A 70667-nucleotide genomic window follows, 5' to 3' on the forward strand; every position below is an offset into this window, starting at 1 on the left:
ACCGGACACGTGGGCCTTGGGGCTCCCTCCCTTGGCCTCACGGCGCTCGCCCCTTCGCCAGCTCTCAGGGAGCCATTGGGATTCGAGGTCAGCAGGACTGGCAGGAGCATTCATCAATTTATCACCCTCTGTTTCTCCCTGAGCTCTTCATTTCCCCTTGTTTTGTAGATTAAACCCTTTATAAGTCAGAGTCTTTCCATCCTATGGGCTCTTTCAAGCTCGAGATCCATTCCTGCTTCCGCTGTCCAAGCTCCGGGCACCGGCAGCCTGTCCCCACCGCGCTGAGGGCCGCGTCTGATCTCAGCACACGAGGAAAACTGTCCGAGTTGACTTTGGCTTCCCGGGGGGAGCCTCACACCCTGCTGGTGACCCCCCCAGTGGCGGAGGGTGGCCCGGCCCCGATGTCCTGTCCTTTGGGGCCGCCGAGCCCCAGCTGCCCCTGCGGCCCCTCGTCTGCAGCCAGCTGAGCTCCCGCAAGAAGCGGTTAAACCGGAGGCAGCAAATCACCCAGGCCAGCCTTGCCCGAGGCAGCAACGCCCACGCTGTCCTGGTTGTGGGGCTCCAGCAAAGCCCCCCAGAAGTGAGCAGAGGCTGAGCTCGACTGGAAATACCCAGGGGCTCCCTGGGGCTGCCTGTCGCTTTCCCGGCACAGCCAGTTTTTCCACAATTAAGGACGGTGTGTGTGGGCAGGAAGCGGGGCTGCTGGGGAGCTGGAATAACATTCCGGGGCTGTAAATGCTTAACGAGTGCGCTGGGAGGCAGAGTGGCCAGGGTCCCCCCACCCCGCTTGCGGGATCGTCGGAGGCCCCGCAGCTGAGTCCCAAAGGGCCGCCCGGCTGTCTTCAAGGCCTCCGCCCGGCTCTGCGGCCAATTGACGGCGCCGGGTCGGGCCAGTCCGGCAAGTGAAAGTCTCAGCCAGAGCCGCAGGTTTCCCAGTGTTTCTGGGGAGCAACCTCCTCCTGGCCCCCAAGCTCTCTGAGCTGGTTCTCGCCTTCAAGGGGGGGCGGCAAAGTCCCTGGTGGGCCAGTTTAGCTCCCGGTGCGGACGGAGGAGCTTGTTTCCCCGTGAGGCCTCAGGGAAGACACAGCGTTCCTCTGGGCGCCGCTGTTCCCTGGAGAGTCCCGGATGCCGCCTTCACGCCGAGGTTTGCCGACGTGGCCCCGGGGCCAGTGGCGCGACCGTCAGTGGGATTTTGTTCAGGAAGAATCGAGGACTCCCAACGACAGCCCCACGGAGGTGTCCCCTCGCGCCGGGACGAGGGCTAACGCCAAGGGCACGGCCACCAGCAGGCGCTGGGCAGGAGACAGAGGGGCCCTGTGGGTTGCTGGTGGGGCTGAAGGCGCAGCGGCCGCCCAGGGACGCCCTCTGGCCCCAGCTGGATGGCGACTAACCATGGAAACGCCGTCCAGCGCAGCCATGTCCCTCCCAGGCATCCCCAGGGTCCCCGACACCATCGGCTCGGAGAACCCGGAGCATCTGTGCCGACCCGACCCGTGTCCACGGCAGCTGAGACATGGCGCCCACGATGGCGGGCGGGCCGGGAGGAGGGTGTGCCCGCCCCAGGGGGGCGTCCGCAGCCTCAGGAAACACCGAGTCCTCCACCTCCAGCAAAAAGGCACGGAACATGGGGGCTTGAGGCAGAAGCATCAAGACAAATCCCCGAGAGCTCCAAAATACGAGAATCTGAGCCCAGGCCGGGGGTGAACAGACAAAGCAAAGTAAATGCTCCGCCTGTTGCTGCAAATCCAGCCCTGCTGTGGGGACTGATTATTCTAGACGTTGTTCCTTCGCCTGTGAAAAGCCACCTGTAGGAGCTGCCCGCGTGTGCAGCAAGCGCCTGTGCTGTCAGCCACGCCGGGGAGCCGCGCAACGGGCTTCTTGGGCTCGCGCGAGGGGCGCCTGGGTGATCTGGGCCAAGCGCAGCAGCCAGCGCGCCAAGGCGTCCGCGTGGAGAGTTCCCTGTGCGGAGACAAGCGGCCACAAGGTGATGTCGGAGCTGGCTTCTGCGCTGCCGGGGCTGTTGTCTGCTCGACACAGACGCCCACGCGCTCCCTCAGCGCCCCCTGAGCCTCCTGCAGGCCAATGCCCGCTGTTCCTTGAGCATCTCTGCACCCCGGGTTCTGTGGCTTCTGCTCCTCCCCATCACTTCACGCGCAAAATACAATAAGCATCTGAGCAGATTGGGGGGTTCCAGAAGTGCTGCGAGCACTTGCGCCTTTGGGGGCCGCCCGCCTTGCCGTGCTTGTGGCCCGGGACCCTAAAGGGAAATCCCCACGGAGGTGCTGCTGGGCTGCATCTGAGCCCGCTCCCCGCATCCACCCCCGCCCCCCCACAGCTGTCCTGGCTCCGGGCTCTCTCCCGACATTTCTTTGCAGGGTGATTCGTCCTACAGGCATGTGGCATGTGGAAAGCGCTTTGGGGAGCTCTTCAGGGAGAAGGGCAAGGTCTGTAGCGCCCCACCCTTCGCAATAAACGCATTCACCAAGTCTGAGCCGGCCCCACGCGCTTTATTCATCCTGGAGAGTCGCAAGGGCCGGAGGTTTTCTGGGGGCGAAGAGGAAGTCAAGAGCCGGGACACGTATAGACGAGGGAGACGTCGATGCAGCTCATGGCCTCGCCGCTGTGTCTGATGATGCAAGTGACAGGCCAGGGTGTCACCCCGGCCTGCCCAGCTCTGTCCTCGCTGGCCTCCATGGTGGTGGACGGCACGGTCTCCGTCCCGGCCTCCCGACAGCTGAAGTGTCTCTCCCGAGTCTGTGTTCACACCCCTGCAATTCTGTCTGGTGGGCACGCCCCGTTTCTGGGGTCCCTGGTCCCTCCGGCAGCCCCCTCTGCAGTGAGTCACCCCGGTCTTCACCCTTAAGCACACACTGTGCGCCCCAGCGGGCTCCGCGGCTGAGAAATAAAGGTGGTTTTGGTTAAAGTTTTATTTATTGATGCACACAAGAGCTGGGGTGCAGGCCAGAGTTACGGGGGTCGAGAGGACTCCCCAGAGACAGAGTGGGGAGCAGAACAGGTGAATCCACTGAAATCCACTGCTGAGGGGAGCAGCGGGGAGACAGGAGGGGTCTGCTGCGCCCTGGGGGTCACTCCCTGGCCACTGGGGATCGAACTCCTGCTGCAGGGGCTGTGGGTAGCTTCGTAGCGCTGAGCCTTAACCCGTTGCACCCCCAGGGAGCCCCGAGAAATAAAGGTCTGGTGGCAAGAGCAGACTCCATGGATGAGGACGTGCACCTGATATTTCATCACATTTCGTCGTGGCACCTCTCAGGAAACGGCCCCGCTGGGACGTGAGATTAACTTGAAGAACACGAGAGACGGTTGAACCAACCACCCCGTTGGGCTGCCGAGCCACGAGACGGGGCGTTGGGGGGAGAGTTTCCAAGGCTGTAGACACACACAGACTCGCCGCGTTTGGATGCAAAGTGAGAGGCTACAAATGCTTCCAAATTATGCTTTTGTTTGTTTTCCGACCATGTGGAACTCATTCCTTTTCTTTTCCGTGGAGCACCCTGGTCCCCCGAGAGCGGGGTTTATCTCACACCGCAAGGGTCAGAACCGGTGGTCCCTCGAGTTCCGAGAACGGGTCTGGGACCAGCCTGGCCAGGGAGAGTCTGTCGGGAGGGTTCTGAGACGCTCCTGTAAAATTTCGACTGTCCGTGCCGCATCCTTTTGATCTCAGCTCGCTCTCCCACGAGCGGGTATTACTCAGTTCTGAGGTTTGGATGTGCTTCCCCACGTGGTTTCTGTTTATTGTGGTCGGCTGTTAAAAAGTGGCTTTTCCGTTTTTGATGTCAGAGCTCCAGCTAGGGAACGATTGCTGATGTGTGTATGGGGTGGGCAGAGACGCCCAGGAGGCCTCCAGGTTAGAGCTGATGCATTATTTTCTTGGGGACGTCTTGGCAAGCTCAGGTCCACAGTGGCCATGCAAACGGGGGTGGCCTGAAGCGGGGCCGAGGATACCCAAGAGCTTGCCTCAAATCTGAGTTGCCTTTTGTGGGGAACCACAGATCCCAGAATACTGGGACAGAAGGAGAGACTCAAAGTTCAAAAGGGACCCTCTATGGGACTTTGGACTGGTCCAGGCACTATGGAAATCAGTGTGGAGATTCCTCCAACTACTAAAAGTGGAGCCACCATACGAGCCAGCAATTCCACCCCTAGGAATCGACCCAAAGGACCCCAAAGCAGTAAATCAAAAAGATACCCGCACCCCTACAGCTCTAGTTACAATAGGTAAGACTTGGAAACAACGTAAATGCCCCCAAATCCATGATTGGATCTAGAAGCTGCGGTCTGTAGACACAGTGGAATACTACGCAGCCGTCAAAAAGGATAAACTCATGCCATTCGCAGCATCATGGATGGAGTTGAAACGGATCGTGCTCAGTGAAAGAAGCCAGAAGGAAAAGAAAAATGTCGGATGGCTTCACTTATAGCAGGAATGTTGGGGAATCAAAGAAGGCATCAGGGGGAAATTACAAATAATAATAATAATAATAAAAAAACAAAACTAGCAGGCAGCCATAAATAAGAGACATTCTGCAAGGAAGAGGGAGGAAAAGGATTCAAAACAGGGGATGGAGGCACACAAGGGACTGTGGTGAAGGTTCACAGGTGAAATTCTACGGGGAATACACAAAAATGTATTTTTAAAATACATAAAAAATATTTTAAAAAGGGACCACACAATCGCCTGCCATGTAGCCAGGCTCACGGCCGCCACTGGCTCTGCTGAGGACCCCAGCACCACCCCATGCGTCTCTTCCGGCGTCTCCGCAGGTCTGTCAACCTCGTGTCTCCCCCTTCCCTGCATTCCACCCTCTTTATGTCTTCTCCTTGTTCCCTCCGATCGCCTCTGCTCAGGAAGTCCGGGTCTTGGCTCAGCGGGTCTCGCCATCCAAGGCGCTACCGTGAGTGGGGGCGGAGGAAACGGTGCCCATTCAATGCTGCCCCTCATTTCACGCAGGTGCATCTGTGACAGCACAACCCAGGTGCCTAGATACGTCATCGGTGCCATCCTAAGCAAACCCGCTGTTTGCAGAGCCAGCGAATCCGAGGTGCACATCCCACGCCACGGTGGATAGCAGGGCACGCTGGTCGACCAGCTGGCTCGCAGCTGGCGCCCTGCAAATTTGGCTGCTGGGAGCCCAGCCGAGCCCCTCTCTGCACATTTCTCCCACAGTTGCGTGCAGGACGACGTGGCTCCATGTCAACACCCTCTCAACAAAGGAACACGGTGATTTAGCATCAGGAGGTCAGGCTAAAATGTGGAGAACATTTGCTTGACGTGGCCTGGGACGGATCTTCTTTTTTGTTCTGTTTTATGGAGGAAACATCGCGTTGTCGTGCATTAGCTGAATCCGGGGTGCGCGTTGTGAAACGCCGACGTGTGGCTCTCCTGCCTCGCGTTCACCGTGGAAAGCCCGGTTCTACCTTCTCCCCTAGAGTGGACCCCTCGGGGTTGATTAGCATCGACTGAAAGGTATTTAGAAAATGCCGCTCCAGACACATTTGCTCTTGATACGAATCAGAGACGCTTTGGGAGGCATAACCGGTGGCACAAGAAAAATAAGTAAGAGAGAGAAACAGAGGATTTTTTAATTAAGTCGCTCAGCGACAAATGCTGTCGATGGGGGACGCCCGGGGGGCCCAGAGGCTGCCCTCAAGGCCTCCCTGAGACATCCTCAGAGCTTTTCCCATAAATACGAGGACCCCGCGAGCACAGAGTCCCAGCTCACGTCTTTCCCGGGAAGACAGATACGACGCGATACAAATACCGGCCGACGCAATTCCCACATCCAAAACATTCCAGCTGAAATCTCAGTGGCTTTTCATTACGAAGTTTTATGACACGAAATTTTTCTCCAGGCCGACGTGGATGAGAATCACATGCTGATCTGGAAGCGATTAAGACACACGGAGCGTCGTGTTAAAAGTGGACAGGGAGCGTTTCCCTCAATGTCCGAAAACCGAGACCCACGCGGGCATTTCATCCAAGTCCCGGACCCACGCTAATGGGTCAGGAATCATTATGGAATTGTTATAGGGCAGCCCCGATATTGAACGGGGTGCCTGGCTGTGGGTCCTCACCCGCGCGCTGACAAGGGACTTATGAATCCTCCACTGCAGGACACACAGAAGGTTCATAAAAGGCTTATTGACAAGGGAAAAGGAAAGAAGGAAAATGGACAACTCAGGGAGAAAATAGGGAAATAAAGGCTTTCATGCGTCCTACCCGATCCGCCGACCTGGAAACCCAAAGGCCCTCTCCGAGCTGGCTGGACGCTGCGAGCTGGCGGGGAGCCAACATGGGGGACCCCCCCCCCAAAGCCCACGTGTCTGGCTTTATCCCCACCTGGCTGCCGAACCCCACCCTCAGGCCCCAGCCACCTTCCCTTGGGTGGGGATGGGATGTGGAGTCCCCAGTGTCTTTGGCGTTGGCCTGGGGTGGGGGCGGCGTCCACGAAGCCTGTATGGGATCAGCTTCAGGACAGCCTGTTCCCCCTAACAGAATGGCAGTGAATTCTTGGTTGGCTGTTTAAAGAGAATCAGGTCTCGGCCCCACCCTATGCAGTCGAGGGGTGACGTCTGAGCACACAGGGCGATGATGCTTCATCCCCCAACAAAAAAGGGTTTTCAAACTCAAGAGAGTGGGGATGAGAAAATACAGCCGTCAGCAGAGCTGAAAGGGAAACAGTGGGAAGAGACTTGGGCGCAGGGAGGAGCTGCCCTCGGGGCGTGAAGCATGTTGATTCCTCGCTTGGCAATTTCCCCGCAGCCCTGCACCACGGTGAGCACAGGGGATGCATGAAGTGGCTGCAGGAAATGGTGAACCCGAGTGGTTGACCAGGAATTGGAAGAGAGAGCAGGAGAGCAGCAGGGGCTGCCCCGCGGCTGGCCAGGGCGGGCAGCTCGTGGGCACCAGGCGTGGGGCAGAGGCAGCTTGTCCAGCAGCATGGACAGGGAAGGTCGTCTTCGGAGAAGCCTTTGGACACGCTATGTCCACCTTTTAGCGACAGCACCTCTGCCCCTCAGAAATTCAGATCCTCAAGAGGGACACCCCCCAACGCTAACTAACCCAGAAGCCCCCCAAGACGGGGTTCACACCCCCGTCACTGAGGTGTCCGAGCGATGCGTGCCGTGAGGAGCAAACCCCGCTGTCACGTGGGATTCCAGGGGCTCAGAGAGGCTGAGGTTGTCTTTGCACACGCGTCGCAGGGCCAGGGGCGGACACGGAGGCTCCACCGCTGCGTCCTTTCGTGTATTTTTTGCATCTTGTTATTGACAAAGTTCATAACAGGAACGAGCGCCTCTGACAAGCGCCTGTGCAACTTTTATGGACCAGACCCCAGAAATTCCCCCGGCAAGTTCCCTCCGCCCGCCCCGCGCGGCGCCTCTGTGGGTGGCCCCGGGCGCGCTTTGCTGGTCCCGGCTGGAAGCGTGTCAGGAAAGAGTCTTTCTCCCCATTTTGGAAGGCGCCGGACGGAGCCTGCCCTGGGAAGGGGGCGGCTCGGCGGTCGCTGTTCCCGAGCGGAGCTCCCGGCGGGGCGCGCGGCTCCTTCTCCAGGCTCCGCGGGAGAAAGCGACACCTGTGACGATGCAGGTGGTTGTCTGCACACTGGGGCTTTTCCGTCTCGTTCTGGGGCTCCGGGTTTAAAATGAAACCTCAGGGGGAGCCTCGTGTTCCAGACAGAAAAAGAGCAAACCCACTCCTGCCTCCTGCCTCCTGCCTCCCGCACGGCGTCTGCTCTGTCGTGCTCTGGAGCCCGAGCTGGGGAGGACCCGACTCCCAGGTCGCGCTCGGTCTCGAAAATGCGCCACGGGGTCACTTTGGCATATGGCACCCCGAGGGAACACGCACCGTCCGGTCCGCACGGGCGCGGCAGGGCCTCCCGGGTCTGCGCCAGCTCCCCAGGGCGTCTCCTCTTCTCTGCTCACCGATTCATGTCGCCAGAAGGTCACAAAAATAGTCCAAAGTGGTGTCCACCCTTGTCCTTCCTACCAGGAAGGGGGACTAATTTGGGTGCGAAAAACGCTCTTTATGGATTTTCGAGAATGAAAATAGACGTTTCTTTTTCTCTGAGCCCCGTGATAAAGACGTGGCCAGTGCCGGGCGCTGCCAGCGAGGCGGTGGCCTGGCGTGGGCAGCCTCCCGGCCCCTCGCGCTGGACGGCCTGGTCTCTGGTGCAGAAGGAAATGACACGCAAGGGCCTGCGGACACGTGCACGGCGGCGCAGGGGAAGGTTTTCCAGCAGCGCGAGTCGGGCACAAAGGTGGGGTGCAGGGTGCGTCTAGAGAGGAACTAGGACAAGGACGTGGAGGAGGGAGTAAGGGGACAGGAAGGCCTTCCGAGGGGCCCCCCAGCGTGGCGGCCCCAGCAAGGGCTCCAGGGAGCACCCTGGGGTGGAGCGGAAGCCCTCGGTGGGCCTCCCGGGCACAGAGGCACCCTCTGGGCTTTCCTGACGGGTGCAGGGCGGAGAGCGGCGAGGGAGCGGCGCGGAACCCGGTTGCTGCTCTGCGTCCTCTGCCTGGACACCTGGAGGGCGGAGCTCACGGGCGAGGAGTCTGGCGGGGGCACGGCTGACCGAGTCCGGTGTGGACTGCGCGAGTCTCCCTCCTCAGTCCTGAGGCTTCCGACCCGCAAATATTTGCATCTGATCCCTTGGGAGGTGTGAAGGGGAGCAAAGTGGGGGGCTTGACACCAGGGGCCCCTCCCCGTCCGAACCCAGGAGTCCACCTGCTCTGTGCCTGTCCCTGCCGAGGACGCTGGACCCAAACCCGCGGTGTCCTGGTCTTGAGCTCCTAAGTGACCCCTTTGCGAGGCCCCTGGTCTATGCAAGGTCCACTTGGAGGCTGCAGGGGGGCAGGAATCTGCAACCCGCTTACAATTCTGTCCTTTTCAACCCAAAATGGCGTCCTTTGGAGACTGGACATCTCGCGTCTTCCAAATAGCAGGACAGGGCAGCCCTCAAGGACCTTTGCTGAGTCACCCTCGAAGCTGCTCATGACGCGACAGTGGGGTGGGGGGTGGGGTTGGGGGTCGCCCTTTTTCCCGGTGGGGCCGCCCCAGGAGGAGGCAGAAACTTTCTCTCCACCTGCCTCCCCCGCCCGCCGGGACCCAGGTGTAGCCGCCCCGAGGAGCAAAGTCCAACCTGGTCTGACACGTCCTGGAGCATTTACCTGCCTGGACCGGGACTGTCCAGTGGACCTTGGCTACATCCGGAGACATTTTTCTGTGGTTGCTCAACCCCCATGTGCACAGGACGCCCCAGAGACTCCTCGGCCCCACGCATCGGGGGAGGTAGAGGAACTTGCCTTGGGGACAGCGTCCATCTCCGTCCACCTGCACCGCCCTGCTCGCCAAGGACCAAGGGCTGCTGAAGCATCAGGGACGTTGCAGACGGCAGGCTGGTGCCATCTTGATTAAGGTGTGTGCGCTGTTCTTTAAAAGATGACGCCGCCTGCAAGACTCAGGACAGCGGGAGCTTCACTGCCATGGGCACTGGGACCCAGGAAGCCACCAGGTCCCAGGTGTGCCTCGGCCTGTCACCTACCTGTCTGTCCATCCGTTGCTCTGCCATCTGTCTATCAACCCAGCCGGCTGGCCGGCCAATCTGGGCATCTAGCCACCTTCCCTCCATCCAATCCCCTTCTATCTGTCTATCTGTCTATCTATCTATCTATCTATCTATCTATCTATCTATCTATCTATTAATATATCGCCATCATCCATCCATCCACGTGTCCATCCATTTAATCACCTATCTAGGTAGTTGGCTATCTCCATCCATCCACCCACCCATCTATCCATCCATGCAATCCTCCATCCATCCCTCCATCCCTCCATTCGTCCATCCATCCATCCATCTATGTATCTATCTATCTATTAATATATCTCCATCATCTACCCATCCATCTATCCATCCATCCATCCATCCATCCATCCATCCATCCAATCATCCATCCATCCATCCATCCATCCAATTATCTATTTAGCTAGCTACCTAGCTAGCTATCTCCATCAATCCACCCACCCATCCATCCATCCATCCATCCATCCAATTATCTATCCATATTTTTCCATCCACCCATCCTTCATCCATCCACACATCCAATTATCTAGCTAGCTATATCCATCAATCCACCTATCTATCTATCTATCTATCTATCTATCTATCTATCTATCTATCCATCCATCCATCCAATCATCCATCCATCCATCCATTCATCCATCTATCTATCAATCAATATATCTTCATCCATCATCCATCTATCCATGTGTCCATCCATCTAATCATCTATCTAGGTGTTAGCTGGCTACCTCCATCCATCTACCCATCCATCTCTCCATCCATCCAATCATCCACTTATCTCTCCATCCATCCATCCTATCATCTATCTAATTATCTATCAGCCATCCACCCATCTGTCCATCCATCCAATTATCTGGATAGCTAGCTAGCCACCTCCATCAGTCTATCCATCCATCCATCCATCCATCCATCCATCCATCCATCCATCCAATTATCTGTCTGTCTATCTATCTATCTATCTATCTATCTATCTATCTATCTATCTATCTATCTATCTATCTATGTATCTATCTATCTGTCCATCCATCCATCCATCTATCTTCATCCATCATCCATCCATCCATCATTACCCAAGCATTTATCTATCTCTATCCATCCATCCATCCATCCATCTATCTATCTATCTATCTATCTATCTATCTATCTATCTATCTATCTATCTATCTATCTATCTATCTATCTATCTATCTATCTATCTATCATCCATCACCCATGCATCCAGCATCTGTCAATCACCTATGACCACATCTCTGTCTCCATCTATGCACCTACCTTTTACCTATCATCTATCTACTCACCCTCATCATCTCTCTGTCCCTCTCCACACCTATCCCTCTATCTAGCTATCGCCCACAGCAGTGATTTCCAACTCGGGGGGACTAGGCCCCCCGGAGCCATCTCCTGGCGGCAGCCCTGGGGTGGGGGCCGCTGTTGCCATGTTCTGGCTGTAACTGGGGAAGCTGCTGAGCAACCCCGGTGCCCACGGATCACAAGCACCGAGAGGTCCCTGGCCCAGCATCTCTCTCACTTAATGGGGAGCCCCTGCCCGAGCACGGGGGTCGTTCAAGGAGCACCAGGGACCCCAGGTCTGGTCCTGCATGTGGTGACGGCTGAGCAGACTCAACAGAGTGAGTGGGACTTATGATGACCGGGCCCTTGGGCAGGATTCCAGCCCCTCACTGAACCCCAAACCGGCTCTCGCCCTCCCAAACCGGCTCGCCATGTCCACCTCCTTGGAAAATATGACTTTATTGTCAAATGTACATTTAATTGACCTTAAAAATACAGTAAAGCAGGCCTGGAAATCACAAGTGCCCGCTGGCCGTGGGCACAGACGGGGAAGGGGCCACGCAGGAGGTTGCAGACTCTTCGGGGAGACTCGGGGTTCCTTCTGTGGGGTCCATCCCTTGTCATCTCCCTCCCCCTCTGCTTGCAAGATAAACGCCGCCACCGACGGGGCAACGCAGCCTCCACCAGCGGCGGCGGGGCCGGGACCTAGTGGTTATGGAATCCGAGGCACGGGGAGGGACACGTCCACGCCCGCGGCCACGTATCCGAGTCCGTAAAGACCAATAATTTATTCTTTGTCACGAGGCAGAAAACATTCGTTTCCAGCCTCATCGTCCGACGGGGAAGATAAAAATATATATATTTATAAAACATTATGTAAAAAAGCGGCTTCCCGGGACAGAGAGTCCGTTTGTCCACAGGAGACGACACTTGCACGTTAAAAAAAAAAAGTCCTTCCTGGGGCAGACCGGACCGGAGAAGCGACAGAGGAAATAACTCGCTCTAGCACATTCTGGGGTGTGAGACCAGCAGCGGGGGCAGCGGTGATGGGGGAGCCAGGGATGGGGGATGCATTGCGCTGGGGTGGCCGGGCAGTGCGTGTCCACCTCCAGGGTGTCTCCTCGGTGATGGCGGCCGTGGGCGTCCCGTGGCCTCCCAGTGGGGTTTGCCGTCCCGACTTGGCACCGTGTTTGCAGAAGCGAGAAAGGCCAGATCCTGGCAACCTGAAAGCGAGTTCCCAGGGAGGCCAGCGCACGCCTGGCCCCTGGGCTGGGTGGCGTCCCCTGGCCCGCAAGCAGCGGTCAGGTCCCCAGGAGCCAGAGGACATCGTGATCTATGCCCGGGGGCCCTCGGGTGGTGCCAAACCTTCCGGCTAGCTGCTCTCTCCACCTGGCGCCTGCCAACAAGGGACGCCTTGCTCCGACTTCTCGGCTGGGCCCCGCTGCGCGAGGTCAGTAGACGTGCAGGTAGGTGGTCTTTGAGTCGGTGCCCAGGATGTTCTTGGCCACGCACCTGTAGAAGCCGGCGTCGCGCGCCGAGATGTGCTGGACGCTCAGCGAGCCCTGCGGGTGCAGGAACTTGTTCCCGTACACACGCGCCTGCTCGCCCGCGGCCAGCTGCGCCCTGTCGGGCAGCTCCCAGCTGAGCTGGGCCGCGGGGATGGCCATGGCCGTGCAGTTCATCTTCACGGAGTGGCCGGGCTGGGCGTAGATGACCGGCGTGGGCTCGCTGGTGATGCGCGGCGGGTAGGCGATGACGATGACCGGGATGGTGACCAGCGCGGGGCCGGCGTCGGTGTCTGCCCGGCACGCGTAGGTGCCCCTGTCGAACACCGAGGCCTCGCGCACGGTCAGCGTGCCGTTGTCGGCCAGGGAGACGCGGCCGCGTGCCTGCGCGCCGTCCAGCACCAGCCCCCCGGGCAGCGTCCAGGAGATGCGTGTGCGGAGGCCACGCGGCGGCCGGCAGTGCAGGCGCAGGGTCTCCCCGGCCACGATGCTCACCAGGTTGCGGTACTGCCGGCTCCTGTCGGGTGTCAGCTCCGCGTCCACCCGCAGCGACACCAGCCTCTCGGCGCGGCCGGCCGAGTTGCGCGCCACGCAGCGGTAGGTGCCCGCGTCCCCCGCGGCCAGGCCGCTGATGTGCAGCCGGCCGTCGGCCTTGTGGTACAGCCGCTGCAGCCGCTGGCCGCTGGGCAGCTCCGTGCCGTTGGGCAGCACCCAGCGCAGGCTGGGCGCGGGCGCGCCGGCCGCCGAGCAGTTGAGGCTGATGGTGTGGCCGGCCGTGGCCGTGATCTTCTCGCTGAGGGGGTCGTGGAAACGCGGCTTCTCCAGCGGCTCCAGCACGGTCAGCTGCACCAGCAGCCGCGCCTCGCCGCCCTCGTTGCGCGCGATGCAGGCCAGCTGCCCCGAGTCGCTGGCGCGCAGGCCGCGGATGTCCAGCGTGCCGTTGGCGTGGATGCTCACGCGGTGGCCGCGGTAGGGCGCGGGCAGCACCACGCCCTCGGGCAACGCCCAGAGCACCCGCGGCGCCGGGACGCCCTCGGCGCGACAGTCCAGCAGCGTCCGGCCGCCCCTGGCCGCGATCTCCCTCACCGTGGTCACCGCGTCCGGGTGCCCGTTGATGCGCGGCGGCCGGACGCTGACCTGGACCCACACGGTGTGGCGGTCCTCGCCGGCGCTGTTCCTCGCCACGCAGGTGTAGTTGCCGCTGTCGGCGCGCTGCGCCTTCTGGATGAGCAGCCGGCCGTCGGGGAAGACCCGGTACTTGTCGGAGGAGCCGGGGATGGGCCGCAGGCTGGGGGACAGCCACGTGACGCGGGGCGGGGGCTCCCCCTTGGCCTCGCAGGCCACGGAGGCCACGCCGCCGTAGGGCACCTGCAGCACCGCGGGCGTCTTGTTGCGGATGGCGGCCGGCTCGGCCACCACCTTGACGCGCACCCGCATCTCGTCCTTGCCCACCTGGTTCTGCGCGAAGCAGGTGTAGTCGCCCTGCTCCCGGGGGCCCACGTCGTTGAAGAAGAGCGTCCCGTTGTTGAAGACCACGTAGCGCTTGGCGCGCCCGCCGCTGTCGTCTGCCTGCATGAAGGGGTTGACCAGGCTGCCGTCCGGCAGCCCCCAGGAGATCTCGGGGTTGGGCAGCCCGCTGGCCACGCAGTCCACCTTCAGGTCGCCCCCGAAGAAGACGCGGTGGTCGTTCTCCTCCTTGTGCTCGATCTTGGCGGCCTTCATGACCACGTTGACCTGCAGCAGCACGAAGTCGTCCCCCACCTTGTTGCGGGCCACGCACAGGTAGTCGCCAGCGTCCTTCTCGGTGACCGACCTCACCAGCAGCGTCCCGTTGGTGAAGACCTTGACCCGGGGGTCAAAGCTGCGGGAGAAAGAGAAGGAATCAGGGGGCAGGTGGCCAGCGCGATGGCTGGTGTTTGGTGCCTGAGACAGAGCAAAGGTGGGTGCTCGTGGGGGTGCTCGGCCACCACCCGGGGCCAGGAGGCTTGTTGGGTCACTGGCCAGGGTCAGGACGCCTGTTGGCCACCACCTGGGGGTCAGGAGGCTCGCCAGCCACCACCTGGGGGGCTAGGAGGCTTGTTGGGCAACTTCCCGGGGTCAGGAGGCTTGTTGGCCACCGCCTGGGGTTCAGGAGGCTTGTCAGCCATCACCCGGGGAGCTAGGAGGCTTGCTGGGTCATTGCCTGGGGTCAGGAGACTTGTTGGCCACCACCCGGGGCCAGGAGGCTTATTGGGTCACTGCCCAGGGTCAGGAAGCTTGTTGGCCAACACCTGGGGGGCCAGGAGGCTTTTCGGTCACCACGCCAGGGGCCAGGAGCCATGTCAGCCATCACCTGGGGGTCAGGAGGCTCGTCAGCCACCATCTGGGGGACTAGGAGGCTTGTTGGGTGACTTTCCGGGGTCAGGAGGCTTGTTGGCCACCGCCTGGGGGTCAGGAGGCTTGTCAGCCATCACCCGGGGAGCTAGGAGGCTTGCTGGGTCACTGCCTGGGGTCAGCAGGAGGCTTGTTGGCCACCACCTGGGGGGCCAGGAGGCTTGTTGGGTCACTGCCCAGGGTCAGGAGGCTTGTTGGCCACCACCTGGGGGGTCAGGGGGCTTGCTGGGTCACTGCCCAGGGTCAGGAGCCATGTCAGCCACCACCTGGGGAGCCAGAAGGCTTGTTGGTCACCGCCCCAGGGGCCAGGAGCCATGTCAGCCACCACCTGGGGGTCAGGAGGCACGTCAGCCAGCAGCTGAGGGGCTAGGAGGCTTGTTGGACAACTTCCCGGGGTCAGGAGGCTTGTTGGCCACTGCCTGGGGGTCAGGAGGCTTGCTGGGTCACTGCCCAGGGTCAGGAAGCTTGTTGGCCACCACCTGGGGGGCCAGGGGGCTTGCTCAGCCACCGCCCAGGGTCAGGAGCCATGTCAGCCATCACCTGTGGTGCCAGGAGGCTTGTTGGTCACCACCCCAGGGGCCAGGAGCCATGTCAGCCACCACCTGGGGGTCAGGAGGCTCGTCAGCCACCACCTGGGGGGCTAGGAGGCTTGTTGGGCGACTTCCTGGGGTCAGGAGGCTTGTTGGCCACCGCCTGGAGGTCAGGAGGCTTGTCAGCCATCACCTGGGGAGCTAGGAGGCTTGCTGGGTCACTGCCTGGGGTCAGGAGGCTTGTTGGCCACCACCCAGGGGGACAGGAGGTTTGATCTGCCACCGCCCGGGCTCTGGAGGCTTGTCGGACACAACCTGGGGGTTCAGGAGGCTTGTTGGCCACCGCCCTGGGGGCCAGGACCCATGTCAGCCACCACCTGGGGGCCAGGAGACTTGCTCGGCCACCGCCCGGGGCCAGGAGGCTGGCTCGGCCTGGCGCATGTGGGGAAATTACTAATCTCCCACAAATAAGGAGTCCTGGATGGCGGGTGCCCTTGGCTCGCCCGCTGGCTGGTGTAAAATGCCATCCAGGAGGCCACCAAAACCTCCCCAAACACTTGCCCGTGGCCCCGGCTGAGAAGGTGGCCCTGGTCCACGTATCTGGCACTGGAGGCACTGGAGGCCCTGGGCCGGAGGGCAGCTGGCCAGCAGGGCTGTCCAGCCTCGGAGGAGGCTGAGCGGGGTTGGAACCAGGCGTGGGAAGAGCCTGGCTTTGGCACGTTGTCACCAGCGCCATTTAAAAGTGACACCTGAGGTTGCCGGACGCGCTTTTAGGAGATCATTTTTAAGGTGCTTGGAAACAGGGTCGCGGCATGAAAATGCTGAGCGCTTTCCCTAGAAGGAGCGGCCCCCCCAGCGCGCAGGGCCGGGCGCATCCAGGTCCCCGCCTGTGCGTCCTCAGGCCCCAGCTTGGCGCGCCCGGATCCCCTCCCAGGGCGCAGCTGGCGCCACGGCTGGGCCCCACCTACCTGAAGAGCGAGTCGATCATGCGCTTGGAAGGCAGTCTCCACAGGATGCGCGGCCAGGGGTCCCCCGAGGCGCTGCAGTCCAGCCTGAGGGTGCCCCCGTAGCGCACATCGGTGCGCTGCGGGGACGAGCCGGTGATGCGCGCGTTGGCGGCCGCGCGCTGCACGCTCAGGTGCACCGTCCGGCGCGCGGAGCCCACCAGGTTGGCGGCCACGCACTCGTAGCGCCCGCTGTCCTTGGGGGCCAGGTGGCGCATGTAGAGCGTCCCGTTGGGGAAGACGAAGGTGCTGCCGCGCAGGAACTGGGACGGGCGGATGTGGGTGCCGTCGGCCAGCACCCAGCGCACGCTGGGCGGGGGCGCCGCCTGCGCGGAGCAGTGGATGTGGACGCTGAGCCCCGGCGGCAGCGAGATGTTCTCCAGCTTCTCCTGCTGGATGAGCGGCGGCAGCGCCGCCACGTGCAGGCGGATGGCGAGGCTGTCGGCGCCCGCCGCGTTGCTGGCCACGCACCGGTACGCGCCGCGGTCGGCGAAGCCCGCGTCCCGGATGGACAGCGTGCGGTTCTGGTGCAGCGTCACGCGGCCCCCGGCGGGGGACACGCCGCGCCACACGGTGCCGTCGGGGAAGATCCAGGAGATCTGCGGGGCCGGCGTGCCCTGCGCCAGGCACTCCATGGCGATGGTGTCCCCCAGGTAGACCGTCACGTCCTGGTGCTGCGAGGCCAGGATCTGCGGCTGCTGCAGCGCCACCGAGAGCCGCACCAGCATGCGGTCCGCGCCGTGCAGGTTCTGCGCCGTGCACTGGTACTGGCCGCGGTCCTGCGCCTGCGCCCGGCGGATGACCAGCGTGCCGTTCTTGAGGACCTCGAAGCGCTGCAGCCGGGTGTTGGGGGCCAGCAGCGCGCCTGCGGGGGGAAGACACGGTCAGGGGGTCCTGCTGCTGCTGCGCCCCGACGCAGAAGGGCGCGCCCTAATGAGCCCGTCTTGGATTTAGGCCCCGGACGGGGAAATCAAAGACCTGGGGGCGCGCCCATTGGGGACCCACCAGAGGCCTCACCAGGGAAGGAGACGACCTTGGCGCCCACTTTTTCCCCTTCCTCCCAGCTGTCCCCCCAGCCCCAGAATGGGGCCCTCGCCACCTCACTGGAGACCAGCCACCATGGCTTCCATAGAAGTTTCTGGAAGGTGCCAGTCCTCCCACCTCGTGATTTCACCTCCAGGAGATACACCTCTGTTCATACCGCCCTGGCCTCGCTTGCAACGTGCTGTCCTCGGGGAGTCCCTGGCTGGCCCATAGGAGAGCTACCCAGAGGCCACTGCTGGACACTTTGCTGGGTTGGCCATAACTTGGGTGTCCAGTCGGCCCTGACATCCCCACTGCTGCGGCCGGGACATGCTCACCAAATGTTTTTTTGATTCAGGGGCATCTGGGAGTGCCCTCTCGGAGCTGGCCGGTTCCTAGAGTGTCCCTGGCACAAAATGGCCCATGCAGGGCCACCACCGACCCTCTCTATAGGGGTCTCCCTCTGCTGCATCACCCACCCGCCCTGCCGAACCCCACAGCCTGCCCGTGCCGAGCCTGCCGCTCGCTCCTGCTCTGCCTCTTCCTTCCTTGGAGACTCCCGGAGAGTCTCAGCCACGTCTCCCTCGTCCTCTGCGTCCCAGCTGACCCTGCAGCACCCCCATGTCCCCCGTTCTGGGGACACTGAGGGACATGGCCTCCTTCCATGCTGTGTCCCCACCATTCCCAGCTGTGTGGGCTGAGAAACGCCGATTTGGCAGCTGAGATCTGCCCGCCCCGCCTTGCCAAGCTGGGTTTGCTGTTGCCTCTGCCCTGTCTGCCGTGTCCACCCTGGGCTGTGCGTCAGCCCCTCGCATCCCCCTAATGGCTGTCTCTGAAATACCAGGTGCCCTAACTGAGCTTCTGCTGAGGAAAGTCAGCGGAGTGGCCCCTCCTGGCCAGGACAGGCGCTTCCATGGTGCATGGAGAAATGGGGCCGCCCCTTGGGGTGACTCTGGGATAGCAGAGCGCCCCACTCCAGAGCTGGGCTTGCTGGCCAGGGGTGCCCACCCTGCCCTGCACACCCTTGGGCACAGGTGGGGGGTGATGCCAGCTCTGGTCCCTGCTGCCTGTCCTCCTGCTATGCTCGAAACCCCCAAAGGGCAGCTGGGGTGCAGCTGACAAGCCAGCCACTGCCCCCTCCCTTCTGGATGTCCATGAGGACATGGACACAGAGTGTTTCTCGTGGCTGGCAGTGGAGGAATCCAGGACCAGTGGCACCTCCTGCTGGGCAGGCTGGGCCAGCTCCAAGGTCACCTCTTGATTGGCCCTCACCAAGGAGCTCCTTGGGGCCGAGTCTTCAGAATCCAAGACAATAGGGGTGTCTGGCAGCCCTTGGAGGTGAGGATGTCTCGTGTGGGCGTGCCAACAGAATGAGCTTTCTAGAAACCTGACCTGGCTAACTAGGGGGCAGCCAACAGTAGGAGCTGGCCGCTCTTCACAGGCTGGAGTCCCAAGACCCCCAGATGCGCTGTTTGGAGCTGAGGCTGTCCTGCACAATGAGGGGTTGGGGTGGGTCCTGACACCTCAGGATGGGGTTCCCTGTAAAAACAGGGGGTGAGGACACAGAGACCCCCCCAGAAGGACGGCCAGGAGAGGACACCCAGAGAGAGGATCAGGAGGGTCCATCCCTGATCCCCAGCCTCCAGGACAGGGAGGGGACGGAGTTATGGGGTTCAGTCAGCAGCAGAGAATGAACCAACTGTCCCTTGAGGTTGAGCTCAAAGCCACACTGGAGGAACCCGCACCAGGCTACAATTCCCCAGGACCGTAAGGCTGGAAATAAGATTTTGCAAACACCTGCTCAGCCCGTTGCACTCCTGCATGGGTGGGGACACTCAAGTACTGGACCTCAGGGAGAGGCCATGCTGATCCTCTGGACAAGCATCACAAACCTAGGTCAGTCCCTGACCAAATAGCCAGTCATGTGTGTCACTGAATCCCCATCTTGTCCCTGTTCTAGTTCCTTCCTGTCCCCATAAAGCCACACACTTGCATCTGGTCCTCAGATGCCCCCTCCCGTGCCATGACTCAGCTCTTCTCCAGAGTCTGACTCGTCCCCAACTCCCAGGCCCAACGCCCTCCTGCACCAGCTCAGGCCAAGACACCAATACCCAAAGCCCTACCTGTGGACACCTTTGTCCAGGTAACGAAAGGCTTAGGCGTCCCCGTGGCCTCGCACGGCAACACGATGTCTGTGTCTGCAGGGACGGTCACGGTCTGAGGGGACTTGGTGATAATCCGGGGCTTCTCCCCAAGAGGCCAGAACTTGGCGCTGCTCTGATGGCCATTTCTGGAGGACTGGCTGGAAGACGTCACGAAGGGGACAGAGCTCCGGGTGGAGAACAGAGGGCCCCTCGGGAAGTGAGTTGAAGGTGCGGCCGTGGTCTGGGGTGCGTGTAGTATGGGAGGTGCTGGGGGACCAAAGTCCACGTGGATGATGCCCTGAGTATGTCCCCTCTGGTAGGGACCTGGTGTGACTTTTCTCAACACCAGGGAGGGAGGGTTAGGGGTCCGGGGTTTCGAAGTGACCCCCAACTGTGGGAAGGAGAGGCTCCTGTTGAAAAAGAATGGGACTCGCCCACTGGAACCGTGAGGGACCCTTGAACTGGGCAGCTGGACCACAGGGTCCCTCAGATCGGGGATGCTGTTACTTCCAAACACCTTGGAGTTGCCATTGAGCCAGTCTGCTCCTCGGTCCGTCAATTCTCCAGGCCGGGACCCTCGCGCCGGGACAACAGGACCCGTGCTTGGTAGTTTGGGGGCGGTGACGTGCTTATTATTCTCTGGCAACACCCGAGAGGGGTAGGCGGTGATTCCGGGCTTGTTGGTCACGTGACGAGGGGGCTGGAAAGTGACAAAGTATCTAAAGGAGCCTTGTGTGGTCACGGGCGGTGGCCTCGCTGTCCCTCTTGGCGGGGTGGGTCTGGCGGGGATTCTGGCTGGATGGTGGAAAACTTGGACTGGTCTCTCCTGGTGGTGACCACCTGGGGGGAATGGAAGACTGTTTGGGGTTCTGCCCCCCGGGGCTTCCTGCCCTAACTCCTGCTTGGGGGTTAAGTGAACTTCAACCTGTTTGGACGAGGAGGTGGACGACTCATCTGGCCTCTGGATATGCCGAGTTCCCGCAGGAAGCACTGGGGATGTTTTGGTTTCTGGGATCCCCACGGAATTCAAGACCGCGTTGTCCTTGGAATCTTCCGATGGGGACGATGTTTTCGAAGGAAGAGGCGTGGGCTCCTGCACGGTCGGGGCCAGAGGCACAGGAGTCAGGGCTGGGGATGTTGGTTCTTCCAGTGGAGTCGGGATGGGGTTGTGGGGTCCAGTTTCAGAGGGGATAGTCATGGGGGTGGCTTTGTGATGACCCACGTCGCTGCTGGTGGTCCCTGCCTGAGTAGAAGACGATTCTGCTCTTATACTCAAGTCAGTAGTTGAAGCAACGGCTTCTCGCTGTTGAAAAAGTGGGGGCATTGAACTAGAAGGTGGCACCTCAGAAGGCAAACCCCCATCCTCTGAACCTCTAAAAAAGGGGGAGTCTGTGGGGTCTTCTGAGGAGCTGGCAACTGCTGCTGTGTCTGTCTGGAGCCTCCCAGGCTGCTCAGTCCTTGAGGGGCCCCAGCTTGGGGTTCCTGGAAAGCCAGAAGGAGGGGGTTGCTCCTTAAATTCTCCGACGGTGGCCACCCCGGAGTCTGAAGATGACATGGCATCGACGGCTGATTCACCAGGGACTAAACCCTCCTTTTCCCGGTCACTGATGTTGGTGACACCGGAGCCCTCACTGTCCTGTCCCCCTGACGGAGGCCCGTAGGTGGCCGAGCTTGACTCCCGGAACTGACCGTGGGATGAGTGGATTTTTGTGGGGGTCACTGCCGAGGCCTCCACGCTGTTTCCCTCACGTTGTGCCCCAGTTCTCAAAGAAGCAGTTGGAGGGGCAAGGTCAGTGCCTGAACCGGGGGTCTTAGGTTTCCTCTCGGGGGAAGAGCTGGCCTGGGTCACAGAAGCGCTCGGGCTCACCGTGGAAGTCGGGCGCCGCTGTTTATGGGGTCTCTTCCTGTGTTTTCTCCGAGGGGGGCCCTTGGTGACCAGCTCTGTGGGCTTCTCTGTTTCCAACTTTTGGGGGACGCCCGCAGTGCTGTCGACCCAGGCTGTAGGCGCCAGGCGACTCTCGGGTCTCTCTGGGTTGGCCACGCCGGGTGCTGGAGCGGAGAACGTCTCTGGCGGGGCCGAAGTGGCCGGCGGGGCTGGCCTGTGCCGGTGCCGGTGCCGGTGCCGCAACATGAAAGGGCGCTGCCGTCTCCTCCCGTGGGGCCTCTTTGGAGAAGGGTGCGTGGTCAGCACCGATGCTGAAGTGGCTGCTCGAGTGGACGTCATCGCGGTGACTGTGGCGGCTTCCTGGTCACCTGGAGTGGCGGCGGTGGCTTCCCCGGGCTGCTTGAAGGGGGACGTGCTGTCGGAGGCTGGCAGCGTGGGGTCCAGCAGGGCGGTGGGCACCCCCCACCGCCCCTCACTCTCAGGACTTCTGGACTCTGTGGGGCCTTCCTCTAGTGTGTGTTCATTCTGGGGGGCGCGGGAACCCTCCTGTGTGTCCTCCAGACTCAGAGGGACGCTGTGAGACAGCACAGAGCCCGCCACCACCTGGCTGTGGTCTGGGAGTCCTGTGGGGGGTGCTGGTGCTGCAGCATCTTCCTCCGCCAATGCGGGGTCTTCTAAAGGCCTAGCTGTCCAGGGGCCAGTGTCCTGCCAGGTGGGGGTCGGGAGCATGCGTGTGGAGGTCAGCCCGTCCATGTCATCTTCCTCGGCGTGAGATGTGGTCTCCAAGTCCTGGTGCCTGAGTACCTCAGCCTCGGCCTCGGCCAAGGAACCGGCGTGCAACGGAGACTCATCACCGGTGGCCGTGGGCTGTGGGCCAGACTCCACATCTATGGACGTCCAGCTCCCCGTGTCTCTGTGTTCCCCAGTGGGCTCTTCGTAGAGGGTGTCCAGGCTGTGTGGAGTGGACTCCTTTGTCAGGGGCAGCTGTGGGAAGCCTGTAGTGTCCTCCAAGCCACTGTCCCTGGTACCAGCAACCTCCGTCTGCTCAGAAGCCTCAGGATCTGCAGACTCCTCCAGATCTGTGCCTGCCAACGTGGGCTCCGCCAGAACGACCCCCTCGTGCCCAGACTCTGCTTCCATCTGGGTCGCCAAGATGGTGCTGGACACCTCGTCTTCCTCGCCCCCCAGAGCCACATCAGCAGAGGATTCTTCGGCTGCGATGCTGCTTGGCTCGGGCACCACTGAGGGGGGCGGGAGGGCAGGCAGGGGGGGTGTTGCATCCAGGGTCCCCGGTGGGGCGGGAGTGGTGCCGGCACCCTGAGGTGCCTCTGCTCCCTTTGCGGGACTCTTCCCTCGCACTCGGGCTAAGATGTTGGCCCATTGCTCGGGGTTGATCTGCTTGCTGGCCACGTGGACCCTCCGTCTGGATTCGAACACTCTGCGGCCCTCGGCCACGGTGGTCTCCGGCTCCTTCTCCGGATTCTTCCAGAGCTTCAGCTTCCTCCGCCCTTTCTTGGGGATCCTCCCCGGCCCAGGGGTGTCCTCGCTGGTCTGGATAAACAGCTCTTGGTCCTTCGGGTGGAGGGCGTGCCTTGCGGGGCCGTCTTGCTCGCCGAGGCCCGAGCCCCCCTCGTCCTCCACCACGTCCACTCTCCCCCTGGACCGGGCCTTCCCGCCCGCTCGGACCCTGCCCCTTTTCAGCGCCCCGCTGGGTCCTTCCCGTGCCACAGCGATGCCCACGCTGAAGTGGTCTGCGCCTTGCTGGTTGACGGCCACGCACCTGTAGTAGCCGGCGTCGCTGGCCTGCAGCTGCGGGATGGACAATGTCCCATCGGCCATCAAGTGTGCGTGAGATGCGTTGGCCGCGCTGCTCACTATGCGACCGCTGGGAAGCACCCAGCTGAGCTGGGCTTCGGGGATGGCCTGGGCATCGCAAGGCAGCTGCAGCGGCTCCCCCGGGGCCTTCTGCATGGTCACCGCGTGCGCACCCGGCGGCGGAGGCGCGGCCGGCAGCACCAGGACCCGATACGCCGCCTGGTCCAGCTCATCCCTCACCTGCGCCACGCACCGGTACGCGCCTGAGTCCGCCAGCTCGGCCGCCTTGAGCCTCAGCCAGCCGCTGGTGAGCGCGGAGAAGCGGCCGCGCGGGTCCTCCCCGGGGGCCTTGAGCAGGGAGCCATCGGGCAGCACCCAGAGGATGGACGGGCTCTCAGACGCTTTGACGTGGCAGCTCAGCTGCACCGGGCCCCCTTCCAGGACGGCCTGCGCCGTGGGCACCTGCGCGCTCGGCTCGATCATCACCCAGCTGCGGGCGCGCGCGCGCCGGGCGTCCTTGGGGGACAGCGTGGCCGCGTGCCGGGCTTGGTAGGACAGACGCACGGTGGTAGCCGAGCTCTGGCGCCGGTCCAGCTGGATGTCCATGCGCGGCTGCAGGACCCACGCGGGCTGCGCCAGGACGCGCGCGCGCACGCCGGTGTAGTAGAGCGCGTCGGCGTCGGGGTCCTGCCGGTAGTGGTAGCCGAGGGCCGGGTCCGCGCCGCCCAGCGACTGCTCGCGCTGGAGCTGCAGCGGGACGTCGCTGTAGTAGGCGATGAGCTTCCACAGCTTCTCATAGTTTTCCCGCGTCATTGGACACTCGATGTCCAGGGCCACCGTGGCGTTGAGCTCCAGCTCCTGAGCGTCCGTGAGGTTCAGCTGGACGGCGCGCACGCCCGCGGGCTCCTGGATGGCGCACAGCAGCGCCACGCTGTTCCCGTGCTCGTCCGTCATGTTGAGAGAGATGTTCCAGCTGGGGCGCAGGGAACCCCGCAGCGCGGGCGGGTCCGGGTCCTCCTCCTCGCTGTCCGGGTCCTCTGCGCTCTCCGCGCTGCGGTTGTGCCGCAGGGGGGACACGATGGCGGGCTTCAGGCATGGCAGGGCCCCCAGCCCGTGCAGCTCGCGGCCCTGCAGCTTGCGGGGGCTGGAGCAGGTGGCGCACAGCTGGCCGCCCTCGTAGGACTTGTCCTTCTTGCACTTGAGGGTCCCTGCAAGAAGCAGAGGGGCCGTGAGCTGGGAGCCGAGGGAATTGCGCCCCCCGCGCATGGTCCAGCAAGCACCTTCTGGTGCTCTGTCACCATCTGGGTGCACCCTCCCCACCTGAAGCATCCTGGGAGCATTTGAGCCAGGTCACCTGCCCCCGAGACATCACCTGTGTCCTAAAATGAGTGGACACCACGGTTTCCTGACCCCTTGCCAGCGAATCCTAAGTCCTTTTAAAAAGGCGTCTTCCAGGTCACATCATCTCCATGCACACACATGACAGGACCCGGCTGCTGGGAGACGCAGGGGCCTGCCCGTGTGTGTCAGGACTCAGGGAAACGTGGGGCGTGACTCTCATCTCTGCCACCTTTTGGGATTTTCTTCTCTCCCTATGATTTTTCCTTGCAGCCAGGGCCGCCCTCTGGCATCAGACTCTACCCGTGGCTTCCCAGCTGGGGCCGAGCTCTCCCGGGGGCTGTGTGGAAAGGGAGGCTGGCAAGGTGGACCCTCCGGGGCTGAGTAGATGCCAGCACCGTGCACGCCTGGCCCAGGCCCTTGCAGGTGGGACACTGAGCCTGACCAAAGCCGCTGAGGAGGAAACATGGTTGGAAGGTGGAGGGAGCCTGGAGGAGAGCCGTGTGCTGGGACGGGGTGAGGAAGGGGCACGGGGGGACCCACAGATGAGGAGGGAGCACGGCGAGAGCAGTCAGCTGTGTGGGAGCTCTGATGAGAGCCGAGTGTCCGGCCCTGAGGCCAGGGGGAGACAGGGCAGGTTGGAGGTGGCCGTGGGGCATGCGTGGCCAGATGCTACATGCGGACATTCGTCCCTGCGCCTGCTGTGTGCTCATGTATGTGCAGGAAGACTGGCCCCTCCCGGACAGAGAGGACAGAGCCTGCCCAGGGTGGCAGCTCTGAGGGTGCAGAGGGCCCAAGAGATTCGGGATCTGCTGAAGTAACGTGGGTGTGAGGATGCAGAGCGAGCTGGATGTGAGGGGCTGGGAAGGCCACAGGCTGACACAGCTATGAAAACGACCGAAATGCGCAAGGACAGATAGATGGATTGAGCAGCTGTGGTTTATAGATGCGGTGGAATACTATGCAGCCAGGGAAAAGGGATAATCAATAGCAACGATGGAATACTACACAGCCATGAAAAAGGAACCAGGCTGTGGCCTTCCCAAACCCTCACCTTCCTCTTCCAAATGTCCCCAAAAGCTCCTGCCTAGGACACAGCGAGCCCAGCCTGGGGTGAGTGCACACCCAGTGTCCGTTCCAGGCGTCTACCCACAGCTGGGCACAACCGATTGAGTGACCCGGACATCCGGACATCAGAGCACCCTCTGGTGACTGGGATTGGCATCTCACCAGGGAGCTTGCGATACCCACATGGGAGCTTCCTCCTTGCAACTGGGTGATGTGGTCTCAGCTGGACAAGAGGGGTGAAAAGGGCCAGCCCAGCCCTGCGGGGGCAGCAGCCTCTCCGGGCACTCACCTTTGGAGCCGGCCTCCCAGCGGGAGAACCAGTCCAGGCTGCAGTCGCACACCCACGGGTTCCCGTGCAGGTAGAGGTTCTCGAGCAGCGGCATGCCGTCCAGCATCCCGCGGGGCAGCGCGCTCAGCTGGTTGTCCGCCAGGTACAGGTGCCGCACGGTGGAGAGCCGGAAGTAATCCAGGAAGGTGAAGGTGGAGAAGGTCCCGGGGTGCAGCTGGCGCAGCTGGTTGCCTTCCAGGTGCAGCAGCCGGAGGCCCGTCAGGCCCTCGAAGGCCTGCGGGTGGATGAACTCGAGCCTGTTGTGGTCCAGATGCAGCCGCAGGAGGCTGGTCAGCCCCTGCAGCGTCTGCTTCGTGATCACCCTCAGCTTGTTGTAGCTGAACTTGAGAACCTGCAGAGGCGGCAGCGGAAAGTCCTGTTTGTGGCTGAGGGGCAAAGCTGCCTGCCCGAGAAAGGGGGGGCCGTGATGGCATGAAAGTCGCCTTTTTACTGTAAAAAGGAGGAGAGCTGCACGCCTATGTTTACCGCAGCTCTGTTGGGAATAGCCAAGCTGGGGAAGCAACGTAAATGCCCAAGGACAGATAAATGGATCGAGCAGCTGTGGTTTATAGATGTGGTGGAATACTAGGCAGCCATGAAAAGGGCTGATCGATAGCTACGATGGACTACTATGCAGCCATGAAAAAATCAATCACAGGCCTTCCTGGTGGCGCAGCGGTTGAGCGCTGGGCTGCGAAGCTGCCCGTAGCCTCTGTAGCACCCGTTCCATTCCCAGCCGCTGGCAACAGTCCCACATGGCGCACAGACCTCTCCTGCCGCCCGCTGCTCCCCTCAGCAGTGTATTTCACCCGTCTGCGTGCTCTATTCCCCGCTCTGGCTCTGGTGAATTCTCTCACCCTCCCGCACTTCTGACTGTGCCCAGTGCTTGTATAAATAAATAAATAAAATCTTAAAAAAAAACCACTATGATGGACTACTATGAAGCCATGAAAAATGACAGGAAAACATATATAACGGAATACTATACAGTCACAAAAGGAATAATCAAACCCACTGTGGAATACTACACAGCCATGAAAAAGAGACATAACAGCTATGGAGGAATACTATGCCGCCACGAAAAGGGGCAATCAATAGCCATGATCAAATACTATGCAGCCATGAAAAAGGATGAAAATAGCTATGATGGAATACTATGCAGCCACGAAAGGGCCAATCGATAGCTATGATGGAATACCACACAGCCAGGAAAACAGACACCTAATAGATGTGATGGAATAGTATGCAGCCCTGAAAAGGGATAGGCAATGGCAGCACTGGAATACTATGTACCCATGAAAAAACAACAAAGAATAGATGCAATGGAATACTACACAGCCACGAAAAGAGTCAATCATCAGCTATGATGGAATACTACATAGCCATGAAAAGGAGACTTAATAGCTACATTGGAATACTACACAGCCACGAAAAGGACATTCAACAGCGACAATGGAATACTATGCAGCCATGAAAAGGGATAGATAGTAGCTGTAATGGAATACTATGCAGCCAAGAAAAGGATAAACTCATGGCGTTTGCAGCCACATGGATGGAGCTGGAAGGGATGATGCTCAGCAAAATGAGTCAGAAGAAAAAGAAAAAGGAGGAATATCGGGAAACTTACAGGAGGTGTATAGGGAAGCCAAGCAAAGTGTCAGAAAAAAGACAAAACCTGCTGGCTGACCCTAGATCTGAGGCATCCAGCAGGGGAGGGTGCGGGACAGGAGTCAGGACACAGGACGGAGGAGTGCAAGGGACGGTGGTGACGGTCTCGGGGGCTGTAGCAGCAGGAGAACTTCGGGGGGCCACGCCTGAGAGGAGAAATCAAATCTCCCCCCAAAGGAACAACCACATGAGGAAATAAACACACTGAAAAGAAAGACGGAAAAGAAAGAAAAGCTCGGCCACGACAGCGCTCCCTGGGGCAGCGCGGGTGTCTCCGCCACGGGCTCAGAGCCCGCGTTCCGGGGCGGTCACAGAGGTGGGGGTGTCACCTGCAGAGAGCTGAGGTCCCGCAAGGCGCCGTCGGGGATGTTCGGGATCTCGTTTCCGTGCATGAGCAGCAGCTCCAACTTGGCCAGGCCGGCGAAGGAGGTTTCCGACAGAGCCTGGATGCTGTTGAACCTGAAAGACCAAGAGCGAGAGGCGCGTCTGAGCCCACGCAGGGCCTGCAGGACGCGAGCGCAGAGTCCCAGCTGGACGCGATCCAGCCATGTTGGCCGGGCTCGGGGCTTCGCACAAAGCAACCTCCTCAGAGGTGATTTGGGGAGCAAGGCGGTCACCCTACACGTCCCATCGTGAGGCCCAAAGAAACCAAACCAAGCCAAACTCTAGTGCACGGAAATCAGGAGAAGCAGAGCCAAGAGGAACGAGCTGAAACCCAGAGTCCACAAGGTCAGGGACACCAGGCCTGCCGGGAAAAGGCGCACATGCCCAGATGTCCGGTCGGGCTCACGAAGGAAAAAGGGAGAAGATGAACCCACAGACGCAGGCGAGCAGGGAGGCGCCGCCAGACATCTCAGGAATGCGGCGAGGCGGACCCAGGAGGGCCCTCGAAGGGAGTGACCGGGAGGAGCCGGGGAGCCTGTTCCGAGCCAAAGGTCCAGATAAAACCGCCGCCCCCGGATGACCACGCTCAGGGACGTCCACTCTGAAGGACCAAGGGCCCTCGGGGATTCTCGGAGCCGTTTGCAAACGCACTGTTGGATTTGGAGTCTGTTTGTGCATAAATATCGGGGAACTGGAGGGTCTCCTGGGGGCCAGGGTATCCCCAAAGCTGAGCCACAGGCAGCGGGTAATAAGATGGACCCAGATCCGGCTGCGTGTCGTGGTTCTGCGGAAATAGGAGCGTCTGCCTGGTGCCGTGTGTGTCCTCGCCACTGGCTGGAGGGGGCAGAGCCAGGAGTGGGGCTTTGTGGGGACGCAGGAGAGCGAGGGGCTGGCCTGATGCGCCCGCAGAGGCGGCGGGAAGTCCGGGGGGCCCTCGTAGAAGAGGCTCTGGCGGAGGCCGCAAGGACCCGGAGCGAGTCCGGCTATTTCCCAGCCTGCGTCTTTGTCTCCTCGGCAACCTCCTCTCTTGTTTGTTGATTGACAATCGCCGACTGCAGAAGTGGCCCAACGAGGCGGTTCTTGAGGTCGGAAGTGCAGGAGCTTTGCAAAATGGACACAAATGCAAAAAAACGACGCTGTCGGACAGCGGAAAGGAACCTGCGCCGCCATGCCGCCGGCCAGCGGAGGAGAGGAAATGGAGATAAAACTGCAGGATGCGTCCAGCAAAGGGAAATTGAAAGCAAAGGAGGAGTAAGGTGGGTTTTGGGGGAAATTCTAGAGAGAATTGATCAAAGCAAGTCTTTTGAGGTCGGTGAGTCACACCCTAGTGGCATGGTTTTATTTTGGTTTTGCTCAAAAATAATCGTACACTCATTCTTGGGGAGGCTCTGGGGCTCTCCAAGCAGGTAGATCTCCACTCCGGCACAGACCCGGAACCCCAAAACCCTGAAGAGCCAGAACCGTAAATGTGCGGGGAGGGAGATTGTCCGTCATGCCTTGCCAGTGATCCGTCTTTCCTGGAAGTGTTTCAGCCTCTCTCAAGACCGCTAAGGGGTGAGTCAGAACCCGAGTTCTCTCTGCTTTAGACCTGCTCTTGACTTCAACTTGAAAATGGGCAGAATCCGAGCTGTGTACCCCCAAAATGCAGAAGCCACTGGTCCCAACAGCAACCGTCAGTGCCGCTCTGTCTACTCGCAGTAGATGAGCCACAGAAATGACCCACGTGCCCCACGACAGCAGCGGATTAAGAAGATCCACTCTATGCACCCTGTGGAATACTACTCAGCCATGAAAAATGACGAAGTCTCGCCCTCTGTGACCACCCGATGGACCTGGGGGGGGAAATGCTGAGTGAAATGAGTCCGAAGCACAGAGACAAACACCAGAGGATTTCGCTCATACGTGGAAGAGAAACAAAGACACAAAATGGGGAACAGACAAAACGGAACAGAAACAACCCCTCGAAATCTCACTGTGGGACTGAGGCTAATAAGGGGGGAGGTTGGGATGGGAAGTCTGGGGTCCAGCGGACTGTGGTGGGGGTCCTCGGGGAGCCCATTGCTGGGGGTGCTGTGCTAACAGACACACCCCTAAATTACACACAGCGCTGTCAGCCGATGGTTCCTCAACACAAACATAACGAAAATCGATGATTTTCCTGCTCGGCACCAAGCCTGTTCCGACAGCAGCCCCATCCCCAGGGGGCCAGGCTCTGGGGATGAGGTGGCGCCCCAGAAAGTGGGGAGACGGTAATAATGACAATGCACCGGGCGGTGCGCAAAGCAAGGGGAGTCTTGTAGCACGATCCCGTCTGATCTCCGCAACCAGCACAGACGGCTCGGGGTGAATCACCGTCTCTGTCCTGGCAACGGCCCGACGGTCTTCCCCGCTGAGCTGTCGGCATCGCAGCTGGACTTCCACGCGGTGAAACCACAAGGTTTCCCCAGGTTTTATTCAGAACACGAGGTCGTGGTCCAGTGCCCTGCGCCTGCCTTGCCTCCCGGTTCCCTCGTCCGGCCTCGGGGCTGCGGAATGCGGACTCGGGGGCACCGACCGGCTCTGAAAAGTCCCAAGAAATGAGCGGTTCTTTGTTCACCGACGCAGACGTGGCTGCCGTGTCATTGGAATGTCCCCACGGTGGACACGCTCTGCGAGTGTCCAGGCGGTTGGTGACAGCGGCTCGGCTTTCCTGGAGACATCGCCCAGTTAGTTACCGGGGGGAGTCAAAGGAAGCGCCGTCACCACAGCCCCGGTTTATGTCTCCAAGTCACCTGTGCGCATCGCGGAAATTTAATGGAGACGCCCACCCGGAATGATGCCCAAGCTCTCTCTTAAGCGATGACTATTTTAAACTGGGGGCCATAAACCGGCTCTGTGTTCTCCAAATCACAGCGTCATCCTCGGACAGGTCAGAATCACCGGACACTTATGCCTGTGACCGTCTCTGAGGGTGTCTGGAGTCTATTTCAAGCTCTCCATCTATTGCGTCCTCCCATCCCGCGGACAGGATGGCGCCAATCATTTGGAGGGGAGATTGCAGCCCAGACTCAAGTCATCCCTGACGCTACCCCGACCACAGCTGCCCACAACAGCCACGCGACCCTAGTGCGCAACACGCTGCCCGCGGAGAAGGACAGAAGGCGGACAGGAGGGCGCAGGGGGACCAAGAGCGCGCGCGCGCGCGCCATCGCGCCTCCCCTGGGGAAACCAAACACTCGCGCATGCGACCCCGTGCAGGTGGCTGCGTCCGCACGGCTACAAACCCCAGATTAATCCTCTCCACGTGTCTGGAAATCCCAGCGGGCACCGAAGCCAGCGAGCGGAAGGTGCAGTGGACCTCGCTGGGCACGTAGCAGGCGCAGGGGTGCGGGCAGGCCCGCGCGCGCGGGAGGCCGCTCAGCAGCAGCAGCAGCAGCACGGCAGGTAGCGTGCTCCAGGGCGCGCGCCGGGGCATCGTGTCCAGGCGCCTCCTCGCTGCACACCTGCGTGGGAGCCAGAACAGAGGCGCTTAGTGAAAGGCGACGCTTCCCTCTCGCGGCAGATTTCGTACTTGAAAGGCGCCCAACTGGCCCCCGAGGTGTCTATTGGAGCGACTGGAGTGTTTTGGTCCAGGGAGAGGAAAGTGATGGTGGGCACTTTGGGGCAAGAATGTGAATCATTTGTCTAATCTGAGGCTGTGTGTGTGCACACCTGGGATGTTACATATTTATACATGCGACATACATACACAGTGTTGCATGGAATCTAAAGTGTCCATGGATATATCCAAGCCAACGTTGGAGCTAATATCCCGTGGTTATGGTGCGAATCTGGCGAGCCAGGACACACGCACGCTTCTTTCTCAACATTAATAAATACTCTTTGGCTCAAGGGTCGACTCGCGGTTACACGGAATTGTCCACCTTTGAATAAAAAGCTCCCCAAGAAGGTCATAGAATCGGGAAGGTCCCTTCTCTTACGCACACCCCTCGGAGCCAAAACGATGCCTCCCCACGTGCGCACGGAAGGCGCCTGACAGCCAAGTGCTGACACTCCGTGGGCACGTTTAGGGTCCTCCCATTTTCGTGGAAGACCTGCTTTGTGGGGTGGGGGCTCTCTTGGGGAGCCCTCGCCAAAAGGCCCGTGGATCGAGAAGAAATGGGCCGCGCAGGCATGTCCAGGCCAACAGGGAGGGCCGGGAGGTGCTCCGCCAGCAAATCCCGGCAAGGCGGGCGCGTCTGGGAGGTGCGAGCCGCGCCCTTAGGACAGTCAGAGCTGCTGTTGCTTTTCGGGCGCCGGCCAAGCCTGCGCCCTCCCATTCATGCTTCTGTCAGCTCGTGAATGAAGTTTGTTGTAAAACAGCAACGCGCTGGCTGACAGCGGAGGGCGCCGAGGGAGGCGCGGGCGCTGCGCTCGCGCGGGGGAGCGGCACCCCCAGCCCCAGCGTTTCCAGCCTCTCCATGACCCCGACACAGATACGCCCCGACCGCCGCGCGCCTCTCGCCTCAGCCGGCCCTGAAGTGCTGACGGCGCAGCGGCCCTGCCAGGCCGGCCCAGGCCCCACCTCCGGCTCCGCGCGGGCGCCCGCAGCCTCAGAGCGCGCGCCCCGGGCCCCGGAGCGCCGGCCTCGCGACCCTCCAGCGCGCTGAGCCCGGGATCTGGGGACCCCCGAGGGCGGAGGGCGTCCGGCTCCCTCTCCTGCCAGGAGGCCCGGGTCCGGCTGTCCAGCCGCCCTCCCGGCCTTGCTTTGCTGCCGGCCCCGGGTCCTCCCTGCAGAAGGGAAGTGGGCGCCCCCGGGAGCCCCAATCCGGGGAGGGTCGCTGCGCAAACCCGGGGAGAGAGCAGGTCCTCCCCACCCGGGACCCTCCACCCGGGCGCCCTGCGCTCTGTCCTGCGCCCCTGGCCGCCGCTCAGCTCCCGCGCCCGGGCGCCCAGGCGCGGGGACTCGAGCTGCCCCCGAAGGCGTCCCGGGGCCCGGACGCCAGGAGCCGCCGCTGCGCTGATGACTTCTCCAGCTGGCCGGAGGCGCGCGCCTCCCCGCCCGCCGAGCCGGGAAGCGGAGGAGGGAGGCGGTGACTCAGGGCTGGCGGCCGCCGGGAGCCGGCTTCCCCGCGGGCGCGCTGGGGCGGCGCGAGGTGGCCCCGGGGCGGGAGGCCCCGCGCGCTGCACCCCTGCTCCGGCATCCGTCTCTGGGCACACCCCGCCGCCCGGTGGCCTTTGTCCCGCGCCGTCCCGCGCCCCGAGCGCCCCAGTCCTCACCTGTCCTCGGAAGGCCGCGACGCGCGGGAGCGGGGCGTCCGGGGCGTCGGCGGGGGGCGATCAGCGCGGGGCGCGCGCGGGGGTCATGCCTGTCCCGGGGCCGGGCGCGGCTGCTCGGCTTCCCAGCGCGGCGCGCACAGCCGGCGCCCTTTTATTCCGCTCGCCCAGATGCTTCCCGAGTCCACGCCTCGGCCACCCCCACCCTGCCCCACCCCGGGGGCCGGGGCGCGCGCGAGCGGGACCCTGGCCGCGCCGCGGGGCGCTCAGCCCTCCTCCGGCCGCTTCATCGCGCCCTCTCGCGGGGTCCGGCTCGCGCCCGGGTGCAGGGGCGCCGGGGGCGGCTCGCGGCTTGTCGGGGTGCCGAGGAAGGCCGGGCGCCTTCAGGGAGGGGGGACCGGAGAGCCCGCGGGAGCCCCCAGAGTCCGCACGCAGCGCGCTCGCCCCGGAGGCCTTTGGGGGGACCCGAGCGGAGCCGGCTGGCGCGCCCCAGCTGCGCGGAGCTTTCTCGGGCCGCGCCCGGGATCCCGAGCGCAGGCGGGAGCAGCTCCCCCCACCCCCACCCCGGGGCCGCGGGCGGGCTGCAACCTGAGCCCGCCACGCCCCCCACCCCCTGCCCCCGGCTGGCCGCGCGCTCCCCGTGCAGTCCGCAGCCAAAAAAGGTGGGACCGCGCTCGCGCCGGGAGCCCGCGGGCCGACCCGGCCCAGGAACTTGGGGAGACAGGTTTGCGGGTGGGGGTGCGGGCACCTCGGGGACAGGGCCGGGACAGAGCTTGGGGTGCACCGCGGGACCTTGTCCTTGGAGTGCAGGGGGACAGCGAGGTCCTCTCACCTAGGAGGGAGGTGGACCGGGCCGGGAGGTGCAGAACAGAACCAGCCGGGTGCAAAGGCCCTCTGGGGCTCCCGGCAGGTTAAGCTGCGTCCAGCGCCAGCGCCCAGGGAAGGACAGTCCAGGGTGTCCCGACAGAAGCTGCCCGGGGTGGGCGCGCACGGACAGGGGCCGAGCTTGGCCTCCAGGAAGGCCCCAGTAGCCGCTGCCAGCGCCTGCCCGTTATGGTTCCGGTCCACAAAACACACCTGCTAGCACAGAAGCGTGTTTTCTGTTTTTACGAGAGCAACGTGGTCATTTACACCTGGGTGCCTCGGGGCCTGCACTCCCTCCACAGCCCAGGTGGTTCTCAAGGTCACCGGCCACTGCCCACCCAACACCTCCTGCCCTTCACCCACCTTGCAGGGCCGGGGAAGTCACACCTCGGAGTCCCACAGTCCTTTGCTGGAAGGGAACTGCCCTCACTCTGCTGGGGCTGCGTCTTTGTGAGCTCAGCACCCCTGGGAGGCCTGCCCCGCCCCTCCACCAACTGCAGCTGGAATTGAGTCAAACAGGGGGCTCTCGCCTCCCGCTCCTGCCTGCTCCTTCCTGAGTGGGGGGCTTGCAACACGCCAGTGGGTGTCCCTAAAGGCAGCCTCCCCAAAAGGTCAAGTGAAGACTGAGCTCCAGCCCTCCGGGCTGTTTTGACAACAAGATGCAAGTCCTGTATGTGGAGAACTAGATGTGTCTATTAGAGGGGGAGAGGGGGAGTGGGTGGGTAGACAGCACGGACAGATGATGGGTGGGTGATGGGTGGGTGATGGATGGATGATGGAGGATGGATGGATGATGGATGATGATGGATGGATGATGGATTGATGGATGGATGGATGATGGATGGATGATGGATGGATGATGGATGGATGGATGGATGATGGATGGATGATGGATGATGGATGATGGATGATGGATGGATGATGGATGATGGATGGATGATGGATGATGGTGGATGATGGATGGATGATGGATGGATGATGGATGGATGATGGATGGATGATGGATGATGGATGGATGATGGATGGATGATGGATGGATGATGGATGGATGATGGATGGATGATGGATGATGGATGGATGATGGATGGATGATGGTGGATGATGGATGGATGATGGATGGATGATGGATGATGGATGGATGATGGATGATGGTGGATGATGGATGGATGATGGATGATGGATGGATGATGGATGGATGATGGATGATGGATGGATGATGGATGATGATGGATGATGGATGGATGATGGATGATGATGGATGATGGATGGATGATGGATGGATGATGGATGACGGATGGAGGATGGATAGAAGGCTGGGTGGAAGGCTGGGTGGATTGGATGAGTGGATGGATAGATAGATAAGATGGACAGATGACAGATGGACGGACAGACAGAGACAGACAGGGAAACAGCCAACGAATCGCCCGTCTACGTTGCTACTACACAGAAGCCGGCAAACCTGCAGTCACTTATGCTGCCGCCGCTCTGCGACTGTCACGTTTTACTCAAGTGTATCCACAGGTCGGGGTCTCTGGGGATCTCCCGGCTGATCCTTGGCCTCTCTGAGGTTCTCACCCCACACGCCTGCTCCTGTCTGCAGCCCTTCACGGCCTGAGTCTTCCCCGAGCGCCTCACAGTCTGCGGAGGCTGTGCTCCCCGTGGGGAGCCGCGGCTGCGGCGCTGACTCCTGAGTCATGAGTCTGGGCTCCCCACACGGCCCAGCCCCCACGCGGGATGCTCTGACCCTGAATGCTTTAGCAGGGCCCGGGACGAAGAACAACAAACCTACACAGGAAATCTAACTCGCCTCGCGGGAACTTCCAGAGCGGCCTGCTGGCTGGAGCGGATGTTTCGCTGCCTCAGCACAAACACGCTTGCAGGAACGCTCCCTCTCGGCCAGGCCCGGCACCCACACGCACCCCCGGCCATGCCCCAGCCTGCGGCCCGTCTCGCTGCGGCCAGCAAGGGGGGTTTCTGCTCCGGTGGCTCCCGCACCGGCCGTCAGCAGGAGTCTCTGTCTTGGTTGCGTTTGCTAAAACGTTTCCAGATTTTCTCAACAGCCGCCTGGAAAGCAGAGCAGCCTGGGAGAGAGAGTAAGAGGCGCTCGCCGGAGAGACTCCGCAACATCGGCTGAAGTCCCTGCTCAGCCCGCGGGGGACACTGTCCCTCAGCAGCCCGTGATGTGGGCCGTGACCTCCTCCAGCCCCACCCTGGCGTTTGAGGCGGGAGGCTGTGGCCGTCACGGCCCCTGCTCGAGCCACACGCATGTACCGTGATAAGGTCCGAGCTGGGTCTGCAGGGTCTGCTGCTAGGGGTGAGGTCACGGAATCTGCCCCCCGCGCCGTGGCCCCTGACCCGTCGCCTGCAGGCGGGCAGCTGTGAGCTGACAAAGTCCTTGAGATGGTCGTCGGGCAGGAAACTAGATTATTCTCCCTTTTGAGGGGAAGACCACCACACTGTGTGAGTTCTGGAGTGACCGCTGGGTCCAGCAGACAGAGAGACAAGTCTGTCAGCACAGAAGTGAAGTCGGAAGCAGCTCTGCAGAATGGCCGGCCTGCTGGTCAACACCCAGACGCCCACCATTGGCCTTCAGGGGCTGATCTTTTTAAAATTATTGTTGAGTTTTTACATCTATTTTACTTCTTAAAATTAAACTCCATCCATTTCCCCTGCATTTACGACATTAGCTGAGTCTCTGGAGCACAGCCTCTCGCCTGGCGTGTCTACACTGCAGGCAAGCGCGAGTGTCGTCTCATCGCCTCCTCCTGCCTCTCCACCCGCGCTCTCTCCCTCTGGGGACCACTTTATGTCCCCCAGAACCTTAGAGTTATGTTTCCGGGATTTTTATTAGCTTGTTGGCTTTGGATAGTTACATCGCAGGCGAGAAAATCCAAGAAAACACTAATTTGGAAAGATTTATACTCCCCGGTGTTCACAGAAGCCTTATTCACAATAGCCGGGTTGTGGGATTCACCTACATGCCTGTCGACAGACAATGGGGATATTTACTCAGTGGAGTACTATGCGGCTCTGAAAAAGATGGATGTTTGTCATTTGCAAATACTGTGGATGGAATTGGAGTCGTGAAGCAGGAGCAGCCAATCAGAAAAAAAAAAGATCATTAAACATTAAAAAAAAGTCAGTGAATCTTCAAGGGTCTGCGGCCAATGAGACTGTGTAGGGGAATTATTAAAAATAGTACGCAGAGTTAACAATAAAATCTTACCCGTGTTTCTGCCTGTCCCAGCAAAAAATTGGCAGGTGTGTGCGCCAGATTTAGAATCCGAAGATAAGACACCTGGTTCTGAAGGAAGTGCCCGCTATGTCCCCAGATGCCCTGTGGAGATTCCTCGGAGGAGCTGCAGCTGTTTAGTTATTGAATATCCTGAGTCCTGGAGAGTTACACCCCGTGTGTGTGTGTGTGTGTGTGTGTGTGTGTGTGTGTGTGTTATATAACAGTTTCCAAGAAGCCTGAAACATTTCAGGATTCCTAAGTGAGTTAAAAGCAAAGGGCATGTTCATACACAAATCTGCACCCTGGGGCCAAAACACCTTTTCAAACACCTGGAAAAGGACATAGATCTATAATTAGGTAATTAGGAAGGAATTCTCTTTCTATTGAAATAATTTTATTTTATTTTATTTTATTTTATTTTTGTGGGTCCCTCACCGGCAGCCGGGGATCGAACTGGTGCTGCAGAGGCTGCGGGCAGCCTCGCAGCCCAGCGCTCAACCACTGCACCACCAGGGGAGGCCCACTATTGAAAGAATTTTATTTTACTGAAGGCATTTTATTTAAAATTTTCCTTTTGTTTATATATTTTTTACAGCATTGTTCATTTTTAAAGCAATGTTTGCTTCCCGCCACCTGCTCAGGTGTAGTCCCTGTAGAGTTTCCTTCGCCAATGCGCCCGTGCACCATCACCTCAGTCCCCTCTGCTCCTCCCCCCCCTATAATCCCTCTCTCTCCTCCTCCTCTGCAGGATGTCTCCGATTTATAATTGTCTGTTTTTGTTTTGTTTTATTTTGTTAGATGACTGGATGGAGAAGACATGATCTATATACACAATGGAATACTATGCAGCCATCAAAAGATAAACTCATGCCATTCACAGCAACGTGGATGGAGCTAGAAGGATTTATGCTCAGTGAAATAAGCCAGAAGGAAAAATAAAAATATCGGGTGGTTTCACTTATAGCAGGAATATAGGGGAACATCTGGGGAAAATAATAATAATAACAATACAAAAGAAAACAAAACCAGACAATTAATTTGAAAGAAATTTATGTGACTGAATTGAAATACAGACACAGTTTATATACTTAGTATATTTACAATAATAAATCTAAATGGCTAAATTGATTCCAGTTAAAGAGTTATAAGGAAAAGTGTCTGACTTTGCTGGAGGATGGTTATGGTCAGAAATAGAAATCAGACGAGTTTTAGGTGTTAGGATTTCTATAAAATGAGGGAGAAAGACATCTCTGAGGCATCTGTCATGGAGTGCTTTGCCTCTTTGGTTTTCTTCCCTATGTATTTTATGGTTTCAGGTTTTACATCCCAGTGTCTTGCCCATTTTGAGTTGATTTTTGTGTCTGGGGTGAGCTAGTGGTCTAGTTTCATGCTTTGGCCCAATTTTCCCAGCACTGCTTGTTGAAGAGGCTTCCTTGGCTCCTTTGTCGTAAACTAACTCTCCCTACAGGGGTGGGTTTCATTCGTTGGTCTATTCCATGGGTCTCTGTCTCTGTATCAGTGCCATACTGTTTGGATTACGATAGCTTTGTAGTGTAGTAGACACAACACCTGACAGGGAAGATCCTATACCTCTAAAACACAAATGCTCTTTGTGCACTGGTGACGCAAACCAGTGTAGCTCAGTTGAAAAATAAACAAAAATTAAAGAAAGAACCCCAAATTGAAACAAAATAGGGGAAGTTCTAAGTGACTCACAGATCTCAGAAGTGTGTTTTAAGGAATGTCACAGGTAATGGCTGCTGCTGTCCTTTAAAAGGAAATGAAATTTGTTGGCGGCTGTTTCCTATTTGGGTCTATATTTACCAGGTATTTTTATTAGGGTTAATTCAGATGTGTATTTATATATAAGTAAATGTATGATTGCGTGCATGTATCTATATCATGTGCATATCTGTGTCTATCTAGCTACCTACCTACCTATCTATCCATCTGTCCATCTCCTGCCACCTATGTGTTATGTACTGATCTATCTATCTATCTATCTATCTATCTATCTATCTATCTATCTATCATCTATCCATCCACCCATCCATCTATGTATCTATCCATCCACTCACCCATCTATGTATCTATGTATCTATCTATCCATCCACCCATCCATCATCCACCCATCACCTGTCATCCACATGTTATCTATTGTTTGATCTATCTATCTATCTATCTATCTATCTATCTATCTATCTATCCATCCATCAATAGGTGAAGTGAGAAGGACAGACACAGAGACACAAAGACCCAGACCCAGAGAGATTATTGAAGAAACTGACTTGGACATCTCTGGAGGGCAGCAAGTGCAAACTCAAGAGGGTGGACCATCAGGCTGGAGACCCAGAGAGTAGGTAACAGAGCAGGGATAGGCCAGCAGGCACCTTCTGCTGCTTCTCTCTTTACCTAAGGACCCCAGTTTGCTCTCCATTAAGGCCTTCAACTGATTAGATGAGGCCCACCCACAGTATGGAGGGCAATCTGCTTTATTCAAAATCCCCTAGATGTCTGAGCAAATACTCAGATCCATAGCCTGGCCCAGCAGCACTACCATGCACTGAGGTTCAGAAGGCTTTTCTAGTCCAGCTTCTACTTGATTTGCTTTCTCACATGCTTTCATAAGGAGTCCTTTTAGAATTCACACAAGTCATCCCGGCGGTACCTCTTATTCCAGTTACTGCTACGTGGCTGGTTCCCGGGAGCACAAGCCACCTTCCCCAGAGGTCATCGGAAGGTCCCTTCTCAAGAGCATGAGGCAGATTTCCGCAGATTTCTCTCCTTTGTCAGGCAGACCAGCAAGATGCACAGTTGCAGGGATGATCGAATGGGAGGTACCAGAACTAGAGGCAGGTTCAGCCCTTGTACTCTTGGGGTGGATGGTTCTGAGGCACATTTCTCCAGAGCCAATTTCAAAGGTTCAGCTGGACTGGACACCAGTTGTTGACAAAAGGCCCAATTTCTCAATACAATGTTGTTTGCCTTTTGCCTCCTTTCTGGCTCCATTTCGCTCTGCCTCTCGCCTTTGCCCTGGAATCAATTGACAAGTCACTTCTTACACATGTGTCTTGCCCTGACAAGTGCAAGCCAAATGCGCTTGGGTGAGCAGTTCCAGAGTCAAAAAAATTAAACTAAGAAGAGAAGGAAAAGGAACAATTCCCACAGTCAGGAATAGTAAATGAAAATTGAAATCAGCTCTGAGAATACGCACAGTGTGTGAGAAACACCACCATGGGGCCGGAGGCTTGAGCTGGTTGCTATGAAAAATAAAATTGGATCATAAGAAAATGATGATATCAGGGTATGGGGGCAGTTTGGGGTCTTTGTCTTAGTGGGTAGAGGGTGCTATTGGTGCACCATGAAGATGGATGTTGATTTACGGAGCTCGTGAGCTGGCGCGGCAGAAGTTCTGATGTGAATCCATGTGGAGAGGTGCGGATGTAGATCGAGGGAGAGATAGATTGATGGATGGAGGACAGATAATAGATAGATGGGAGGTAGGTAGATAAATAGATACATAGGTGATCAGATGACAGAAGATTGATGGATGGATGAAGATAGAAGATTGGATGGGTGGATGATGGGTAATGGATGGATGATGGATGGATGGATGGAGGATGATGGATGGATGACGGATGATGGATGGATGGATAATGGATGATGGATGATGGGTGATGGATGGATGGATGGCGGATGATGGAGATGGATGGAAGATGAGTGATGGATGATGGATGATGGATGGATGGATGATGGATGGATGGATGACGGATGATGGATGGAAGATGAGTGATGGATGATGGATGATGGATGATGGATGGATGGATGGATGGATGGATGATGAGTGATGGATGATGGATGGATGGATGATGAGTGATGGATGATGGATGATGGATGGATGGATGACGGATGATGGATGAATGGAGGATGATGGATGGATGATGGATGGATGGATGATGGATGGATGGATGGATGGATGGATGGATGGATGGATGGATAGGAGGCTGGATGGATGGGTAGGTGGGTGGGTTGATGGATGGATGGATGATGGATGGATGGATGGATGGAGGATGATGGATGGATGACGGATGATGGGTGGATGGAAGATGAGTGATGGATGATGGATGATGGATGGATGGATGATGAGTGATGGATGATGCATGGATGGACGGATGGATGGATGGATGACAGAGTGATAGTGATTGGTGGATGGATGGATGATAGAGTGACAGACAGATGATAGATGGAGCGATAACAGCTATAGATAATAACCAAACAATAAATAGATAACTATTTAGATCCCTTAATTTCTGATGAACACTGTTAATTTCACTATGAGAATCTCCTTGTTGCCCTGGAGTCACAGCACATCGGGAACTGCTCGACCCCGATCCGAGATCACCCCACATCTAGCGTGTCCTCCGTCCATTCTTTACCCCCTTCTCCAGCTCAGCAGGTCCCGGCAAAGGCGAACCGCTCCCCACAGGGAACTCTTTTCCCGGAGAGAAGAAATGAGGGCCGGACGCAGTCCTGAAATTGACCCCATCTGTGACACCGAAATACGAATCCTCTGATCGTTTCCCGCCTCACGCTTTCTGGACGGCTGCCAAAGTCTCTTCCTGCTTGTGCAAACTCCTCCGAGACCAGCGCTCGGCAGATAAAAGTGACATCCGTTCAAGGGGCGGGTGGCGGGAGATGTCACGTGGGATGAGGTTCTCTGTCCTGCGGCATCCAGAACGGGGGAGAAAGGGGTGTTTCTAGAAATTGGTGTTTGAACGCTTCGAACGGAGAGCACGGCTCGGACCGAACACATTTTACTCTAGCAGAGTGTGAACTGGGGAACGAGGATGCTGTTGCTGACCTTCCTTCCCAGCAGAAGACAGGAGGGTAAAACTAATCTGTTACTGGCAGGGGTGCACCCCAGAACCCCCGAACCAGCCTGCTCTAAATGCTTCTGCATCCGCTGCCTCAAGACAGACGTACTCCGGCGCGTGAGGCCTTCAGTGGAGACGGGCTTTAATGTGATGAGTGTGCGAGAGATGGGGAGAGTTTCCACAGTTGCTGTCCCCTCGTGGCTAAGTGTCCAGCCAAGCAGGTCCCCCTGAGCCCCGACAGTGACCCCATGTCTCAGGCTCCTGCTGGGGGACCCATAGGAGAGGGACAGGAGGGGCCGGGCAGGGCTGGGAGCCAAGGAGCAAAACCCAACCCAAGTCGAGACAAAGGCGGCCGCGGTCACCTCCCCACGGGCCTCTCTGTCTCTGCCGAGTGTCCCCCCATGTCCTCGAGTCCCCCCAGGGGCCTCTCCAGACTCTCCCTGCTCAGCTCCGTCTCCCGTTAAACACCCCCCCAAGAGTCCTCCCTTGTCGGGGTGCGGCGTCTACACTCTGAATCCTCTAAATACTTCGCCCTCGCACCTTGAATGGACGCTGGGCCACCGGGGGACCTTAGTGTCCTTCCCGCTGAGGAGGATCCCGAGTGAGTCCTTGAAAAGTCCTTTTTCTTCCCCCAAAACCGAACCGAAACCCCAGAAGAGCAGGAACTGCAATCCCCAGGCACTGTGTGGAGTCTGAGAAATTGTGTGGTGACAGGTTCCAGCCCCCAATCCCCCCGTGATCAGCGACGCGAGACGAGGAGGGACTCGCGGGGTCAAGGGGAGGAGCAGGCGCTGGTCCCGGCTCCGGCTCTGCTCTGTGAGTTGGACGTCGGCCCCCAGGCCGGGGAGCGCTGCAGCCGCCGGGTCCCCTGATGTCGGGACCTTGGTTTCTTCTTGCTTTATCGCCCCATCTCGGGACAGCCGGAACCTGGTGTGTCCGGCCTGGTCTGCGGCCCAGCGCCGTGTCCACGGGGCATCTCAGGGGTCACTCAACGTCGGGTACACATGCGAGAAGCTTCAGTGTGGGGGTCACCTGGCCCAGACCCCACATCTGGTTCGTCCCCCTGAAGCCAGCACCGCAGGTGCCCACCCGCTTCCCTCACCACAACCAGAGACCCGTGTCCCTCTCCACGCCACAGACGACAGGCCCGCCTGAGCGAGCTGCCTGCGTCATCCCAGGCCGAGCATGGACACCCCTATCGGCAGAGTTGGGGTGCAGGGACGTGCAGAGTTGCCCCCGGGGAAATGCAGAGAACGGGGCGGGGGCGTTGTCCGAGGTCCCCTGTGAGTCTGGAACGCATCACCGTTTATTGGCCCCGGGAACACGGATTTCCAGGAATGTTCTTGTGATTTTATAGGCCCGGCGACTTCCGGAAGGCGCGCGGCAAAGGCTGCGTGTTGGCCGCCCGCCAGGGCCGTCCCCCGGGAGGCGCCCCCCTCCATGGCGTTACTTCAGGTCCGGACTTTGAAGAGCAAATACCTCTGGGAGAGAAGAGATGTGAAGATTGAGCTTCCCCTGCTAGTGACCCGGAGCTGAAATCCTGCGTCCTGGGGGGGGGGGGGGCGTAATCCGAAGCAGATCCTGTCTTTGGGGCCCCACAGAGGAGGAAGGAGGTGACTCCTGGTCCCCTACCCAGCAACGGGGCGGAGCGGGAACTACGGCCTTTGACTTGTTGGGGCTGGAAGCGTCTTCTCCACCCCCTCACACTTGGATGAGCTGACACTGACCCTCCCCCTGCACCCCAAGGGCGCCTTGGCTGGAAGCATCCTGAGCTGGAGTCTCCAGCCTGGTCTGTGGACCAGCCCCGTGTCCACCGTGTATCTCAAAGGTCACTCAACTGGCCAAGAAGAAAACCACACCATGTCCCTGGTCTGCAGCCAGGTTCACACTTGGGGCTCCATCCCCGAGCCTCACCCGCCGGCGGCCCCGGGGCCGTGAGCCTGGTGGAGACACAATCTCCTCTCTGCTGGACCTTCCGGGCCTCTGGAACCCCGTCTCTGACCTCCTGGCCATGCCTGGCCCTGCCCCGCTCACGCTCCAGCTTCACCCCCATCCACCCAGCACTTCCTCCCGCTCTGAGGTTGCACCTCGATTTCCCCAACTCTTCCTCACATCTCCCCGTTGCCACTGGAGCGGGAGTTCCCTGAACACGCTCGTCCGGGTGAATTCCCGCCTCTGTGCCCAGCGCCAGCTCCGTGCTGGGCATCCAGAGACCGGGAGCAGCTGGACGCAGACTCCGCAATGTGGAGTCACTTAGAGACGCGGCTTCCAGGAGCGGGTCTTGGATGAGAGAGTCGGACAGGAAGCTCTTCCCCCGGGGACGTGATCCTGGCTCTTCCCGAGGGTTCTGCAGAGCCAGGAACAGGCTTGGTCGCTGGATCACGCAGCACAGTGGAGAGAGGTTCCTTATTTAGATTGGGGGAGCGGGTTTTGGCTCAGGGCTTCCGACTTTGCCTGGGGGGACCCTGTGGGGCGGACTCCGCTGTGTGCATTCCTGTCTCCTCACATTAATCCCCAGAGCCACGGCCTGAGGCTGTGGGTCACGCTGGGTCAGTTCTCTCTGGCAGCAGGACCAGGCTCAGGATGGCTGCTAGGGAGAGAGGTCGCTAAGGATGGGGAGGGGGTTCTGTCTGCCCTTGGACACTACGGGGGACTTAAAAATGAGAGATTTCGTTTCCGTTTTCCTACTTATTGGGGTGGTGGCGGCTGAGGAGAGCGGACCCTTGCAAAGCGAGAGTGGGAGCTGCCTGCGTCAGCTCACACGTGGCTGCTTAAAATACAGACACAGAACAATCTGCCGAATGTGTTTCCCCTTCCTTGTGGTTTTCTGGGTTCCTTTCCCTCTCCCACTTTATGGGAAGGAAACACGACGTAAAATAGGAGTGAGAATCGACTGTGTATGTTGTCAGTTAGGTGTCTGTCAACCAGACAAGTGGTTAACTTTTGGGGTGTCTGGTCAACCAAATGAGTGGTTAACTTTTGGGGGTATTTGGTCAGCTAGATGAGTGGTTAACTTTGGGGGTTTCTGTTCAACTAGACAAGTGGTTAAGCTTGGGGGGTATCTGGTTAACCAGATGAGTAGTTAATTTTGGGGGTATCTGGTCAACCAGACAAGTGGTTAAGTTTGGGGGTATCTGGTCAACCAGATGAGTAGTTAACTTTGGGGGTATCTGGTCAACCAGACAAGTGGTTAAGTTTGGGGGATATCTGGTTAACCAGGTGAGTGGTTAAGTTTGGAGGTATCTGGTTAACCACATGAATAGTTAAGTTTGGGGGTTTCTGGTCAACCAGATGAGTAGTAACCTTTGGGAGTATCTGGTCAACCGGATGAGCAGTTAGGAGTCAAAAGCCATACAAGGATTTTGATGACATGTGGGGGGGTTGTCCCTCTTGATTCCTTGCTGCTTGGGGGTCCACTGGGCACGGACAAAGGAGAAATGCAGCTTCTCTGCTTGGCTGGGACCCCACTCTGAGTCCTCCTCCAGACACAGACGCCGTCTCCACCCAGGAAGTGCAGATAGGAGGATAATTTGTGCGCATTCCTCGGCCAGGCCCTTGGCACACAGCAGCTTAACGAATTCTGTCCAAATCTCAACAAGACCCAAGATGCTTAATGCAAACAATTGCACAAGAGCTGAAGTGAGGCAGGCAGTGACCTCGGCGCTATCTGGAGGGTGTTCATCACCCCGTCTGCAACCCCAGGAGCTCTCTGGTGAGCGGACCAGGGACGGGGAGGCAGCTGATGACGTGGCCAGGTGTCCAAAGGGTGACTTGGGGACCCAGAGCCTGGCGTGGAACTCAGCTGGTTTGAAAGATGCAGGACTTGCAAAGAAAGCAACGGAAAGCTCAGCTCTTTGCGCCACTACCACCTCTAAGGTCATTGCAAGTGAAGACAAATGCTTGATCTGCCTGTGGCAAATTCCATTTTTTTAAAAATAAAAGAAAATTAGCCATTCCAGGTGTACAGCAAAAGTGAGAGGAAGCTGTAGGGAACTCCCAAGACGCTCCCCATGCTCCCCTACATTCAAAGGGACCCCCATTCTCAATACCCCACCAGAGGGACATCATAACTGGTGCATCTGTGGAGACTCACTATCCTCTTCTGATGCCCACAGTCTCACACTCGTGTCCACACTTGGTTTTGTCTCTTCTGTGGGTTTAATCAGATGAATAATGACCCTAATGTATCACCGAGCTTCTTAATGGCAAAATAGTTCATGTCCTTCAAGCTGGTGTGTAAGCGATTAGGAAACACAAGACTCCGCTTGATACCTGTTGTCCAGGTCCCCCTGGAGGGGGCTATTAGTTTGCTCATCCAACTTCAAGGCTGACACATCAACACACTCACAGGTGGCGATTTTCCGATTAGACGTCACTTTGGTGAGATTGTAAATGAAATTGTTTATTGCTTCTGCAATCCACAGTTCCCTCTTTTTTTCCTCCCTGAACTGATCTCAGCGATCTGGCAGTTAAATCCCCGAATGTCATGGGCTGTCACCCCGAGTTTTCTTGTTGTATTTCATGTTCTGTCCAAGTCTGCAATCCACGTTGACTGAGTTCTGTTGCAGTGTGAGAGCTCAATCCTCACACGTGGCTGCCCGGTTTTCCCAGGACCTTTTGCTGAAGTGACTTTCCTTCCATTGTATAATTTGGTTTAAAATTATCAACTGCCATAAGCAGAATGTCTCAACGTGTTCACAGAAGGTGGGACCTTTAAAAGTGGGCTCGAGGGGTCTCCCTAGCGGCCCAAGAGGTTAAGATGCAGCACTGTGAGTCTGTCTGCAGCCGCTACAGCACGAGTTCGATCCCTGGCCAGGGAGCTACCCACAGGGCGCAGCAGACCTCTCCTGTCACCCCAGTGCTCCCCTCAGCTGTGTGTTTCAATAGATCTGCCTGTTCTGCTCCCCACTCTGGTGAATCCTCTCACCCCCCACCTCTGGCCTGCACCCCAGCTCTTGTATGCATCAATAAAAAAATAAATCTGTAAAAAATAAAATGTTCACGCCCACCCTCCTGCAGAATCATGTGGAGAAGAAACTAGGCTCAGCTTCAACCCACGGTGCATAATGACAGGAAGAGAAAATAGTAAACGCTCGTTAGGGAACCCCCGCGCCACATTCCTGTGGGGAGGCTGCGTCTTAATCATTATTGTCACTGTTGCTTTATTCCGTAACAACCATTTAGAGATTGAAGTCCCTGTGCTATGGAAGTCTTAAAAAATACCACCAACTGGGTGGTTTGAAGAAGAGAAACGTATTTTCTCCTCCATCTGGAGGCCAGAGTCCGAGACCCGGTGTGGACGGGGCTCCCTCCAGGCGTCTGCTGCCCCCTGTGACGTTGCTGGCCGCCGCTCTGTGACCTTCTGTTGTGAAGACGCCTGTGGGGCCAGGACCCACCCACGGAGCTCCGTGTGTCTGTAGTTACCTCCCGACGGACTCAACTGCAAACTCAATTCCATCCAGAGATAACAGGGATTAGGACTCAGGCATGAGAATTCGGGATTAGGACTCAGTCAGTTTGCAGCAAGCTTCTTCATGTTGAATATTATGGTCCTTCTTCCTTTAGTTCCCTGACTTAGAACTCTCTCTCTCTCTCTCACACACACACACACAGGAACATCCATTGGACACACAGAAACTCTCAAGACGGTGATTCTGCTTCCATGTTAAGACTGACAGACTTCACCCATCAGCAGATCCGTGGTTAAAGAAGATGTGTTGTGTATAGACGGTGGAATATTACTCAGCATTGAAAAAGAAAAAGGGAATCGGCTATTGTGACAGTAAGCCTCAACCAGGAGGGCATTTGACTGTGGGGTTAGGTTTTTCATTTCTACCTGGATTCGGTAAGCCCCCTGGACTTTCTGGTGTTCAGATGATGGCAAACCAGCTGAGAGAGCTGCTCTCTGCCTGTTCTGTGTGTGCAAACACTCGCACACTGGCCAAGGCTGATTCTCTTTTCATCATGCACTTGGCGATCTTGCCGTGAAAGCTACTTCAGTTGCCCACGGATTTTGGAGAAACCAGAACAGTCAAGAAACAGTTGATGAAAAACACAAATGAGATGCACCTGTTGTCCCCCAGCTTCCTTCATTCTTGTGCTTCTCCCAGGGACAACTCCCACCAAGAATGAAAATATGCAGGGACTTGACTTCTTGAAGTCTCCCTAGCAGGTCAAGAAATCTGGAAAATCCATTATCTGGCCGTTCACCTAAGTGTGTGGGGGGTGAATGTACACCCCGCTGGGCCTGTGCCTCCAGTCCCTTCTCCGTTTAAGAAGACGAGCCATTTAGGGACAGAATTTTAAGTCAAAATCTTGCCACTATCATTCAAGTTAAAAAAATAAAAACACCTTATGTTTGAAGTACGTTCTACTGCTAACTAATCCATTGTTAGCACGCTGCGGTCTAGCATTTAGGTGGCTCGCCAGTTTTCAGCCGTTTCTCAGCATCCAGCAAAGCGCCTGTGCTGACTCCCCGCTGGGATTCCCGGTAGCCTGGGCTGGAAACTTTGCCAGAAGTTGTGTGTCTTGGAGGCTTGTTGGTTCCCAGTCATGCTACGTCCCGTGAAGGCCGCGCTCCCAGGTCGCATGCAAGTCATTGCGCTCTTGTTGAGAATTAGCAGCATGGAGAAGACCCGGCCGGCTCAGGGTCTCCACAGCAAAGAGCAAAATGCCTGGAAAGTGGGGAAAGAGCTTGACGAGACTCTCCATGCTGGAAGCCACCATCTCGAACAGGGGCGCGAGTCAGCAAGCCCAGGTGCATTGGTGGAGCTGCAGGGAAAGACCTTTTTGGCTCCAGAGGGTCAAAAACAAGTCGCTGCTATCACACGTGGGATTGAGGCTGCCCAGAATATCAAAATAGAATCCCAGTGACCCAACGTGACTACCCGCCGTCGCTTCAAGTAGGCCATAAAGTCACCGAGCGCATGTCCACACCGTGGGACAGAGAAGAATCTGTTTTCCTCACTCCTCTGGCATCCGGCCGCCCTTATTGTCATTATCCGACGGGACGCAGAGCGGATGGAAGAGGATCAATTTGTCTTAGGGAAGATACACAAATTTGAAGCAACTGCTGACACTCTTGACGGTGCAAAGACTTCAGGGAGAGAAAAGTCGCTCATATCATGTATGTGCACGTGGACGCGCTTCCAGAACTAAGACTAAGTCAGGTCAAGCCAAGCCAGTGGCTTAAAAGAAAGGCCGGATGGATGAGAACGGAGCGCTGACTCCCCGCGCCGCCAGCGGACACGCGTAGGTCTGGACCCATGCAGGGCTTCGGGAAACACTTCCACGGTGTTTTCATCCGGGAGGGCAGGGAGACAGGTATGTGCCTATCCCAGCCCCACTGGATTCCTCTGCCTCCGTGAATAGACTCTGCGGTGTGATAACAGCTGGCGCTGGCTGCCAAGGCGCTCCGGGGTAGAGAATCTAAATAAAGTGCACTTGAAAGGTTATCCAAGGTGAGTATTTTCTCCTGGTGCCGAGAAGCGGGGTCGCAGCAGGCCCGGCTTCCTGCTCCTGCGGGCGGCTGTGTCTCCCTCCCAGACAACGCTCTGGGGGGCCTCACTGGGGCTCCAGGGAGACCCCTCCAGATGCTCCTTCTCCCCCACCCTCTGCATGTTCTGGAGATGGGAGGTGCCCTCATGGGCTTGTCCTCTGGGTGACCCTGTGTCACCCCCTTTTCCTACAGGGCCCCTCATCCTGTGGGATCAAGACCCCCCGACACCTCATTGTCCCTCCATCCCCTCCGTACAGAACCAGCTCCAAATATGGCCGCACTCTGAAGTCCTAAGGTTTAGGGTTTCAACAGGTGGGCTTGAGGGACACCGTTCAGCCCGTAGCAGACAGAAAACAGAAAAAAAGTAGGAACTGGGGAATCGGGGTGCAATGCAGAGATGCTGGCTAAATGCACCCCAGCTGTGTTGTCGGCAACCGAAGGAACACGCAGGTATGGGATCCGCCAGGCTGGACAATCAGCCATAACCAGCTAACCCCAAACCTACTCTCCCCAGGGAAAGTCAGCAGTGTAAATGCCCGTGGGAGTGAATGGAATCTCTTGCTGCGCCCCCCCCACCCCCATTCTGCAGCTGAGCAAATGGATAACAAAAGTTTAGGGGGACCAGATAGTTTATCACCCACACACACATCCGCTGCGGATGTGTCAGGAAGAAGGAATTTTCCTCCGCGGACCAGGCGGCACTCATGGGCTTCTCTCTGCCCGTCTGGGACGGCGTGTGGGTCAGCTGGTGGGCCCGGGGGGTCAGAGCACAGAGGTCAAGTGTAGTAGTTGGGGTTCCCCAGAGAAAGGGAATTAAAGCAAGTGTATCGGCGTTTAAGGAGAGTCTCTTATGAGGACTGAGCGAGGTGGTGATGCGGGCTGAGAACCCCCAAGATTTGTCATCTGTCGGCGAAGGACTCGGGGCTCGAAGGCCGAAGTCTCGGGACAGAAGAAGATGCTTGAGTCAAGACTGACTCAAGATCAGGGGATGCTTGAGGCCAACGGTCAAGCCAAGAGCAAGGACACATTCTCGGGGGCCTGGAGGGGCTCCCGGAGCCTCCGCGGAAATGAATTTTGCTTCCATTTCGACAAAGGTCTTTAAGGCCGGGACAGGGGCCTCCCAGAAGGGGCGGCCATGATAACCGGGAAGAGAAATTCACCACAAGGCCGTTCCTATTTTTGCTAATTTATGCCAAGTATTTGCGTGAACGGTGCAAGGTAAACGTCCCAAAATTGATCTTTTAACCACCGCGCGGTGCTGTTGACTCCACTCGGGAGGTTATTAAACCATCGCCACCATCCAGCTCTGGAACGTTGTCATCTTCCCAACGGGAAACTGTCCCCGATAAACACTCACTCCCAATTCCCAGCCCCCGAGCCCATGGCTCCTCTCTGCCTCTGTGAATCCGAGTCCCCCAGGGACCTCGCAGGAGTGGAATCCCACAGGATTTGTGCTTTTGCGAAGGACTGAAGTCACCCAGCACCTGTTTTCCAGGGGCATCCACATTGCAGCAGGTGTCAGAATCGCCTTCCTTTTCATGGCTGAATACTATTCCACCGCATCATTTCGTTTACTTATTGACTCACGGATGGACGTTTGGGTGGGTTCTTTCCTTTGTGATGGTGGCTAGTGCAAATACGTTTGCAAATGCCTGCTTCCTTTGCTCTCGGATGCAGAGCCAGAAGTGGAGGATCTGGACTGCCGGGTGTTTCCATGGCACGAAATGTTTTTTAAAAAATTGCACCAATAAGTTCCTTGATAAAATCTCTGTTGCCATCTCAGAGTTTACGGTCGCATCATTCTGGGTGTTTATATCAGGGTCCAAGCATTTTATTCCCTCATTTATAGCTAAACAAAGGATAAAGGAATCGTGTTTCACCTAACTTGAGAGGGAACGGAGCGCTTTCAACATTAATAGTGCAGAAAAAAAAACAAATCCGTGAAGCTGACATCAAATTCAGGTTGAGCACGGGCCTGGCCGGGCTCCCTGGGCAGGCGGGCTTGTGGGGACTTGGGGAAAGCCAGGGTTGCTTCACGCTGATGAGACTTCAGCCTTTCCACGAATTCTTCCATCATCCTCTGGGCCTCGTGTTATTCCCTGGGGGCTGCTTCGTGCTCTACATATTTTTCTTCTCCGCCTGCTCGAGTTCTGCGGTCACTCCCACTTTCATAGAAAGCCAACCCGCATACCTTCCCTGTGGCTGAAACACTGACCTGGACTCACATTCACGACCCACATATTTTCTATGCGCTTCTTGGCTGCATCTTGGATTTGAACGTGCTGTTTGCTTATTTGGAAAGCATCACAGACGCGCTGCGGAGATGGCTGGTGACGGCAAATGGATTGTCCTCCACGGGACGGCTCGTCTCCACACTTGACCTGGAAGGGCAGGGATTTGCCCTCTGGCTTCACGTCTGCCCAGTTTTCTCGTAAACACATGATGCAACTGGATGAGGCTCCTAAATGCATTTTCCTTCTGGTTTTCTTCACAACGTGCCCCCTTCTCTAGCTTGACTTTGACGTGAGAATATCGCCAGGGAGTGCACAGAGCAGACGAGATAAGCGTCCACTGCGTGTGTCCTTGATGAGACGCGCAGAGAACAGAGGCTGTTAGTTGCGCTAGTTTGAGGGAGTCGGGAGTTAATGTGGATTTCTGAGTAGGTGGGAAGTTGGTGTTTCTGGCCCCATCAGTGCTCACGGGTCACCTGCGCTCAGCTCATTACCTGCGTCTATTGGCAGGAAGGGGATTTGTGTTTTATTATCTATGCACATCGCTTCCGTGACACACATGATTTGTAAATGACACTAGTGTAGTCTGTGAACTTGTTGATGTATAATCTATGCTTATAGGGTCCAAAAAAATTCAGCTGGAAAGCGGAAAGACAGCAGAATTCTACAGAAATCTGTTTTTACAGAAAGCCAGAGCGCCAGAAAGGGGTTCCCACCAAGCCTTGAGGGCTCATAACGGGGCTTGAGAACAGGCACATTCTGCGCCCACGTCCCGTCGGTCCCGCGGGCTGTGACCTCGTCACCCCCACATCCTGTGGTTCTGAGAGTCACACAGAAACTCCAGACTCGACACCAGGGACCCCGGCCGAAGCTAGAGAGCGGGGTTACTCCCTCCATGCTGGTTCGAGACACAGGGGGCCTTGAGGCCGCACGTTCTGGCTGGGAGGAGTCAGGGTGCGGGCCCAGACGGGGCTCTAGGGGAGCAGACGGCTGCTCTGCACAGCAATAGGGAGACTCTCGCCTCTGGAAGGTGTTGTGAGGCAGACAGACGTGGGCGGGAGGAGGCTGCCAACATCTCCCCGGGGCAGGCGGGGAGACACAAGGATGTCAGGAATTGTTGGGGGGCTGGATGGGGGCCAGAAGAGCGGCCCACACGGCTGTTTGGCACACGGGGCGCCAGGAGGGCTCAGAGCGAGCAGCCAGGCGAGGGGGGCAGGGGCTCTGGCCCAGTGAATGTCCTGCGAGTGAAAGCTCACGGCGCTGGTCTTTCCCTAACTGACCTCGCCGAGCGCCGTCCCCTCAAGGACATCCGCATTGCTACAGACGGCGGGTCTCGCCTCAGCTTTTATTTTAACAACACAGCGGGGTCGTCAGTGTCTTCACAACAGTCGCCTTCTACACGGTGACCACAGCGCACGGCTCCCGGTCAATTATCAAAGAACAATGTTTGCAGAAGCAGCCTGAGCGCACGAGGAAGACGGTGGAACAATCTGGCATGAAGAGCTTCACGATTTAAAGGAAGGAACTTTGCAGACTTAGCTACAAGAGCAACAGAGCTTGGGGGTGCTCGTGTGGCCGATCAAGATTTAATGGTGTCCCCCATCTCTTGCCCGCCGCAGAGAAGATTCATTTCCCGATTTTAGCAAAATAGACAATAAGGCAACAACGTTATTCTTGGGTCTTCGTTTTTATTTACAATTAGATGGAAAATAGGAAGGATGAAAGAAGCCAGCAGGCCCCTGGGGAATGCACGCGTGTGTGGGGCACGCGTTACCCGCCTGGCCCAGCCAAGGCTGGGAAAAAGGGAGAAATTCAAGGAAAGTGTGAGTGTGGATGCTGCTCTGACCGTCACACCTATGGCTGCTCCTGCACACGCTGTTGCCGTCTCGGAGAGACCCTCGCACCAGGGTTTGGCCCTTAGAGCTTCCTTATCGTGATACTTCCCTGTTTCTGCACCCTGAGAGGCACAGACTCATCAAAGCCAAGAAGAATCAAGGCAAAGACACAGTATAGTTGAGGCTCACGGTCATCCAAGCCCCCACAGAAAACGGGATGGAGGTTTCTCAGAGTCAATCTACCGTATGAGCCAACAGCTCCACTCCTGGGTGTCCACCCAAACAACACACAAACATGAATTCACGTGGACACCTGCATGCCTGTGTTCCCTGCGGCACTTTTCATAAAAACCAGGCCGTGGAATCCACCTAAGAGCCCCACACAGATGAGTGAGTGAGGAAGATGTGCTCTAGCTACAGTGGAGTACTATACAGCCACGAAAAAGATGGACTCTGCCATGTGTGGCAGCGTGGATGCAACTGGAGGGGAAGATGCTAAGTGAAATCATGAAATCAGTCAGAAGGAAAAACACAAATACCAGAAAATTTCACTCCTCTGTGGAATAGAGAAAATCAAAACCAAGGAACAGAGATCAACCCAAAAAGAAGTTCTATGGAATGAGGGGCCGATGGATGGTGGTGGAGGACAATGGAACCTCAGTGGCGGGTGTGCTGTGCTGACCAACACCCGAAAAGGCAGGCGTCTGTAGCCCTGAATCCCACAGATTTGCAAACCAAGGTATAAGAAGGCTTCGAAAAAGAATCTGCGTGAAATTAAGAGGCAGCGGACACGCCTCTCCCTTGAGGACGTCAAGGGACCCGGTGGGTGCAGACACCACGGACTGCAGACCCAGCGTGTGTGCATGGAATTTATTTATGATTCAAGGCTCCAGTTACCTACCGAGCTGCGATCTCTGTCTTTGAGCAAGTCCAACCTCAAGGCAATAACCCCGTTGTGTGTTTTTAATTAGCGAAGCAAAATGAAGGCAGCCTTTGTACAGGGACTGCACGCCCGCCGGCCCTGCGCAGGTGTCTGCAACCTCCGATGACTCTGTAAAATACGAGGCCACGCCCTTGAACGCACCTCCGGTGATTTGGGGGCCGGGGGCCGAGGGGCTGAGATGTCTCTTAAGGTGCATGTGAAAAGCAGCACGAATCGGGTCATTTGGGATCGATTGGGGGGGGGCAGGGGGCTTTCAGTGCTGTGAGTTCAGAGAGTGGATCCAGCTGTAGGGGATGAAATAAAGCAGAGAAACACAAACACCACGTGGTTGCACGCATCTGTGCAAGACAGAAAAATAAAACAAAGGAACAGACCCAAGTAAACCAAAACAAACCCTGGAAATGTCACAGCGGAGCTGAGTCCGCAGAGAGGGGGCGCTGCACCGGACGGCAAAGCAGGGCACCCAGCGGACCTCAGTGTAGGGCTACCGGGCGTGGCGGTGGGTGCGGTGTGCTGACCTACATCCCAGAGCTGCGCATCCGCTCCCCCAAATCACACCCAGTCGACCCAAGTCGCCTCAATAAAAATGAGTCCAATAAAAAATGTGGCACCGTCAAGAAGAGCATCTGGGGGCGGATGCAGGCACGGGTCCCCCCGCCAGGAGCCAGAAGTCTGTCACGGAGCCGCAGGCTAATGACATCTTTTCAAGAAACTACATTTAAGCCAACCCACTGCGGGTGAAGTGCACGTTGGCTTTCCATCGAGGAGCGGCCCAGAAACAGAGGCTTCATTGTCGTGAGCTGCGTCTGCAGCCACCAAGTAGGATTTCTCGAAGAATTGAGGGCAGGGAGCTTACTCTTGGGGTTCCTGGGACGGGTCCCAGGAGCAGCTGAAACCGCTGACGGGGAGAGGGACCATCACAGGCACGTCTTAGGTGGCCTCCCCCTACGTGGGGTACGTAGGGGGCCCTCTCTGGATTTCCGTGACGCCAGATGAGTCCCTTTGTGGCATTCGGGGAAATGCCCGCAGTGGGGGAACTGGATGGTGTGGGAGTTCTGTCTCGATGTTTTGGAAGAGTCCAGGCAATTTTCAAGATGGCGGCACGATGGCCATCCCCACCGGCAGCTCCAAGGGCTCCCCTCGCCCCACGTTCTTGCGACTCCTCTTGTTTCTTGCATTTTGGAGGAAGGCCGCTCTCACAAGCGTGAGGTGATGTCTCGTGGATGTCTGGATTTGCATCTCCCTCCTCCCAAGAGCCAGTGAGCAGTTTCCATAGGCCCGTTGGCCATCCGTGTGTTTGCCTTGGAGCAGGGTCTCCTGGAGAGTCTGTCCATTTGCACGTGTTTATTTTTACAGGTTTCCTTCCCGGTGTATGTTCTGGAGCACAGGTCCACACCGCTTGTAACGCAGACGATCCCGCTACCCTCGGCCCATTTTTAAATTGGACTGTTGTTGGGAGAAGGAGCTGGGGAGTTGCGGTCAGGGGCGGGTTGCATGGTGAGGGGGGACTGGCATGTGAACAGTGCACATGACAGGGTCTATGCACACATGGACGTGTAACCTGGCATCGTAGAATGTAATAAACCAACGTTATTCCAGTAAAACAAATTAGAAAACACACGCGTTTCCCCCTCTAGGAGAGTGTGTGGCTTATTCCTCATCGGAAGAGTGTCTCTCGCCCCCATGACCATCTGGGTGGGCTCCTTGAGCCGGGAAAGCCAACGGACTTAGTTGGCTTTTATGACCCACTTTGGACGCCCTGGAAGGCAGCTCTCCAGGAAAAGCCCTCTGTGGCCACGTGAATTTGTTTTCTTAAGCTTTACTGGGAACCTCCCCTGGTGGCTGGGGATCTGGAGGTGCGGGTAGAGCTCTGGGGCTGGAGTCCTCGGCCTCTCAAGCTCGGGGGCCTCTGGTGAGGAAAACTCTCCGCCACACATGCGCTCCGGGTCTGCTCTCAATTTTGTCCCTATTATGTCACTTTGGGCAAGTTGAGTAACCACCGGGTGTGAGATAATCACCGCACTTTAGTTCTTCACTTCCCTTTATCCAGTTGCTTCCAGACAATGACAACTGACTTGGCTGCTGTGGCCGCTCAAGTCAAGCTTCCAGCTCACGCGTTTTCCCCGTAGCTTCACCAGCTCCCTGTCCTCTCCTGTTCCCCGGGGGTGCTGGTAACCGATAAGGGGGTCCCTGTTCCCAAATCAGCACTTTGTAAGGTCGCCACCGTCTCGGACATCTGGTCGACCAGCCGGCGCTGTCTCCCCACACCCCATGAGCCAACAGCCCGCCGCGAGGTGATGTCTTTGCACAAAGTAGACAACCGCGCCATGGCATCAACACGATGCCGACATCCGTGGTGTGTCTCTCTCCTGTAGGAAACATGCGTCTCCATCGCTGCTGTCCTCTGCCCTTGAGGTTCTCGACAGAGCTTCTCGGAGAAAAAGATTATTTCCCATCAACCCTCATTTTGGGTCACACCCCCAATGTGCATTTTCTGCAACCTCCGGATCACTCTGTAAACTACGAGGCCACGCCCTGGAAGGCACCTCATCGGCATCGACCAGGTCCTCAAGACAACCCCTGAGCAGACACCTGTGTTCCGTGCCCAGCCCCGTCCTCAGGTGACGAACGGGTCGCTGGTAAGAGTTCTTGGTCTCAGTTACTTTTTTGCCTCGTCCTTTCTCCCTCTAAGCGAGCTGACTGACAAACACTTCCTTTAACACACTCCCCCTCGATCGATCATCCCTTAGAACTCTTGATTGATAGTCTCTTGATCGGTCATCCCATCAGAGCTCAGCAGCTCCTCCTCCCGGGGAGGGATGCATCTGGGGGGTTGGGACGGGGACCATCCCAGCCAGACTCTTCACTTGAGGGTTTTTCCTGTTTCAGCATCTTTTTTGGTGAAAGAAAACAGCTCAGGATCACTTATGAATTCGGTTCAGCATTCCAATCCGTTTCCGTCATCTCTTCGGACTTTTCTCAACTAAGCGAGCAACGGTTAAGTGTTTCCAGGCCTGCGCGTGGTCTCCGGAGGCCACCCGGAGGGAAATGTTGAATCTTCTTGGACTTTTCCTGAAATGCAGCTCACGCCCTCCCCCCGCCTGCCCGCTCACCCCCCGCGCTCCCTGCTCCTCGGAAAGCAACATCCCACACACCCCACCCGGTGGCTTCCCACGGAGACGGGGCTCCCCACCTTGGCGGAGGCCAGTGGACCCCGCGAGCATGACCCTCACCAGCCGGTGGCGGGACACAGACCCTCTAGCCTGTCCCTGGGCGCCCCAAGTCTTTCTCCTGCCAACCTTAATCATCAAATGAATTTCCTTTCTGCTCGCACCTCCCGTCTGTGACCTTGCTCCTTCTTGGGGAGCAGTTGGGTGATTTATGTTTCCTTGGAAGGAGAATGTCCTCCACGGAGAATTTGAAAAGAGCTTCCATTTTGCTTTGGTTAAATACCGAGGCCCGGGGGTCTGCAACCCCCCCCCCCCCGAGTCTCTCGGATGTTTGACGGCGTCTGTCGGGGCAGTGACGGATTTCAACGCGTTCTGGCGATTGCGTCACCAGAAATTTTCCCCAAATTCACGCCTGGGTAGGGTCACACGTGCTCTCCCTCTAACGGACGTCAGGTAAGCAGAGCGGATTTGGGTTGAAACAAAACCTAAAAGGGGCCTCTGGGCTTCTCCTGGACCGCATGACATCACAGCATCTGGGGAATGTTTCAGCCAAGTTCAGTGTCCACTTGGCGATCGCAGCTGCTGCTGCAACCAGGACCCGCTCCTCTCCAGCACTCGACAAGGGACAACTGTTCTGACACCGGATTGTGAAAATACAGATTATGGAGGAGATTCGGTGATGAAACGTCAAAGGAGCGACCCGGTGTGAACGCGGCACGGCCGTGTCTGCTCCCACGCAGATGTCCGTTGTCTCGGCCACGCGGCTCCGAGTCACTCAGGAGAAGGCGCCTCTCCGTGTTGCTGAGGGTGCTGAGGACACCGGTGTGCAATCCTCCGTGAGGGTGAACCCCAGGACACGCCCAGACCATCCCAGCCAGAGATGGTCCAGGTCAGGCTGTCCGTGAGCTCTGCTGACCCTTGAGTGGACAGGACGAGAGCTCTCTCTGGCAGCATTGGGGACCGGCACCCCCCTTCTACAAGGCCATGCTGGCCACCAGTGCCTGTTCTTGGTGGAGACACCCCCAAGGTCCAGGTAGCACCCTGAGCTGCTGAGACAGTCCCCCAGCCCCCGCCCCGCCAAAAGCATGGCTTTGGCGTGTAGCTCAGCTTGAGCTGAGCTCAATCAAGGCTCACAGGAAGCCTCACTACCTACGATAATGCAAATTGGGGGTGTGACCCAAAATGAGGGTTGAGGAGACGTAATCTTGTTCTCAGAGAAGCTGTGTCGAGGGCAGGGCCAGCGTGTGACCCCAGAGCATCTGGTCTTGAGTCCTGAGTGTCTTCTCCACATCCCATGAATCTCCAGCATGTCCTTGAAGCCCCAGCCTTGGGAGACACCCCAGATTTTTCCTTCTCAGCTTTAGACTCTGCAGCATGTGATTAAATCAATGCTGTGCCCAGAAACCGGCTGAGGTCACAGGCAGTGGAACCAAGACACACCCACATAATTAGCACGTGTCCAGGCCCAGGGCCCTGATGATGGACCCCGATGGTCTAGGATGGTGGCGAGGCAGCCACGGCCGGCATCCTGCGTGACGACAAAACACCAGGGGAGTTTTCCCTGCAGGTGACTGTCTACCCATCATCAAAGACGCCCATCGACAAGCAAAGGTGATTCTGTCCCCTCCAGGGACGTGTGGCCAAGTCTAGAGACTTTCCTGCCTAGAGGATCTCACGGGAATTCAGTGGGATGAGCCCAGGGTGATTCGAGCACCCTATAAGACACAGACGGTCTCTCCACAGCGCACTGTCTGGTCCCACATGGCAATCACGCCGGTGTGAGCCCCACACGAAGGCGAATGTCCCGCCATCCCGCGAAGAATGACCACGGCGATGTTCCTGTCGAACACGCGGCAGACTTTCTAGCAACGGGAAGTCATCTGGGGTCAAGGCTCCCGCATGTTTGCTCCGATGACTAATCTATCACTCAGCCTTGATCATTCCTGTGCCGCCTTCTCTCCCTCCCCGGTTGGAAAAACAGACCCTAATTCAATTACGCCGGAGACATGGAGAGCGTCTTCCTTCTGGTTGTTGAGCCTCGCTGAAGCCCCGCTCGCGCTCCAGCTGAATAAACACATTCTAACCAGGACCGACATTTCAAGTCTGTTTCTGTCTTGGGGAGAGGATCTCTTCTGCTTGCTGTTTACAGTATATCAGAGATCGGGAACGCAGCCCTGGACAGTGTTTTTCTTAGGACGGATGAAGCAACAAGCAGAGGAGATGCTTCGAGAGCAGCTGCAGAATCATCAGGCTGAAAGTTCACGCGGAGTCGTGAAAGAGGAAGCCGGGTCCGACGGGGAGTTGAGCCAGAGAGAGCGCGACGGCCAACGCTGGGGTCCTGGCCGCCCACCCGGGACCCGGAGCACCCTCGCAGCTGGCCGGTGCCTGCGGTGCACCCCCTGGGAGCGCGTTCCCACCCTGACCTCCCGTGCCTGAAGTTGGGCTCTGCCTCGGCACTGCCATCAGCTGTGATGGCTGTTTTTCTTTCGAGACATGACTGTTAGGACTTCTCTGGTGTCCGACGGACACCAGAAAATTTAGATTATGTAGGAGATTCAGTGAAGGAGTCCCAGGGAGGAGACCTTGTCATGCTGGGCTTCTTGAGGAGTTCCCCCACCCCTGCATGCGGGCGCCATCTTGTTCTTGCTATGAGGCTATGGCCAGTGGGGTGAGACGTGGCTTCTCTCCCTGAGTGATGTAAGATCGTGACTTCCGTGGCGCCAACAGACTCTGTCATTGAGGCTCATGCCTGCGGGCGTTGGTGGCAGGGTACTGAGGGTGACCTCTGGCTGATGGCCATCGAGGAATGGACATCCTCAGGCCCACAGCCTTCAAGGAGCTGGATCCTCCCAACACCCAGAAGGGCAAGCTTGGGGAGCTGCGCCGAGAGTCACCGCCCACCAAGACGGTGAGGTAATAAAAGTGTGAGGCTGCCAGTGTCGCAAGAGCCAAGTGCTGGTGAGGGCGTGGAGAAAAACAACCCTTGCACTCTGTTGATGGAAGTGCAGCCCCTGTGGACAACAGTATGGCGGTTTCTCAGAAGATTAAAGGCAACAGATCTGGCAGCGATTCCTCGGTACCTACTTGAGCCACGCAACAGCACCCCGCAAACGGAAAGGTGCCCTCCTGTGCTCACTGAGGACTATTCACAGCAACCAAGTTATGGGAACAAACTCAGTGCCCAAGGACAGAGAAGCAGATGAAAAGGAAATACTATATAGCCATGAAAAAGAGGGAATACTATATGGTCAGAGTATTGCAGACACGAGGGAATACTATAGAGCCATGAAAATAGGGGATACTATATAGCCAGACTGTAGCAGGCATGAGGAAATACTTTATATAGCCATGAAAAAGAGGGAATACTATATGGCCAGACTATCACAGACATGAGGGAATACTATATAGCCACGAAAAAGAGGGAATACTATATGGCCAGACTATCGCAGACACGAGGGAATCCTATAGGGCCATGAAAAAGAGGGACACTATATAGCCAGACTGTAGCAGGCACGAGGAAATACTATATAGCCATGAAAAAGAGGGAATACTATATGGTCAGACTATCGCAGACACGAGGGAATCCTATAGGGCCATGAGAAGAGGGGATACTATATAGTCAGACTGTAGCAGGCACGAGGAAATACTACATAGCCATGAAAAAGAGGGAATACTATGTGGCCAGACTATCACAGACACGAGGAAATACTATATAGCCATGAAAAAGAGGGAATACCATATGGCCAGACTATCACAGACACGAGGGAATACTATAGAGCCATGAAAAGAGGGGTACTATATAGCCAGACTGTAGCAGGCACAAGGAAGTACTATATAGCCATGAAAAAGAGGGAATGCTATATGGCCAGACTATCGCAGACACGAGGGAAAACTATAGAGGCATGAAAAGAGGGGATACTATATAGCCAGACTGTAGCAGGCATGAGGGAACACTATATAGCCATGAAAAAGGGAAGCCCTGCCGTGTGTGACAACGTGTGTGGAACTGGAGGGGGTGGTGCCGAGTGATATCAGTCAGAAGCAGAGAGACAAATACTGGATGACTCCAGTGCTACACGGGATGCAGAGATGCACAGAAAAGGAACAGACAAAACTCAGCCAAAACAATCCCCAGAAATCTGACTGCAGAAATGAGGCTTCCAGTGGGGAGGGTCGCAGTGGGGAGCAAACAGGGGCCAGGGGTCCCTATGGATCACGCGGGACCTCAATAAAGTCACGCAATTTTTAAAAATACAAAAAAAGCCATGAAAATGGCTGGGGAGCTAATATTTTACAACTGGGCTGTTCCGCTTCTAGGCTGGTCCAGGATTTGTCTGGGGAACCCGGGGCTTTGCAGACACGAGGCCAACCCCGGCGCCAACGGATGTCTCCTCTCACCTAGACGCCGGGGGTCCTTATCGGGCTTGGAGCTCTGACTCCCTCGCGCTTCCGCCTGCAGGAAGGGCGCGTGAGGACCGAATGAGCTCACTGCTGGACCTTCCGTGAGTGTCCACTCCTCTGGACGCCCAGATGCCTAGGCAGCCTGCTCAAGGCCACGCAGTCAAAACCAGCGGACCGGACGCCAGCTCGCTCCCTTGCAGAGAACGAGAATAACATGTCTGACGTGAGCTTCTCTCAGAACGAGACCAGTTCAGGTGCGGTGAGAGAAGAGTTGGGGAGCCCAAGGGAGGGAAGGCGGGGTTCTATCCCGAGGGAGGGAAGGCGGGGTTCTGTCCCGAGGGAGGGAAAATTCAGGCCCCCGGGGCTGCTGGTGGTCGGGGGGGACCGTCAGCCTTGCGTGGACTGAAAACCCTCCAGGAATGTTTTCCAACCTGCCACTGCACGACTACCCCGGCCAGTCTCCGCTGCCCGGCTCGTCCGGCACAGACCACACGGCGACTGCACGCGGGCCTTCACCCTGCTCGCACCCCCAGCCTTGGCGGAATGTGACCCCAGCGTGTGGGGAGAGCAGGAAACCGCGCGCGGCACGTCACGGCGCAGATAAGACGCACCGTTTCCAAACAGACTTGGGCTCCAGAGCAGCTCCTCGTCGGCTCCAAATCAACTTTATCTCCTGTGATGGACGCAGCAGCCGCAAATCGCAGCATTTGCTTCTCAGCGGATGACAATGGGCCGCCGAGGGCTCCCCTCGGCTTCTCCGACGGTGTCCTGCGTGGTTGTCGTCGCTCTGGTCCCGCAGCAAAGCGCGTGTCTGGTTCTGGCTCTTCTGGGCGGGCTTCGATGCCGAAATCCGAGGGACGCTGATGTCCACGCGCCGGCCGTGGGCTCGCGGACTCTGAGCTTCTGTTTCTGTGCGTGCACCGAGCAGCCCGTGACGCGTCACCAAGTCTTTGTCGGCAAATGCAGTTGGAGCAAGATTGTGCCAACTCCTTGACCCCGGGGCTGGGGGAGTTCAGCAGCGCCCAGGCTGGCTGGAAAGTGTTCCAACACCGCATGGATGGGGTGTAAGTTGGGAAGTTGGGGAGCGGGTTGCCCCGGGATGCAGGCTCCTCGGGAGGGCACATGGGGGCCTGGCCGTGCGCGGCACACGGGCCAGGGAAATAGACTCGGCAGCTGAAAGATCTTTATAGATTCTGCGTGCATGAAGAGCGAGCGGGGACAGGGTACTCCTGAGAGTCGTCTCCCAGTGAATCCCCCAAAACTGCGCACGGCCTGCTGGGAAAATGACCAGCCAAACGGGTCAGCCTGAAGTGGGGTCACTGAGGCCTGAAATGTTGCCACAGGCTAAGGCACCTGCGGGTGGGGACCCCAGAGCAGGGAGCCGGGGCACAGCAGAGCCCTGAAAATCAGAACGTGCCAGAGAACCCGCCGCGAGGTGGAAATTCTGGCCGCCGTTGTCTCTGCGCAGGCCTGGAGCAGCCTCGCCACCCGTCCCTCTCCCACACGCCTCTCCCAGGCACCCCCTCACAGTTATCTGCTGTGTCCCCTCAAGCCCCTCAGCCCCTGCTTCCTTCCGCCTCCGAGAGAGACCCACTTTGCTCCTTCCAGCTGCCCCAGGAGCAGTCCCCTTCAGGGCTCGCTGGGACTCGTCATCGGCGGCGGCTGCTCTAGCTGGGCCGGGGGAACAGTGGCCTCCCCCTTTCCAGGAGAGACACCCTGCAACGCTGCCTCTAACCTCTGAGCCTCCTCAGCCTTTTAAAAAATACTAGAAAAAAAAAATACTAGGAAAAGTGAAGCCGCGTCAGATTCCGTTGCAGACCCGTGGCTTCCAAACAGGAGCTTGTTCAGCACAGGAGACACAGAAGCATCATCACGGATGACTTTACCCTGTCAGGTTCCATTTCTGCAAACTCAGAGTCGTCTCCTCGGCGTGTTTGTGGAAAGCATCCGGTGCTGGAAAACACTTGTTTTTGAAGATTTATTTATTGATGCATGCAAGAGCTGGGGTGCAGGCCAGAGGTGCGGGGGGGGGGGTGAGAGGACTCCCCAGAGACAGAGTGGGGAGCAGAACTGGCAGACGGACTGAAATCCACTGCTGAGGGGAGCAGCGGGGAGACAGGAGGGGTCTGCTGTGCCGTGTGGGTAGCTCCCTGGCTGGCCGGGGATCAAACTCGTGCTGCAGAGGCTGCGGACAGCCTCACAGCGCTGCGTTCAACCCCTTGCGCCACCAGGGAGGCCCCTGAAAACATTCCTAGGACAGCAAATTAAGCCACACTTGGGGATTATCATTAACCCATTGCTAAAATTTGGCGAAGGGACGTCTGTTCCAGACGTTCTTGGCGGGTAGAATTCTACAACTGCGTCTCCTCACCGGCCGCTTCACTGGGATGTGTTTTAAGTTCTTCGTAAACCGTAGAACGCCACGGCGTGAAAGTCCCCACGAGCTGCACTAACCCTGGCGCCACCAACCAACGATGTCTCTTATCGGCCAAGGCAGAGGCCCAGCTGGAGCTGTCGGGAGAGACGAGGTGGGAGCAGCTCTTGGGAGCACCTGTTTGGCTTCTTCCAGTTTAATTCACCCTCTTGGGACACCATTAAAATCTTGCTCGTCACCACAGAAGCCCACTGGACAGTAGATTTCTACCAAGAATAGGGAAAAACAGCAAATTCACAGCCTGCAAGGACAGGGCTGCCTTTGCTCATGTCCTGGGGTGGGATTATTGTTGGAAATGACCCCCTTGGGGGGAGCTCGGGGCGCTCTCTGCAAATCAATAATCCCCTCTGGCCCCTCCTCTGCTGACGGCGTGTCCTGACCCCACCGCAGACACCTGCCAAGGTCCAACGCTGCTTCAGCGCCCGTCAGCTCTGTCCCCCCACCTCTGCTGAGTGACGGCCGAGCCCGTCCATCCTGGATGTTTCTACTCTCAGCTGCTGTGGAGCGCCTTCCCCCTGGGCCCGAGAAGCCCCGCTGCGCCCCCTTAGGGTCCCGCTGACGGGCTTCGGGGTTCGCCCTGGGTGTGGTCGCCTGGAGAAGGATGGAAGAGGGGGGACCGGTGAATGAGGGTGAAGCTCCTGCCTGAGAACCGCGGAAACGTGTGTGATGGCTTCCAGACGCTTCCCCCTGCACACGGTGCAGCTCCCTCTCCCCGAGCGGCGTCGTCGCCAGGACACAAGCCCGTCCCCAAGGACACACGCCCAGGGAGCCCAGCCGTCTGCGGCCGGCCGGCGAGGTGGCCCCGCGGCGTCCCGGCCAGCAGGCTCGTCCATTTTGGGAGGGCCGTGAGCTCAGCGCAAGAGGAAGGGAGGGGGCCGGGCTGGCGGCGCCCCATCTGGTTTTGATTTGGGCCGAGCTCTTTATTTTCCTCCCGTCGCTCCCCTTTTCAAAGGGGCTGGCGGGGGAAGCGCTTTAATTGAAGCAACCCTTTTTCCAACTGGCCGCTTTCGAGGTTGTCATCCCTGGGACCGGGTCCCAGAATTTCTGCCGCGGCCACAGAAAGCCGGGCTCCCGCTGGTCGCACCCTGGCACGGATCCCTCCCGGGCGCACTCATGCCAGGGGCCGGGGCTCAGGCCTCCTGCAGAACGGCGCTCGGGGCACAGCCGGCTGAGGCCGTGGAGCCCCTCGGTGCTCCGGGAAGTGGGGGGGGGTGCCCTCCAGCAGCGACGTGAAAACAGAGTCCGGTTTCCCTCCTCCATTCTGACAGTCACGAGGCTCGGTTTCCTCCCTAGCTGCAGGCAAAGGTCGTGCTGGAAACACCGGGTCTGGGTGTGGATGGCGGGTTTCCTTCTGAGAGCATGAAGGGGTTCCTTCCTGGCAACGTGAGGGAGACACGTCAGCTCCAGCTCGGAAAGCCCCACGGCAAGACGAGGCTTTTCTCGGCTCTCCCTGCGGTGGGATTTCTCGAAGCCCGAGGCAGGCCTGTGGCTTCACGACGCCTCATCCGCCCAGATCTTGCTTTGCTTCCAGATTTTCTGGGGTAAAGACGTTTAACGCTTTCTTAACTTTGGGGGGCATTTTATCGCTCCCACAAACGCCCTCTCATCCTCCGCTGGGTCTTACTTTGTTAGTCTTTGTGCGTAGAACACATTTTCCAACTCGTATTGCAGTTGCCAATTTTTCTACATTTCATTTTTCACTTTAATTTGCACGTTCTAGAACCACAAGTTTCACAAATCGTCATCATATCTATTTTATGACATCGAAGCTTTTTTGCAGAATCCTACTTGCACCACGCAGGCTCCAGCCAGCTCGGAAGTGACACAGTTTCTTCTTTTTACCAGCTGAGTAATATTCCAACCGTGAACTCACGTGTGCCCGGTGCGAGTCTTCCACATGTGAAAGCCTCAAGGCCCCTCTTCGACGGCAGCGTAGCTTGGAGGCCAACGCATTTGCTCCCCAATAATACATGGGAAAAATGGCAGGCAGATGGATGGGTGGGTGTTTGCTTTCTTGTTTTGATCGGGAGTGAGCCCTTGTTCTCCTGGTGGGGAGGAAATTGTCTTTGAAAACCAATCGGCAGGTCTTCCCAGGTTCACGGAGCCTTGCAACCTCCCCGAAAAACCACCCCAGAGGAAATTCACCTGACAGCACACATTCCTGGAGTCAAGACTCGCGTCGCTTACCATGTGCCAGTGGGTATTTCCCGTTGTCTCACGCCAGGGGTGCGCCCAAGGAGCCCCCCAGCTGCCGTGTGTCTTCTCGGCCGAGTGTCCTTCTCTGTGGGCCTTTGATGCGGATGCTGTTTACACAGTTGTGCAGAGTCGCTGACCTCCCGGCCCGCGGACTGGTCTTCGGAAGCCGAAACAAGAAGTCGCGGATCTGACACCGTCTTGAGAACCAGCCAAGTTTTCTCAGGAGGAGCCTCTTGATTGAAGTCACGATTGTTGGGTTTACTCACCCGGGGAGGCAGCAAGGAAGCCCAAAGGGGAGAAGCCTCACGAACCCCACAGAGGGGGCAGCTTTCTGGAATCCCAGTCCGTCCCTGCAGCATGCACCTTGGCTATTTTCTCTTTGTGGAAACTCTTTGAACTGCCAGGGAGTTAAACCTCCCATCAGAAGACAAATAGAAATGCCCAAAACATGAAGGTCCAAATGAGGGAAATCGGTGCCAGCAGGAAACAGATGCGTGACCAGATTCAAGTGTCGTCGCCTATTGGAAAGGGAGATCGTCCAGTGAGCCCACTTCGGGAGAATTGGGGGGGGACACTCGGGACAGGGACAGTTCCATGGGGATATAGAGAAGTTGGGGTGCCCCAGCAGAACTTTATTAACATCGCAGTTCAGTTGTGGTTCTTCTCAAACCCTGTCCCCTGCTCCAGCAAGCCTCCTGGTCACTGGCACGAGAATCACCTTCTAGGGGTCGCCATTTGCATGTCTGTGTCATTTACAGAAGCTCTAGCTCGGCTTTGATTCCGGGCAAAGGGCCCTGAGAAATGCTCCAGGTTTTTTCCTGGGACTGGGGAGAAAATAGAAGCAGAATTTAGGGGGGAGAGAAGCACTAACGAAAAATTGTGATTTCTCCGTGGGACGATATACACCGTGAGGGGCTTAGAATAAAGAGAGACATTTCCAAAGCACAATAATAACGAGGACTCGTGCACTGGGGGGCTGAGGAACCCCAAGGGTGTCAACTTTGCAGGAAAGAAAGCCTGTGGGATGCAGCACAGGTAAGTGAGAAAAGAAGGTTTAGGGCAGGTGAGGGCTCGGTGAGGGCAGGTGCAGGGGGAGATGCCCTCGGGGCGTAAAGCTGCTGAGCTCCTGGAGTCTGAGCGGGCTGAGGCAGCCGGTCGGTTCTCAGTGGGTTTTCGCCAGTTTTGTTTAACACAAGGGCCAGGAATGGACATCCTGGGATGATGAGATTGGGCCAGTTTTGTTTATCTGCATCCTGGACCGCTGAGCTCTGGGTAGATAAGAGGGAGAAATTGTACGAGTAGTGGCAGCTGGGGTGAGGGAACTAATGGGGTTTGAGTCAGAGCAATAGGGTTTCAGACACTTATTTTTTCCCGAAATACCAGATGGGGGAGGGAGGCTGCTGTGGGGCTAAATTCCTGTTCCAGCTCAACAGCAAGATCATGGGCAAAATGGAAAAGAGTATTTGTAAAAGCAACCCCTGGGTAACGATCACAAAACGTGAAGCGAATTAAATGAAAGGAAGAGCTGGGAAAAAATAGTGCATGGTGGGTTGGGTGGTGGGGGAAGAAAACGAATCACAGGGCCTCCCCCGGTGGTGCAGCGGTTGAGCGCTGGGCTGCGAGGCTGCCCGGTGCCTCTGCAGTGCCAGTCGATCCCCAGCCACCAGCAAGGGTCCCACAAAAAAAAAAAAAAAGTGAATCACAGACTTGAATCTGTCAAGAAAAAGCTCGGCTCATTCTGACCCCAATCCCAGCACCATTTATTGAACAAACTTTCTTTGCTCCAATGCATAGTCTTTGCTCCTTTGTCAAAGATTAGTTGACCATAAATCTGCGGGTTTATTTCTGGATTTTCCATTCATTCCATTGGTCTGTGTGTCTGTTCTTGTTCCAATGCCATGCAGTTTTGATGATTATGGCTTTGTAGTAGAGTTTGAAGTCTGGGAGTGTGATGCCTCCATTCCCTTCTTTTTTTTTCAGGAGAGCTTTGGCTATTCGGGGTTTTTGGTGATTCCATATGAATTTCATCAATAATTGTTCTATTTCTTTGAAGAATGCCATTGAGATTTTGATTGGAATAGCATTGAATCTGTATATTGCTTTTGGAAGGATGGCCATTTTAATAATGTTTATTCTCCCAGTCCATGAGCAGGGGATGTCTTTCCATTTCTTTGTGTCTTCTTCTATTTCTTTTAACAGTGTTTTATAGTTTTCTTTGTATAGGTCCTTTACCTCTTTTGTTAGATTTATTCCCAAATATTTGATTTTTTTTGTTTCAATAATAAAAGGGATGGGTTTTTTTGATTTCTTCTTCTGGGGGGATTGCAATTGTATGGGGAATATAAAAATAAAATTTATTAATTAAAAAAAAAAAGCTCAGCTCAGCTCCCCAATCTGCGCATATTCCACGGAGCTTTTGTGAGGTTTGAGATTGAGCTTGTGGGGAGCTGGAAATATCTTTTTTGATCCACCTGTCCCTGCGATCCAGACATGTCCTTGCTGGGAGTTGGTCCGAAGAGGTGAAATGAAGGTAAGACTTGGAATCAAGCCGAATGCCTCCAAATAGAGGACTGGATCCAGAAGACGTGGTCTATAGACACAATGGAATACCACGCAGCCATCAAAAAGGATAGACTCATGCCATTTGCGGCAACATGATGGAGCTGGAAGGGATCGTGCTCAGTGAACTAAACCAGAAGGAAAAGATGCCTATTGGGTGGTTTCACTTATAGGGGATTATAGGGGAACCCAATAAGGGATCAAGGGGAAAAATAATAATAAACACTCAACACAAGATAGAAAAAAATCAACAGGCAGCTATGAATCAGAGACACTCTGCAGGGGAGGGGGAGGGAGAGGGATCAAATGAGGGCAGGAAGGGCACCCTGACTTGGTGATGGGAATTCTATGGGGACTACACCTGGGGAAGGAAGCGAACATTGTAAAAAAAGAAAAATGATGCAAAATATATATTAAAAATAGGGGGAAAAGAGTTGAAATGAACATCAAAGAGATATTTGCACCCCTGTGTTCATTCACAGCAACATTGTCCTTCTCCTGACTTGTCAAAGCCAGCTCACCCCCTCCTTCTATCCATGTTCTTTCAGATGGCAAGAGCTTGCCTTTTTCCTAGCTGTATAGTATTCCTGCCCTCTATCCACGTTCCCCCAGATGGCAAGATTTCTCCTTTTTCATAGCTGTGTAGTATTCCACCATGTGTCTAGACCACATCTCCTTAATCCACTCCTCTGTCCTGGGGTGCTTAGGTTGTTTGCACAGCTTGGCTCTTCTGAATATGGCGGCAGTGGACATAGCAGTGCCCACATTTCTGTAAACTAAGGTTTTTCCATTATTTGTGTAGATACCTACACGTGGGACACCTGACTCCTCACCCTGGGCGTTCCCAGTCACACCTCTCGGTGCCTGCCCTTCCGGGGCGATCAAGCTAAGCTCTGGGTAGATTTGAAAGACTCTTTGTAAGGTTTGGCTCCTACGACGGGTTGACCAGGCGGTTCTGACCTTGTGCAGGAACACAGACCTGCAGGTAACAAGATGGCGGCCGAGCAGGCGGCTCCGGCTTAGCAGACCCACAATATTTCGAGAGTGCTTCGTCCTGTTCCCCACAGGGACTGGACCCCTCTATTTCCCCACCGTCCTCATGGACACTGTCGTTCTGGTCTTTTTGGACGTAGGCCCTTGTCACAGCGTGACGGGGCATCTTGCTGTGGTTCTGATTTCATGTCCCAGGTGCTATGAGCACTTGGTCTTGTGCCAAGCAGGGTTGAGGAAAGGAATCCGAA

General features: G+C 57.3%; 1 protein-coding gene across 1 annotated transcript; it reads right to left on the minus strand.

Moving 5' to 3' along the window:
* Positions 1–12263: 12263 nt before the first annotated feature.
* MXRA5 (matrix remodeling associated 5) lies at positions 12264–31405 on the minus strand (the record flags this gene model as incomplete). Its single annotated transcript, XM_084258176.1, has 6 exons — positions 12264–14252; positions 16263–17163; positions 19445–24373; positions 25861–26251; positions 27897–28026; positions 31215–31405. 6 exons carry the CDS (start codon positions 31403–31405, stop codon positions 12338–12340), a joined length of 8457 nt encoding a protein of 2818 aa, XP_084114302.1. The 3' UTR covers positions 12264–12337.
* Positions 31406–70667: the final 39262 nt, after the last annotated feature.

The sequence above is a fragment of the Talpa europaea genome (assembly GCF_964194135.1).
Source record: "Talpa europaea genome assembly, chromosome: X".
Lineage (NCBI taxonomy): Eukaryota > Metazoa > Chordata > Mammalia > Eulipotyphla > Talpidae > Talpa > Talpa europaea.